Source organism: Protomyctophum parallelum (assembly GCF_964188405.1).
Source record: "Protomyctophum parallelum genome assembly, chromosome: 8".
Taxonomy (NCBI): Eukaryota; Metazoa; Chordata; class Actinopteri; order Myctophiformes; family Myctophidae; genus Protomyctophum; species Protomyctophum parallelum.
Genome location: NC_139703.1, coordinates 1,026,687 through 1,098,775, shown reverse-complemented (window position 1 = coordinate 1,098,775; position 72,089 = coordinate 1,026,687). Strand labels below are relative to the sequence as shown.

Sequence of the window (72,089 nt, the reverse complement as noted above, 5' to 3'; positions counted from 1 at the left end):
GGCATGGTGCTGGGCACGGGCGGCCTTCTGGCGCGCGTTGATTAATTAATTAATTAGATTAATTAATTAATAAATAAGATTAATAAATTAGATTAATTTGTATTATTGCTCTTGTATTGCTATTGGAGACACTGGGGGACACTGGGCAGTCACTGGGGAGGCACTCAGGGGCACACTGGGGAGGCACTGGGGAGACACTGGGGAGGCACTCAGGGGCACACTGGGAGGCACTGGGGAGGCACTCGGGGGAAACTGGAGAGGCACTGAGGGGACACTGGAAGGCACTGAGGGGGACACTGGGGAGGCACTGGGCAGATACTGGGGAGGCACTGGGGAGAAACTGCAGCCACTGGGGAGACATTGGGGAGGCACTGGGGAGACACTGGGGAGTCACTCAGGGGGGACACTGGGGAGGCACTCAGGGGGACACTGGGGAGGCACTGAGGGGACACTGGGGAGGCACTGGGGAGAAACTGCAGCCACTGGGGAGACATTGGGGAGGCACTGGGGAGGCACTCAGGGGGACACTGGAGAGGCACTCAGGGGGACACTGGGGAGGCACTCATGGGGACACTGGGGAGGCACTCATGGGGACACTGGGGAGGTACTGGACATTTCATATCTCACACACCATGATTCACTAGCCCCTCACTACCCCCCCCCCCCCCCCCCCTGGCAGCTTGGCATGGCGCGATTTATTTCAAGCATGGCGTGCCAACAACATTGTGCAGGAAACCCTGGCAGTGGCAGAATAATGAATTAATGCATCGCAGGCGATGTGTTAACTTCTATAAGTAGGACAGAGGGAGAGTTGAGTGCACTTCTTCCAAGGTGGTCCTCTCATGTCTGCTGCTCTGTTCTGTTGTAGCACGTTCATTATCTGAGGGACCGACCTGGCCTCACTGGGACTAGTGCACATCATATCATACACATGCACTTAGACAGGACACACTGCAAAAATCTGTGTGTTAGTTTAAGAGATTGTCTGCATGCAATCCGTTTCTCAGACACACACACACACACACACACACACACACACACCAGTAGTCAAAAGTAGAGCATGGCCTATGCGTTATCATACTACGGGTGATGAGGGTGGATGGACTGCCTGTGAGTATGTGGGAGTTAGTGAGGGAGTGTGTGTGTTTGGCTCAGTCCACAGCTTCGCAAGAGAAGCAGGTTTGAATTTGGGCCCCAGTCCAAACCAAGCCATCGTATATAAAAGTAAAACAGGCCTGCATGCATGTACTGCTCTCCAAAGAACTATAAGTAAGTAAGCCTTGCCGAGCCACGTGGCAGGATCTACTGTTTCTGTAGCGCGAGGCAGCTACATCAAGTACACCCCTTGGAGGTGATGACCTGACCTGAGATCAGATTCATACGAGGTTTCCACTGGACACACACTGGGTCTGATTAACCCGTTCTGACCCGAGATCAGATTCTAAAAATGTCAGTCGTTCTTCGATTTTTCAAAAAATAGCAGACCTACAAGCTCGTATCGCGCCAATCGGTGGCGCGATATGAGCTTGTAGATCTGCTATTTTTAAATAGCTAAAGCATAACATGATGCCGACACCAAAATGGGTGCCCGGTCAGAATGGGTTAAATAATGACCTGTTTCTCCCGTAACATCCGTAGAATGGTTCCATTTCCCTGATATCTCATCTCAAACACTCAAAAATGGAAAAGTCTTGCTCTTTCAAAAGGTGATCTTTCACTCTTTTGGCTCTATAATCTCTGACTATCTATTTTCCAGTTTATATAACTCTTAATCTTTTACTTTTTGTCGTATCGGGCAGAAACCTTATCTCCATATTTCATCTTTTAGTTTATATTTTTGAGTGCCCCTATTCCATACTATACTAAACTGATATGTTCGCGACTTTGTACTAAAGTAGCGAAAATAGCAGTTTATGTTTTTGCAACTGTCAGTATTGTTATCCTTTGAATATTATATCATTTCGGGTTTTTTGTGTCCTCACTCTGACCTCGCGGCCATTTCATAAAATGGGTGGAAACCTGTGTCCAAAAGTAGCAGACCTACAAGCTCAAAACGTGTCAATTCGTGAAGCATTTTTTTGCTTACAGATCTGCTACTTTTGATGCTTTTGTGTGACGCTGTTGTATGATCAACTAGGGCAATTATTTATGAAATGGACATTTTGCCCGACAGCAACGATATGACAAAAAGGGAAATGGCTGCTTTATTAAAACTGTGAGAGAGGACTTGGCTGACAATAGAGGACAGATTTAATGTGTAAGTAGCCCAAGGATACACATTTACATGTTCTAACCACTGCTCTCAGCTGAAACATCATAATGAAACTGTCATAATTACACATAATTATATGTTATGTGGTCGGAAATCCTGTCACTTTTTTTTTAGCTCTGTGACTTAATTGAAAAGGCCCATGGCAACTTCTTTTTCAGCCATTTCTAAACAACTTCAATGTGTATTATATATTCATAAAACCTCTAACAATAACATTGCAGTCTTCATACCTGCTGTAAGCATAATGTAACTAACCTTTGTGACAATCAGCTATAGGCATTTGAGGCCCCGTAATATTACATATAGGCTATGTTTTCTTACCTGGCCTATTCTTCCTGCGTTTTGACAATAACATGAATACTTATTAAAAGATGATTATGGTCACAATGACTATAATTAAACAGCTGTCTTAGATGATGCAGATTCATTGTGCCACTTTACTGCAGGAACTGGGCAGAGAATTCTTCTGGATTCAGGAAAGCAAAAAAATAAAGGCTTTTGTTGAATCTAAGGTTGCAACTCTTGATTATCTTCTTAATAATAATAAAACTTTATTTGTATAGCACCTTTCATGACATGAAATGCAGCTCAAAGTGCTTTACAGAACAATGGAGAATAAAAGAAAAGCAAGGCAACGACAAAAAACAAGCAGTAATGCAATACAGTGAGGACATGAATAACAAAAAATATTAAATAAAAGATCAATTAAAAGCAATGTTGTAGAAGTGGGTCTTGAGCTGAGCTTTAAAAATGTCTACAGAGGCTGCCTGTCGAAGGTATAGTGGGAGTTTGTTCCATGCCGACGGCCCGTAGAAGCAAAAAGCTGCTTCCCCGTATTTTTTAGTTGCCATTTTTTTAGGCAAAGCGAGCAGGCCAGCAGTGGAAGACCTTAGGGGGCGGTTTGGGACATATTTAGGCAGGCAGTCATGTAGGTAGGAAGGTGCGAGACCATTGAGAGCTTTATAGACAAGTAAAATAATTTTAAAATCAATCCTAAAAACAACCGGAAGCCAGTGCAGTGATGCCAACACTGGAGTAATATGTTCTCTCATCTTAGTTCTAGTTAAAACTCTGGCTGCTGCATTTTGGACAAGTTGTAATCTGTCAGTTGTTTTCTTAGGCAGTCCTGAAAAAAGTGCATTGCAGTAATCAAGCCGAGAAAAAACAAAGGCGTGGATTAGCGTTTTTGCATCGTCCAAGGACACATAGGCTCTGATTCGTGCAATATTTCTAAGGTGAGAAAAGGCAATCTTGGTAACATGATTAATGTGTGAATTAAAATTCAATTCAGAATCAATAATAACCCCCAGGTTCTTTACTGTACTGTTACTTTCTACAGTCAGGTTGCCAAGTCTGCTTAATATTGATTATTTCTGTTCACTAGAACCGATTATGAGAACTTCTGTCTTATCCTCATTTAGCTTGAAAAGTTCTCACTCATCCAACATTTGATGCTAGACAGACAGGTAACCAGCGGGTCTAAAGCACAGGGATCATCTGGAGCCACAGAAAGATATAGTTGGGTATCATCAGCATAGAAATGAAAATTGACTCCGTGATTGGCAATGAGTTCGCCCAATGGCAGTATGTACAAGGAGAAAAGCAGAGGGCCAAGAATCGAGCCCTGTGGAATACCAGAACTGATGTCGTGTTTGTCTGAGTCAAACTCGGCTAGGGTGGTTTTGGGTCGGGCTGGGAGTGTAGGCCAGCTGGTCTTATCAGGGCTCCGAGTCCTCCCACTTAGCCGTCCTTTCATGTTATCTCTGTTAGTAATCACTGTGGAGATAGTTGATATTATAATAAGAATCTCACCGCCCGCTACTCACAGTTTTTCGACCTTTCATGTCCTTTGGCCTTGCGCCGAGAGTACTCCAGACGAATGAGTTATTCTGCGTGTGATTTTCTTTCCCATGTTTTACTCCCAAATTCACTAATTTCCAGCGAAGCAATCTTTTGAAGCAGCTTCTGAAAGTCCTCCACAGTTTTTCGACCTTTCATGTCCTTTGGCCTTGCGCCGAGAGTACTCCAGACGAATGAGTTATTCTGCGTGTGATTTTCTTTCCCATGTTTTACTCCCAAATTCACTCATTTCCAGCAAAGCAATCTTTTGAAGCAGCTTCTGAAAGTCCTCTGAGGAGATTGTTGGGGGCATGGCTGGCTATTTGCCAAGTATCCAGAGCTAGTTAGCTATATAGCTAGCTATGTGCCACGTACCCAGTCACAGAAGGTAAAAAAAAGGGTATTTTGAAGTAGGCAAAAACTTCTATCTAAAGAACAAAAACAGTCCCTTCGGTTTCAAGTATCTAGGATCCACTTGTAGAGATAAAATAAAAATAAAATAAATAAAGCACCGATATCAGTTGAGGAATGCAAGCATAGGCGAGAGCGGCGAAGCGTCCTCACTGTACGAGGAGCAGGAGCAGAATTAGTGATTACTCTTATCGATTTCTTTTTCGATTAATCGAATGATTGATAAAACAAAACAAACCAACTAACCACATACAATATGCATTATTTTATACTGCAAAAGAAAGTTCTACAAGCTTTAATTTTCTTCTTACATTGTTTTGAACCTTAGTGGTTACCTATCATCATTTTTCGACCGTGGTCAAGATCATGGATTTCACAATGCCACGCCAGACTTTAGGGTCCTTCATTGCTATCCCCAGTTCCTGCTTACTGATGCATGTGCCCCAGCGATGACCTCAGAGAACGACAGTTTTATACCTCTGGTCTGCTTTGAGGCAGGACTCCAGAGAAGAAGGAAGCAGTGGCCGTAAAACTGTGTTATTCTGGAGCGGACTAGTGAAGAAACACGGGGAAGGTTGCCATATATTAGATTAGTCGATGGGTGGCTCTTCTCTTCCAAGACTCTCATTAGAAGTAGGGTGTAAGTGCCATCCAACCGTTTCTCTAATTTCTTTGAAAGTGTCCATGTCTCGGAGTCATAGAGTAGAATCGGCTCAACGGTCGTCCTAAATATGGTGCGTCGAGCGTGCTAAACGGACTGGTTCAGGTGCCAACATGTGTAATGGGAGAACGAGGGAATGCGGTTCTCAGGCAGCATTAGGCTACGGTTCGAATGTGTAAATCATGAGCCAGGGTGAGCACTCTTATGCAATAATGGAGAGAGAGATAGAGAAAAACATTTACGTCATTACGGCAAAAATAGCCGATCCCCTGCTTGAACACTGATATCGTTTATGTCGGGTGGAAACCTCTTATGTCCAAAGCTGTTACTTTTCAGGATTCAAATTCAACAAAAGCAAAAGTAGCAGATCTACAACCTCAAAACAATCATGTGGATCTGCTACTTCTGATGCTTTTTGTGTGATGATGTATCAAGTAGGGCGTTCATGTTATGAAGAGAAAACAAACACGAGATACGAGGTTTCTTCCCAACAGCAACGATAGACAACGTGTATAAATTAAGCACTGGCATTCTCAAAAATAGCCTAGACCTACAGTGTAAATTTGCTACAGTGTTGCTAAAAAGCATTCTGTCTAAAAGTGTAAAATACAAGTTGGAAAATATTTGTGAATAATCTGTTATCTGTTAACACCATTTAAAGTTTGTTACGTTTTTAGTTCCGTCAAGTTCCACCAACAAAATACTTTTAGTAATAGTATAAATTCTGTAATAATAGTGATCTACGTTCAGGGCCCATTTCACGAAACCTAGATAGGGGGATTTAAGCATGGATTTAACAGTTATTGATCCTGGCTTAAGCCAAGCTATCTAGCCAGTATTACTTGGCAACTAATCAGTTCTCCTGGCTACGTTTGTCTATGACTCTGTTTCATGAAAGCAGCAGTGACTCATAAGTTACCATGGAGATGTACAGTATATGTGTCCAGACCAGGCTAAGAGCCAGGCCTGATTCATCTGTTCAGTCAGCAGTCAGTCTGAGCACAAACCAATGAGTTTTTCATGTCTGTACTGTATGTTGCCTTTTTTCTATTAACCGGCATTGAAATATCACAGGTACAAATTGCCTTTTTATTATATTGTTTTTAATGGCATAGGTATAGGCTACCGTTATGATAGATTATCGTCGCTGTCGGGGCAGAAACCTCCTATGTCCATATAGTCTAACTTTTTGTGGGTTTTTTTTTGTGATTTAGTTTTTAGGTAAATTAATGCCCTACTGGATCATACTACAGCATCACACACAAGTATCAAAAGAAGCTTGAAATGCGGTTTGTTTTGAGCTTGTTGATCTGCAACTTTTGCTATATTAGAATTTGAATCCTTAAAAGTACGAGTTTTAGACGTCTGAGGTTTCCACCCAGACAGAGACCATATACTGCTGGCACTGTTGTTTTTTAGACTTAATTTTTTTGCACACGTGTGTGTAAACCCCAGCAGAGCATGTAACGTAACGTTAATGAGAGGGTCGGAGACGGACCTTATCACCAGCTCACCAGCCATGGCTAACCCTTAATTAGCTCATAAATGCTTAGCCCAGGAAAGACTGTACACACACACACACGCACGCACGCACGCATGCACGCACGCACGCACACTAATTGGACCCACACAAAAGGACGCACACAGCTACAGTCAATTGGACAGAACAGAAATAAAGAGTTTTCTGAGCAAGGGAGGTGTGTTTGTGCTTGTGGAGGCGTGCGTTGGTTCTCAGTCTGTCCTGGTTCCAGTTCTGAACCAACTTTTTGTGGTCTGAACCAATTAATTTGGTTCACAATTAGGTGCAGGGACAGAGCCAGTTGAACCGCGATGGAAAATTACCTTTGAGAACCACTGAAGGCTGGATACCCGAAAAGTTTGTTCATTTTAGAGACGTGTAAGAAATAATAACAAAGTTAACTGACTTATTGCCACTCCGAGTGCGACCCATTTCTTTTATAAATTGATCCCTGTCATATATTACAGCAGGTTGCACCATGTGGAAAAACACAGCAGAGGCATTTCGGACGGACGGACGGACAGACGGACGGACAGACAGACAGACAGACAGACAGACAGACAGACAGACAGACAGACAGACAGACAGACAGACAGACAGACAGACAGACAGACAGACAGACAGACAGACACACAGACACACAGACACACAGACACACAGACACACAGACACACAGACACACAGACACACAGACAGACAAAGCAGAATGTTCCCACCAGATAAGGGATAACACAGCCCCAGACAGTCACTGCTTTCCAGCGGGCAGTGCTTCATAGATACACCCACTGCCGTGTGACAAACATCTATGATTGCTGCTTGATAAAGTTCAAAATGTCATATCACTGTCTGCCCCCTGCAAATGAGTCTCTCTCTGGTCTCTCTCTCTATCTCTCTCTCTCTCTCTCTCTCTCCAAAGGGGTTTTATTGGCATGAGAAAGCCTACGTTGACATTGCCAAAGCAAAAAAGTGTGAGCACGAGACAGTCAAAACAAAAATAAGTATAGGAAAGCTTAGCTTGGGATAATCTTTGGAAACGGCAAATGCCAGCGATATTATCTCTCTCTCTCTCTCTCCATCTCTGAAAAATTTGGTCAGTCTGATCGGACCTTTACTGTTAATTTTCTTTTTGCAGATATACAAGCTCACATTGTACATTCCTAGAAAGTAATCTTGAAAGTGTGAAAACTGCATGGTTCATAGAAGGCATTTGTAGAGTGGGCCTCTCAGACCTTACGGTCCACCCCGACCCCTCGGTCACTGACACACTCCCATGTAGACAGACAGACACGAGGTGGTGACATGGAGGTGTTAAGGCCAGAATGCCCCCCCCTTCCTCCCCACCAGTCACAAGTGAGAGAAAGGGTCCTACTGTATTATTGCGGCTCTGTGTCAACGCCACTGATGAAAGTTTGTTTTTCCTCCACCGCCACCTCATCCATCCATCCATCCTCCTCACACTTTTTGTGTTTTTACCCCTAGATTAATGGCCTACTTTGTCATACAAAAGCATCAAAAGTAGCAGATAAACAAGCTCGAAAGCTTTTGAGCCTGTTTATCTGCTACTTTTGCAATTGTTTTGATGACGCGCACCAAACGTGAATCTCTTTTTCATCATTGATTATTTTATATAATCGAGTCGTTCGATTAGCTGTTGCAGCCCTAGTAGCCATCTAACGCACGCACGCACACACACAAAATCCCATAGCCCAGAGCGACACACACACACACACACACACACCAAGCCTACCACCCGAAAATCTGGTGTCTGTCTGCGTCATAAAACAGCACATAAAGAGGGTGGTGGGGGCTCCTTTGAAGCTGGACAATGACCTCCAACTTGTTGCACGCACACACGCACACACGCACACATGCACGCACACACGCACACATGCACACACACACACACACACACACACACACACACCACCTCCTGACTTCTGTCCTGTTCAACGTCCCATTGTAACCCTAGCAAAGCAACCCAGCAGGGAATGCTTCCTGCAGAGTGTGTGTGTGTGTGTGTGTGTGTGTGTGTGTGTGTGTGTGTGTGTGTGTGTGTGTGTGTGTGTGTGTGTGTGTGTGTGTGTGTGTGTGTGTGTGTGTGTGTGTGTGTGTGTGTGTGTGTGTGTATGGGTGTCTGTGCAAGTAGCCTATTTGTAGTAACTTTGTAAAACATATATGCGGGTGTCGCTCCGGGCTATGGGATTGTGTGTGTGTGTGTTAGAGTGAGTGAGTAGAGGGTGGTAGTTGTGGATCGTTAAAAACGTTCCTTCCTGGCCCTGGCCCTGATGTCATCGGAGCAGACCGCACCCCCCACGCAGCGCAGTGGAGGATTCCCGCCCACAAACACACTGATGGGATAATGGGAAACACATTGACACTATTAATTAATGGCATGTATACCACACAGGTTTCTGATGGCCTGACCGCATCCTCTCCTGCTATCAGGAGAGCACATTTACTTTTTAGAGGTCCAGGACAATGTCTTATTAATCAAACCATGATATAATACTTTGGCCCTCACAAGTATAGTATAATAAAAGTATGTGCACACACACACGCACACGCACGCACGCGCGCGCGCACGCACAATTATTTACTTTAAACGTGGCGGTGGAAAGGCATGAATGGCAACCCACATGCAAAGAGCTGCTAAAACACATACACATGCTAAGCCGGGTGCAGAGAAACACCCGCACACACACACACACACACACACACACACACACACACACACACACACACACACACACACACACACACACACAACCGACCGACCACCACACACATAGACGTCGTTTGTGTGTGTGTGTGTGTGTGTTTGTGTGTGTGTGTACGCAGTACGCCATCTCCTCGCCGCGCTATAATTGTGTCTGTCAGTTATCAGTTCCTACATGGTTGGAGGAGCATCTCGGCAGGAGCCAAAGGCTCCAGCAGAGAAAATCGACTCCGACTCCAGTAGACCACAGTTCCTCGTTGTTTGGCTACAAATCAATAATTATTGGAAGCGCGCTCGTCATTTTCTTTTTTCTCCCTTTTCTTATTTTGATCTCTGTCGTTTGGAAAACCTTGGGGAAAATGGGGAGAAAAAAGACGCTGCAAGCCACCACATTGGACACATTGTGAGCTTGTAGATCGATCTGCTATATTTTTGCTATAGGTTTAAAAACATACATTTTGAAATGATATGGACATACGTGGTTTCTGTCCGATGGCAACGATTTGATCCCTCTTGCTTTTGAAAAGTGTGTGTGCGCGTGTGTGAAGCAGGCGGGTGGTCTTGAGTAATGATAGACATTGAGGCTGGGCCGTGTTGAAGCATGGCTTCATGATACTCCAGTCGCTCCCTGCCTTGTCCCCTAACCACTTAAACCCATATATACTTAGTTGACCAGGATCCCCCAGGGTTCTATACTATAGGTCCGTTCTCAAGAGTCTATGCCAAATAAATCTCTTCTGATATTTCCACCAAAGCATTTCCCCCAGAATAAGAATGCTGCACATAGTGTAAAAAGGGATGTTTCACTTTCAAACATGCTTGGTGTCATTTTAATGTCTATACTCTGGCTTTTGCGAGCACCCCACAAACTAAGTTGCTTAGGTTCAGTATTTGGATATTTGATATTCATTATATCAGACATAACATGCTCCCTTCGAATCCCTTTTCCCTTTAATGGAAAATGTAAAAAATAAAATAAGTAATTGAAAGAGAACGAATCTATCATGGTTATGGAGTTTGAAGTTGCAATGGGTTCATATAGGAAGGAAGCCTGACAAAATGAATATCAAATATCTAAATTCTTGAATCAAGCAACTGTCTGGGCCTGGGGTGCTCACAGGCTGAGTAGACTTTGCAATAACCTCAGACATGTTTGAAAGTAAAACATTCCTTTAAGTGGGGATATTCTGTTTCTCTCTCTGTCTGTCTTTTGCTCACAGATGTGCACATGCTCAGTACGCACAGCCACACCTAAAACTAACAATCACCTTTACACGCAGAAACACACGGACGTCTCCATCTGGAATCCTGTTTGACCCAAAACTGTCACGCTATACATTAAACAAACTTGAGAGCTTTTATGCTATCAAGACAAGCAAAGCCTCCCACTTCAATGTCCCGGAAAAAAAAGAAGCACAATCGAACATTTCCACCATCCTGTGCTGTCAAATATGTCCCTCGCTTTCACTTGATGTCACAGCCATCTCAGGGGCCATTCGTGCATCCTTCCTGAAAAAAACGTTTGGTTTCATTTCAATAGGGGAAGCGGAATAGTACATGCGTGCTTTGCTTACATATTCACTGATGTCCGATTTGTATATGATTATCTGCCATTTTCAGTCTGGATGTGGTGCAATAGTGACTGACCACCTGTGCTTTCCCCAAACTAATTGTTTACAATCTGTGTGACCATATTGTCGAGTTATGGTCTCTGCCGACCCCGTCATCCTACAGGAATACAGTAGTCCTGTGTGAAATGTGTCCATGAAGGATGCATATAATGTATGTTAACATTTAAGTGCGGCGCTCCTCACTATTTGTGTTATAACTCACTGACATGTTGTGTTGGAATGTAAACTGGCAATAACACATTTTGACCTGAGATCAGATTCTAAAAATGTCTTCTACATCCTGACAGTTTTCTGAAAAAGCCATGTTTCTATGTCAGTCGTTCTTCGACTTTTCAAAAATAGCAGACCTACAAGCTCGTAGCGTGCCACTCGGTTACAAAACACTTCAGCCCTATATATATATTTCGGTCTATTTGAAAATAGCAGATCTACAAGTACCCAATGCAAGTTTGTGGATTGGCTATTTTCTAAATTGTATACATTTTGAACTTGTGAAATGGGACATTCCGCACAATGAGTCCCTTTTACGTTTGTTACTTTAAGTATATTTCAATGCCGATACTGTACTTTTACTCAAAAAGTGGAAAACAATCATGTCACTCCATCTTTAATAAAACATGTGAGTACCTCTTCCACCACTGCGTATAACACGTAGACTGTAAAAAATATGGACAAAGCGTTCCCCGGGTCTAACATGAACGTAAAATGAAGCCTGAAATCCCTTGCATTCTAATGCACTGTAAATCGCCATCTTTCTAGATCCGTTTTGGACCAGCTGGCCATTGGCTGGCTCCGTTTGGGTCCAGCTGGCCATTGGCTGCCCAGACAACGAGGCGGGACTTCCCCCCTTCTTCTCCGTTGGTTTTTATTTTGACTCGAGTGGGAGGAGTAGACTCTTGAGTGGGAGGGGAATCCCGATCATAGACGGTAACGGTAGCCACGCCCCTCAGAACATACGCGACTTTATGGTCATTATTTTAATTAATGGGACCATAATTTTCCAAAAAGAATATTATGACATTAGAAATGAGACTTTAAACTAGTGACTGGAAGAAGAAAGTATTCATGACCATGTTTATTAAGGTAATACAGTCTAGGTGAAGTTGGGCCAAAATACATGGGCCTCTATGGAGCTATGGGGCTTTTTGGGTCCAGTCCAGCGCCACAACAGGCCATTATATGAACTACCGATTTCAAATGAGGCTTCACGAAATATCTGGCTGACTGCCCCCCTGGTATAACACCAACAATATATGTTCACCCACCTGGACAACAGTGCTGCAGTCCTGCCCTATTGCGTTGTGGCCAAGGGGCTATAGAAACCACTTCTTCTCAATTTAAGCCATATATTAGGAAGTGTACATATTGTACATTCATATGAATGGCTATAGTTTCGCTAGTTCACCCGGGATTTCACTCCTGCTGGCTGCAGAACCCGAATAGTTTTTTTTGGCCGGACTTTACACTTCTATTACCTTAATAAACATAAATACTTTATGCTTTTCGTCACTAGTTTAGAGTCTTCTTTCAACTGATGGTCATGCATTTAGTAGATTGCAGTTTTAAATGAATGATAAGGTAGTGTTATGTTTCTATACTGGTTCTACCGAGCCCGGGCCCTCGCTGCGGTTGCAGCCAATAGCAATCGTTTCCGGTTTCTTTTCGGGACCGGAAGTTCAAAGATGGCAGATTGGAATCAGCCTAAAAAGTGTAGATACCAATGGGGCTCCATATTGTCCATATTATTTATTTTTTTACGGTCTATGGCTGTGGCGTGTCACAGTATGTGTGCTCCAGTGTTTCATTTCACACTGAGAGAAATGTTTGCGATTGTGGTCCGGTGACGTTGAGTGTATGTGACAAATGCTGTCTTCACCACGTTGATGTCGGCCTCCAGGCATTTAGCCATCACGCCTCTGTGTCACGAAGTATGCAGACAATAGAATGATGACTCGCACACAATGACACGGGTATTATAGCATCGCCTGGGCATTGTTCATTCTCCTTCAGGGTCATGTAAACAGCACATAGCGCCATATATCCTTAATCGAATCAAGGCCATTATCACATTATATGAGTAACCGGATTAACACAGCTTAGGTCTCTGCTCGATATTTCAAATTGTTCAGTGCAGTTATTGTCTCCACCCTCCAGGCCGAAGGCATGGGGAGAGAGCCGCAAATCAAGCTTGTATTGAGCCAAAAAGAATCATTCTGAAAACTGTGTTCCCATAGACTGCATAAGCCACTGAATTTCCGTTTTATTCAGGGGGGTTTTTTCATCGCACCGCATGAAAGTGTTACGAGCGCATACAGTTGTGAACCGTAATTAATTGATATTTAAAAAAAGGCATCAAAAGGCGAACTCTGCGTAGAGGGCGTTTGGACCGGGAGGTGTCAAAACCGAGTGAGTTAATGAGACCCTTTTTTTTTCAATTTAACAAATTTAACGCTGTTAATTAAATGTGTTAGTGAATTATAAAACTCACATTCAAGTAGGCCCTATTTTTCTCTCGGAAACCGTAAATGCTACAGCTATAAGCTCACACTTTGAGGGGAGGTTCATAATAATTATTACAATTATTCATGTAATAAATAATGCAAAACCTGGCCTTTAGCCCATTCTGACCGGGGACCCATTTTGGTGTCGGCATCATGTTATGCTTTAGCTATTGAAAAATAGCAGATCTACAAGCTCATATCGCGCCACCGAGTGGCGCGATACGAGCTTGTAGGTCTGCTATTTTTTGAAAAATCAAAGAACGACTGACATTTTTAGAATCTGATCTCAGGTCAGAATGGGTTAATCAGACCAGTGTGTGTCCAGTGGAAACCTCGTGTGAATCTGATCTCGGGTCAGAATGGGTTAGGAGGGCCATTCAAGCCGCAAGCGGAGCCCCATGCGGCACCACCATGGGCTAGGTGGAGCCTGCGGAACCATTGCGGCTTGAGAATCCACCATTCCTGAATGAAGTGCCTGGTGCTGGGAGTCTGGTGCAACGCACAGGGGCTGGACCTGGTGAGAGCAGCAGCGGACCTGGTGAGACGTAGGAGGGGCCCCGACAGGTCAACCCACAGAGCCTATAGTTTTCCCAGTCCCTGGCAGAGTAGTTCAGGAGGAACTGATTGGTGGCCCTGGCTTTTCCCTAATGGGACTGATCGAGGGTAGCTCGACACATGTCGAGAGTGGTTGAATCAACAGAGAGCGACAGCATTTCCATTTGTATCCTATAGGGGCGCCGCAAATGCGAAGAATTGCAAAACAAAATGTTGCAAAAACTTTGGGGGGATTTTTTGGGGATACATCCCCTCCTAATTACTTACACATGATCACAGGGGTGACTTGACATTGTAATTGCCTAGCTAAATCAGTGGGAGAAGCCTATATTTCCGAAGGCATCTGTGCCTTCGAGCCAACCACACTTTGCAATTTCCACAGAATTGCACCTTTCCTGTAGGCTACTACTTGCCCGACGGGCAAGTGCCTCTGACACCAGACTGATTACACCTCAAAATAGTATACATCCATAATATGATCTGTTAAATCGCATTACCCACACTGTACAATGTACATCATTTGGTGTTCGAATGGTATAAGGACTAGTTAGTACCACTACCAAACGATGCACGCCCTCAACAAACGTTCCTGACCTGGTGGAGACCTATGCTCCGAGGAGCACTTTTTCTAGTTATATTTATCTGATTTACTTTCGGGGGTTTTACATCCTGTGAATAAACATGACCCCGGAACAATGACCCCAGAGTTTGTAAACGGTAAACATCATAAATCTCAGAGTACGTACGCTTCTTTCATTTGGCAACTATGTCAGGATTTAGAAGACTGTTTTTTTTTTAGAATCGTCCTCAGGTCTAAATGGTAATGAGTCAAAAGAATAACTGCTATAGGCTATTTATTCATACACCTGCAGCTTGCTTAGAATTGGTGTTACACTATACACTATGCTGTTTGTGTTTCTACCCCCCTTTTCTCACAAACATGCACACGATCCTCTTAAAATAAACACACACATGCGCACACACACACACACACACACACACACACACACACACACACACACACAGACACAAAAACACACGCCCATGGGCCCTGCATGGTTGTGTGTCCCTGACCTCTGAGGTTTGGCTGAACATCGGCCCTGGTTTTGAGCCTCTCTCGGCTCTAAGTGGGCGCAGGCAGCCCAGATGTGGTTGTCTAACCTCACAGACCTAACAAGTGGCTGCTTGGCCAGTAGCCCCGCGACCGCACAGCGCTGGTTAAACTGCTCCCTGGCTATAGGAGCGCCATTGGAACACGGTAGCTAGCTAGCTACCGTTACAGCTCTGGCTGCGCTGAGCAGAGGTTTATACACTGAGGTTTTTTCAACTGGGTGGGGGTGGTGCTGGGGCTGGCTGGCTTAATGCATGATGTTAACTAGGTTTATTAAAGCCAGATTCTATGTCTTTGGTGGTTTTGTGTGTTGCCTGTTAGGACTTTATTACGGTTTGGGGTCGTTGGTAGAACTCTTGCCGTTTTGATTCTTGACTTTTATAGTATCGGTTCGGGTTGCTTTTTAACCCCTGGCCGATCCCTTCCCCCCCCTTTCCTCTTGTGGCCAATTATACGACACTCTGTCAACCCTTCACCATTTGAACCCAAAGATTCAACAACTCAACTGTTAGGATAGTAGTTCAGAACAATGATGTGTTCTTACACTATTACTGTTGATGATCTGTCACTGCAATGTTGAGTGCAAACTACTGTATACTGTAGGGTATAGGCCTATACAAGAGCGCCTATAGTGCCTTAGTGGAGGCCTGCTCAAGTTGACGAGCACTGTTTTTAGTTGAGCAACACAGGATCGTGAAAAGAATAAAGTTTACCCAGCCCACCAGCCAGGGGGTGACGAATTTCTCCCCTCCACTCTAAAAAACAAACTCATTTTATAGCTGAGCATGCTGAGAGTGTTTCTTTTTCTCCCCCCCTTCATGCTTTCCTTGCTTTCTTCCTATTCAATTATTCATTTTTTATGTATTTCTGCATTTCCTTTGCTAACATCTATCAGCCAAGCCTCACTTTATTCTACGCCTACGGCATTGTTCTCAAAGTGGCGTCCGGGGGACCCCCAGGGGTCCTTGGTGGGGTACCTCAGGGGGGTCACAATCGTTTTAACTACTTTAACCACATTTTATACTTTTGGCTATTCAAAAATAGCAGATCAAGCTCATAGTGCGTCACTTTGTGCCGCAGATCTGCAATTTTTTTTTAATTATTGAAAAATGTAGCAAATCTTTGAATATATATCTTTAAAGCGAAAGATTCTTACACTAATCTGTCAGATGGAGGTGAGTGGCCAAATACACTTTTGGGGGTCCTTAAAACAAACAATAGTTTGAGAACCTACTAAGTTGCTTTCTAACTTTCCTGAGTCATTAATTCTGCCCTCTTCCCCTTCTCTACCTCTGTCGCCTCCGTCTCAGACTCGAAACTTTGCTGAATGTGCTGGAGTCAGAATAGATCAAGGAAAAGAAAACAACAGGAATAAACTCTCGTCAACAGATTACAGACCTCGCCACGGCTCCATCTCTGCAGATACGTAATAATTGACACATGGGTGCTAAATGCGTCCCAGATGGCGCGGCGGGGTTCATGTGCTGTTCAGGCATTGCGTTCTCTACACCCACAGATCTGTGCCATGTCATCAAAAAAAAAATCCGCTTAACTCGTATCCATTTCCAATGCAGGAGACATTGTCACATATACACAGCCCATTGTTTCCGATGACGTTTGTTTGTCTTTGTTCAGACGTCCGTGGCCCTATTTAGCATACAAAGAATATTACAGTATTCCCTGGGAGTATACGATTGATCAGAGGTATTGATCGAATATTGTTCGGGGGAAATTGAAAACCTCGGGTCAGACCAGATGAATTGTGAGGATTCTTGATTGTCTTTGCCTGTAATCAATACAGGTCTAACTCGTATCCATTTCCCAATGCAGGAGACATTGTCACATATACACAGCCCATTGTTTCCGATGACGTTGTTTGTCTTTGTTCAGACGTCCGTGGCCCTATTTAGCATACAAAGAATATACAGTATTCCCTGGGAGTATACGATTGATCAGAGGTATTGATCGAATATTGTTCGGGGAAATTGAAAACCTCGGGTCAGACCAGATGAATTGTGAGGATTCTTGATTGTCTTTGCCTGTAATCAATACAGGTCACTGCTCAATGAAGCAGTGTCGTGATCTGCTGCAGAGCCATACGTTGTCCTTGGGGGGGGGGGGGGGGGGGGGGGGGGGGGGTGGGGGGTGGGGGGGGGGGAACGGCTTCAAATCACCCACAGTAACTATGCTAAATAAGCCTTCATGATCGATTGACGTCAAGGCCTATAGGATCCTCTGTTTCTCTGTTGACGGCTCAACTTAAAGCCCACCGGAGGCCGTATTGACAAGAGATTTGATGATTGCCATGTGCACCCAAAACGGGTGCCCCCGGTGATTGCACCGCAGTGATTGGCACCGCACCTCACCACCCCCCCCCCCCCCCCACCCACCACTCAACATATGATGTCAGTGTATAAGATGGATCATTTCCAGGATCCTCCTCAGTCCTCACATCGTCGATATCGTCCAAAACCTTATTTCTGAGGGGCGCTATAGACCCTCCTATAGGCCCTGCTTTTCGTGTATATACAAAAAAGACAAAAGTGAGGACAGAAAAGTGAAGACGCGAATTGCGATCAGCCCCGAATGACATTTGTGATGATTTGATTGGTCGAGCAAGTGAGCACGGAATGTGACGTTATGATGATGTATGATGACGATAAAGGGCGTTTTCAGAACGTCCACGACGGACGGCGAAGCGTGCGAGTGTGGGGAGCCCGGAGCAGACCGCCGGCCACATAATCACAGCCTGTCCCTCCGTATATAAACCACCCTCTGAGACGAGGGCGTGGCTGTACGTTACTGAGCTGTACGTTATATCTGACGATGACACACGAAAGAAGATGATGAGAGCGCCCCCCCTCACTTCACACAGGTGTGATTTTTCTGCAGACCTACAGAACTCTCTCAAAGCAAGATTCTAGAAATGTCAGTCGCTCTTCGATTTTTCAAAAATAGCAGACCTACAAGCTCGTATCGCGCCACTCGGTGGCGCGATATGAGCTTGTAGATCTGCTATTTTTCAATAGCTAAAGCATAACATGATGCCGACACCAAAATGGGTGCCCGGTCAGAATGGTGTTAAGGGAGCAGTGCCCATGTACCTGTCAGACTGTATCCTTCAAACGAAACTTTCATTGGAACATCACCAGAGGGAGCTCCACTGATCTCATTCCCCCTAGATTAGGCACAAACATGGGGATGAATTAATTCCACTATTATGCCGGCCTATATGTGGAATGCCCTACTACTACCACCAGCCATCAAAACGTGTGACTCCCCTGCAAGTGAAAACTGTCAGTTGGACTGTGGGATTCACATTTGACCGCTGTTGTTTTTCTCACTAACCTTTGAAGAACCACCCGGCTGCGATCGTCGTTCCATTTAATAAAAATCTGCCTTAAAATAGTGTGATCGTTTCGCTTGTAATAGTGTCCAAAAATATTCCACGGTCTCGACAGTCAGTCAGTCAGTCAATCAGGAAATGGGAAGAAAAAAAACCCATATGTTTCGATGGATCCAATGAAGTTATTATGTCACCACAACAACAGTCGATACTTTTCATGGGTTTAAATATTCATACAGGATGTGCTATTAGCAGGCCAGCATCCACAGGGTTGAGGCAGCAATGGTTGAAATCCATGGAGGTCAGGTAGGATCAGCAGGGATGTATGAGTGCATTGGCGTGTAGCGTGCGCGTGTGCGTGTGTGTGCGTGTGTGCGTGCTCCTGCTTGTGTATGCGTGTTGATGACGACGATGCGATGTGCTTTTCTCTCGTCTGTTGTTCTGTCCGTTCCCACCGTGCTGTTTCTTGCCTCCCACGATTCGCTCTCTCAGCTTTCACACTCTCTTCTTTTATCTTTGACTCCCTCCCTCACTCCTTGTGTTTACGATCTAGTTTGGTGATCTCTTTCTATGACCCTCCCCCCCCCCCCCTCTCTCTCTCTCTCTCTATCTCTCTCTCTCTGCCTGTGTCCACTAATATCTCTCTCTCTCTCTCTCTCTCTGTCTGTGTCCACTAATCCGCCTGAGCGCCACAGATGACCTCTCGGTGTACCACAGGGTCCACATGGCAGAGTGAGAGTGATTCATCCCGACACCAGCGCCAGTCTGGCACCAGTCCTCCTGACGCATGTACACACACACACACACACACACACACACACACGCTCTGCCTACTCTGTGCAGGGTTCACTGTGCCCGCTGGTACACTGCCCTAGATAGCAGAGACAGTGAGACACCACAACACGTTTCAGCTGCTGCGCCTCAGCGCTATGATGTGATTAGACACGGAGGGTATGGACTGAGCCTGTTCAGATTAGAATGTCATTTTTTGTTATGCCAGCCTTATGACCTGTGGTGGTGGTGATGGTGGGTGGCGTGCACGGGGGAGGTTTTCTGCTCACGTGTCGCGTCTGTTGACACGATAAGGCTCGATTGTGTGCGTTCACAACGCGCCCAGGGATGCGATGCCATGCGACACTGTGAGCTTGTAGATCTGTGCTGACAGACGACGGGGGAAGCATTAGGCTACACTCCGGGAATAAGTGAATAAAAAATATGTTTAAGTTTGAAGATCTTAAAGCGTTTGTAGAGGATTGTGTTTTAGCGCAGCACATGACCAGCACATGACTTGCATGTGTCTATCTTCTCCCCCCCCCCCCCCCCCTATTTATTTATTCCCCCTCTGTTTGTTTATCCCATTCTGACCTGAGATCAGATTCATACGAGGTTTCCACTAGGACACACACTGGTCTGATTAACCCATTCTGACCTGAGATCGGATTCTAGAAATGTCAGTCGCTCTTCGATTTTTCAAAAATAGCAGACCTACAAGCTCGTATCGCGCCACTCGGTGGCGCGATATGAGCTTGTAGATCTGCTATTTTTCAATAGCTAAAGCATAACATGATGCCAACACCAAAATGGGTGCCCGTTCAGAATGGGTTATGCATGTGTGAAGTAGCTGTTAACCAGTGGACACATGTAGAGCATCATGGCAACGGAGGCGAGAACAACCATTTCAACTTCCAGTTTACTGTTGCTGGCGGTGACTCAGGGGTAGGAGTGGCTGGATGGTAACCGCAAGGTTGCCAGTTCGAACCCGGGCTCCCCCAGAGTTAGTGTCGAAGTGTCCTTGAGCAAGACACTGAACCCCTAATTGCTCCTGATGTGCTGGTCGGCGCCTTGCATGGTTTCCACCACCATCGGTGTATGAATGTGTGTGTGAATGGGTGAATGTATAATGCACAATCTATGTAAAGCGCCTTGGATAAAGGCGCTGTATGAATGCACCATTTACCATTTACTGTTGCCTCACGCAAGGTTGTCCCTCCCGGGTATATAATATAGGAGTGTGTAAATGTGTTTGTGAATTAATTTTGTGCCAACTTAAATTGGAGTTCATTTGTAATACGAGTTGAGACAAGAGAGCTTAACCCATTCTGACCGGGCACCCATTTTGGTGTCGGCATCATGTCATGCTTTAGCTATTGAAAAATAGCAGATCTACAAGCTCATATCGCGCCACCGAGTGGCGCGATACGAGCTTGTAGGTCTGCTATTTATTTTTTTTATCGAAGAACGACTGACATTTCTAGAATCTGATCTCAGGTCAGAACGGGTTAATCAGACTAGTGTGTGTCCATATGGAAACCTCGTATGAATCTGATCTCAGGTCAGAATCGGTTAAATAAGAGTGGGGGAAAAAAGAGATACAAGACAAAGACATACAAGTGTGTGTGTGTGACCGTACGTGTTCTGCAGTCTCTTGTGCGACATATCAAGGACAAGATATAAAATATGCATGGAATGTACGCAAATGTATCTACATTCTACAGTCAGATTTACATAAACTGTGGTGTATATATACACCACACTGCCTCGTGTTTACCCTGCTTATGTAAATCGCTCTGGATTACGAGCGGCTGCTAAATGCTTACATTGTAAACTATGTACTGTATATACAGGAAGTGTAAGTGGGTAATGTGAGGAGTCGTAGTGGCTCAGTAAGGTAAGATAAGCGGACGCTGTGGGAAACGGTCGGTTCGATCCCCGGCTCCCCCTGAGTTAGTGTCGAAGTGTCCTCGAGCAAGACACAGGCTCTTTCAAGCAGTGGTGGACAGTATATGAGTACATGTACTGAATTACTGAAGTACTTTATGTACAAATTGGAGGAATATTTAGTTTACTGGAGTACTTTAAATGTCCGGGGAACTCTACTCCACTACATCTCATTGTACTTTTTCTCCACTACAATTTTTGTGAAAACTTAAGTTACTTTGTAGATTTTGATTATTATTACAATACATACATTAACCAATTCATCCCTATATACTTTGGTTATTATTTTATTTTTATTTTTTAACACGAGTACATTTTGGTGCCCAAACTAATTTTGCATACATTTCCACGTTGCGGCATTTACCTTTACAGTTTACACCCGTATTGTCCAGAATTTAAGATGACTCTGATTATCCCATTCTGAACGGGAACCCATTTTGGTGTTAGCATCATGTTATGCTTTAGCTATTGAAAAATAGCAGATCTACAAGCTCATATCGCGCCACCGAGTGGCGCGACACGAGCTTGTAGGTCTGCTATTTTTGAAAAATCGAAGAGCGACTGACATTTCTAGAATCTGATCTCAGGTCAGAATGGGTCCATCAGACCAGTGTGTGTCCAGTGGAAACCTCGTGTGAATCTGATCTCAGGTCAGAATGGGTTCAAAGACGACCCCCATTTTTCAAGACTAATTTGTGGAAAAATAACATTGAATGTAGTCTAGCAGTAGTAGTCTAGTCCCCGATTATAATACGACCCTGTTTTTTAGGATATTACCATTGGGAGAAAAAAAAAACAGACCAACCGGGTGAATGCGAGTACTTCGGCCACCACTGCTTTCAAGGTGTCAAAGTCTTGAGCGGGTATATTCAGAAGGGCTTTTGCTGACGTTGCCTATTTGTTTGTCATCATTTCACACTGACTTTGACTTTTACTGCGTTTCCTATATCTGTTTCCTCTTAAGCATCCTCGCTGGCTGTCTAACGGGGTGGGGGTGGGGGTTGGGGGGGGGGTGGGGGTAGACGCCACGCGATATCGTTTATTGTGGCCCCGCTGGTTTGCTGTTCCGATCGTACGGGTGAATGGCATGTTTATGGCCGTTGACGCCTGCGTTGCTATTTCCGAGCCTCCTCCCACACACACACACACACACACACACACACACACACACAGAGGGAGGGAGGGAGAGAAGGTGCTGAAATAGCAACAGTTTAGCAGTTCAATGTCTGTCGCGCCCACCAGTCCTTCAGAAATGCCACGCTGGGTAAATGCAAATGGATGCTATTCCAGTACATTTACCATTAGATAACACCAGTGAGCGTGCATGCATGTTTGTGTATATTTGTGTGTGTGCGCGCGTGTGTGTGTGTGGGCGAGTGTGTGTGTGCACTGCATGCTGGTGTCTCTCTCTCCACTGTGTGTGACCTTGTTCTGCAGTCTGAATACTTGGCGTTCTTTCACTTTCCTGGCCGTTTTTCCACCCCCCCCCCCCCCCGCCCCGCCCCCCAGCCTGAGCTTTTAAAACAGTAGCTTCATTGATGCGCAGTCCTTCTTGTCCTCTCATAACGTTCCTCTCCAGCGTGTGCATCTATCTCAACATAGACGCTGCTTTGAATAACCATCCTGCCATACCCAACCTCACATGCAGTCAGCACATTATAATTGTCTAATTTGTGATAGAGTTCGGCTGCTGACGCCAATGCGTATTAACCACTTGAATCCTAGCGGCCTGGCCGTTCCTGGGCATGCCATGGTACGGTAGGCATTTTGTAGAACGGTTATTTTTGGTGTAGAGGCTTGGTGTAGAGTGGAAAAGGTACTATAGACCATTGAACGAGGAACGAAAAAGTCTTCCTCACAATTTTGGACATTTACACCAGTCGATTGCAGGGCGCATGTCTAATTGGGGACTAAAGCAGTTTCTTAGATTTTTGCTATATAATAACTTTGGGTCTAGAGTTTGAATGGACAGGTATCAGTCAAAAGGGAGACATCGAAGAGGAAAGTTCTGACAACATATGGAATGTCAGAACAGGTCAGCTCCATACATGGAGATCTAAGGGTGTGAGGTTTGAGGTTCAGATGTGCGTGCGTGCATGCAATACTGCTTGTGCGTGCATGCGTGCGTGCATGTGTGCGTGCGTAGGTGGGGTACCCAGGCTCTGATGTCATCTTTGGGTCAGAGGGCCAGCATGGCGTCTGCAGAGCCCCGCGCATGCAGCAGGCATGGTGTGTGCTTTTGCAGGCCTCCCAGTGCCCCAGACGTCCATGCCGCTCCGCTCCGACAGGCAGAGAGGCCACACAGAGGCCCGTCTGTGCTACACACAGAGCCAGAGGAGAGCCAGAGGAGAGCCAGGAGCCCGCGGTGCAGATAAACGGGCTGTGAAAAAGTGCGTCAAGAGGGGTGTGAAAGGGGCCGGAGGGCCACAGACAGACACACTGGGTTTTGTGTGGGTAAACCGGCCTCTCCTCCTCCCCCAGTTACACATGGTCTCACTCCCTCACACACACACACACACACACACACATACACACACCCTTTCCCTTTGTCGTACACACAGACACACGCCTCACACGGAGCCGTTCACAGTTCAAATAAACACAGGCGGCCAGCAGCTATAGTGGCAGCCTGGTCCAGCTGTAAACAGCGGTGGGCCCTGCAGGGTCATTTGGTTTCTCTGGGGTTGTATGGCTGCCTTCTCTCACTGCCTCCTAATGGGCCATGCTCTGAGGACGCTGAAAAGGACTCGGGGAAACTGCCGGCTGAGGCCGCACAGTTAACCCATTCTGACCTGAGATCAGATTCTAAAAGTGTCTTAGATTTTTCAAAAATAGCAGACCTACAAGCTCGTATCGCGCCACCGAGTGGCGCGATACGAGCTTGTAGATCTGCTATTTTTAAATAGCTAAAGCATAACATGATGCCGACACCAAAATGGGTGCCCGGTCAGAATGGGTTAAGATCTGTTAGTTAGTTATAAGGGTCTGGGATTCTGTTCAATCGAAGGAAGAGGACACGGAGTGGCAACAAGCGCTGTTAAGACAGCGAAGAGTGTAAACTGTGTGTGTGTGTGTGTGTGTGTGTGTGTGTGTGTGTGTGTGTGTGTGTGTGTGTGTGTGTGTGTGTGTGTGTGTGTGTGTGTGTGTGTGTGTGTGTGTGTGTGTGTGTGTGTGTGTGTGTGTGTGTGTGTGTGTGTGTGTGTGTGTGTGTGCGTGCGTGTGCAGTGTGCACGTATCTACAGCCTAATGACACAGACACAGTGGGCCCAATGACATTATTATGGAATGTTTCCAGTAACGTTACTTTGCAACATTTTATGGATGATGTGATCAATACAGCCTGTGGCTCACCGTCCTCATGATCACACACACATGTGTGTGTGTGTGTGTGTGTGTGTGTGTGTGTGTGTGTGTGTGGGACAGAGCATTTTTTGGGGGAGTCTGTGAATTTGGAAAGCAGTGATTGACGTGAAACGATGCCGATGGCATTAATCTCTTATAGTTGTGTTTAGACTGAGGAATCATGTTCCTTCACAAACTCCGTTCCCCTCGCAAACTAAGCAATTATCCTTATATTCCTTCTCTCTTCTGCACAATTCCAGTGCCGAATCAACTGACCACCCACCTTACCTTGGCCTCCGCAGCGCTGTACAGTAGCCCGTACAAAAACACAATTACCCCACGAGATAGAAATCGCAATGCTCTGCTCTGTCTGGGAATATTGGGGTGAGTGGGGGCCGGGCGGCTTCGACTGAAAGTGCAGTTGCCATGGCTGCATTTTTGTCTCCACCAGGCCGAAGGCATGGGGGGGGGAGTATGTTTTGCACTCCGTCCGTGTGTGTGTCCTTCCGTCCGTCCGTCCGTCCTTCCTTCCGTCCGTCCGTCCGTTATCAGCTAATATCCGGCACCGTTGGCCCGTTCCATGCCAAACTTTGCACACACACTCCCTGGATGCCAACGACGAACCTCTGCACCTCTGCAAATATTCCTCAACGGCCTGTTATAGCGCCACCATGAGGCAGATTTAGGCAAAACATATTTCTGCGCATTAAATTGTATCCATACATCACACAATTCGGTATACACTATCTCCATAGTCATGTGATCAACACGGAGCGGCACCATTTCCCATCTTCCATCCTGATTGGCTAAGATTGGCTTCCAAGGCTCGACATGATTGGTCCGTTTCTAAGAAATGCCACGAATCACAAACACAGTGTGCCGTTTCCGTGAAATTATACACGTACATTTCCACTAGGCCGAGGACGACATGCCACATTTTTTTTTAAATATACTATTACATGTTATATTATTTTGGCTGCCTTTATTGATAGGTTGAAAGTAGACTGACAGGAAAGAGAGATGGGGGGAGACACGTGACGTGGCAAAGGCTGCGATCGGAAGCTCTGCAGCCTATAGGTGCTCAGACAGTTGAGCTAACTGTTCAGGCCTGCATTTTAGGTGTCTGCCCATGTAGAGAGGGAGGGAGACCCTCTGCCCATGTAGAGAGGGAGGGAGACCCTCTGCCCATGTAGAGAGGGAGGGAGACCCTCTGCCCATGTAGAGAGGGAGGGAGACCCTCTGCCCATGTAGAGAGGGAGGGAGACCCTCTGCCCATGTATAGAGGGAGGGAGACCCTCTGCCCATGTATAGAGGGAGGGAGACCCTCTGCCCATGTAGAGAGGGAGGGAGACCCTCTGCCCATGTAGAGAGGGAGGGAGACCCTCTGCCCATGTAGAGAGGGAGGGAGACCCCTCTGCCCATGTAGAGAGGGAGTGAGACCCGCACACCGTCACTTGCTGGTCCAAGAGCTTTTCATTTAATGTGCAAAATGCAACGTTTCGGTCTTTGGTGTCTGCCCATGGAAATGAAACTGAGATCAATGTTTTTTTAACCACTTTTTTCAACCTGCATGGTATATATTAGGCATACCTATTTTGGGCATGTGTGTAGATGGAAGTTGTCATTCATTTTCAGGCCTTTTTAAAAGATGACAGATGAAAATAGCAGCGCTGCAAACAAACATTAAACTGTATGGGTCAATTTCACCACTCGGGTATTCACTGTGCAGCTTGTTGTAACTCGGTACTGTAGTAAAATCTAATTGAATTAAGTGGTTAAATGAAATCAAGTTGTGGAATTCAATGTGAAATGTCATTCTTTCCCCCCCTTAATGGACTGCAGAACATTATAAGCCAATTGGGTTATGTTTCTCCTTCAAAACATCTGTGAATGTGTCTCTCTCTCTCAATCTCTCTCTCTCTCTCCCTCTCTCTCACCCTGCTTTGCCCTCTCCTTTCTCTCACACTCTATCATATCATGTCAGGCAGAAACCTTGTATCTTCATGTTTTTTTTCCATTACTCAATGTCGTACTTCATCACATAGAGTGTCACACACTAGTGGAAATAGCCGATTCAAAAGATCACAGCATGTTGCGATGCAATGCGCTGTGAGCTTGTATATCTTGTAGATCTTCTATTCTCATTCTCAATACTTTAAATCTGCTTTAAAATAATAATCAAAACAAAATCAACAGGTATGGACTTGCAAGGTTTCCACCCGACACCAATGATATGTGTAACAGGAAACTGCAGTAGTTCATCTTGGCCCCTCAGGTCCACACCCTCCCATATCCCCTGTGCAGATTCATTTTACAGACTCGGCGTGCGTGCGTGCATTGCCTGCGTGCATTGCCTGCGTGCATTGCCTGCATGCGTGCGTGCGTAAGAGATACTGTATTGTAGTTGTCGGGCAGAAACCTCTTACATATTGCCAGATTTTAACTTTTTGTGTTTATTCGTAAATTAATGCCCTGCTTGATCATACTCAAGTAGCAGATCCACAAGCTTGAACGGCCGTTCCAGCTTACAGATCTGCTACTTTTTTTTAATCCTGAGAGGTCACAGTTTTGGACATGTGAGGTTTCCACCTGACGGAGAACATTAACGATCATAGTTCTCTAATAATATCCCAAAGCTTTCAGGTTCTGGGGGAAATGTCTCAAATGAACGCGACAGCCTGTAGATTAGAAGCAGGCATATTACTATTAGAACAGGTGTCTAAATATTTGGGTCTCATTCGTATTTTTGGTCGAACGCCACACACACACACACACACACACACACACACACACACACACGCACGCACCCCCCAAACATTTAGCCACAGCTGTAGGTCATGTGAGGGAAGAAAACCATCTAACGACAAACTTCAACGTGCTGCTGAAAGAAGAATGTTCTGCCACTGGATTCAATTGTGTTGATAACAAATTGCAAAGCTAAATCCGAAGGCTGGAGGTTGACATGGAGGTTGACATAAGCGGAGCGCTAGTGTTCCCGACCCTGATTCTGTATGCCACTCCAGAATGGATGGAAGGCCCTCGGGCCAGCTAGGTACTGTTTGGCAGACCCATTCTCTCTCTCTCTCTCTCTCTCTCTCTCTCTAAATATTTAAACATGGCAGAGTTGAGTGTTGAGGGTTTATTTAAGTGAAAGTTTTGGCTAAAAAGCATTATAGGAGAAAGTGTAGAACAAAACGTCTGCCATGGCATCTAGGTGGTATGCTGTAAAACCCTGACTGTTTAGATCTTCCGTTGCCTTTTTTTTGCGTCTCATCTCATGTCTGAAGTTATAGTATACTAACTCTATGGTACTGAACAGATTTTCGACTGCAAAACGGCTTTATTGTTCATTCCCTGGTGCTGATATATTGTTGTTGTTTTGTTTTTTTAATTGCATACAGTACTGTGTGTGACAAATATTTGACTCGTGAGCTCTTCCATCCGCCTCTCTTAAAGGAGAATTCCATGCTAGAAGGCTTTCTTACCTTTATTTGTAGTTGTTACATCCCCACCAAAGAGGTCCAGGTGTTATTTTGTGCAAAAGCACATTTCCCTGGCTATTTCCCCTACCATAAGCCCTCAATGAATTGAATTGCATTTTTTACACTTTATATCCTCTCATCATAATGTAAATAGTATCCCAATCAGCACACTTTACTACTTATTTCGATAATGCACTTTTGCACAAAATAACACCTGGACCTCTTTGGTGGGGACGTAACAACTATACAAATAATGGTAAGAAAGCCTTCTAGCATGGAATTCCCCTTTAAGAATGTTTTTTTTTTATTTAACACTCAATTTTACATTCAACAATGCGCTGCTCACATTCTCTCACCTTACGTAGATAATGTTTGACTCACCTTCACTTCTGCTAATGTACTTTAAATGAGCAGAGGAAAACCGCTATTGAGGGGGCGGGGTAACACCCTGGTTGCTGCCACTGCATTGCGACCATGGTCCCACTTAATGAGGATGCTAATATCCATTATTAATGGAACATCTGGTCACTCCGCATGGCGGTTAGCAGCCGCTCGGACGAGGGCAGCATGGTGATTTGTTATACCGAGGGCTAGAAATAGACTTTAGCCAAAGCCTTGTGGTTTAATGAAAGACGAGCCAGCAGCGCTCTGGGAAGAGGAACACTTGACTTCACCGAGGTTCTTTCGACCTTATTTTCATATGATTGGTCCTCATTATAAGAAGATCGTCCCCAACTTCTGTCTACTCGCTCTGTGTCGTATTATTGGTGCATGGCTGGGGGACGGTTCAGAAAATACATCATCGATGGCAGGGTTTCCAAAGCTAATGGAAACTTCAGCAAGTTCAGCCTTTTTTCTTCCTGGGAAGTTTAATAGCGTGCCAGCCATTGATCTTGCATTAATAAAACAAAGCTCTTGTTTGAAATGATCAAACTTGTCTGCCGTTGACGTCACTGGTATAAGCAGGTTTCTTTTTTTTTTTTTTTTTTTTTTTTAAGATATTTTTTTGCGGCTTACGCCTTTTATTGATTTTTTTTGAAGGGACAGATAGTAGGCTGACAGGAAACGGGAGAGAGATGGGGGGATGACATGCAGTAAAGGCCGTGTCGGGTCCGGGAGTCGAACCCGCGGCACACTGCGACTGGATTACCAGTCCGGTGCCCAGACCGTTACGCTACGGCCTGGGCCATAAGCAGGTTTCTGACCTGAACTGCCCACAGCCCTTCTCTGAGACACGGAGCCAATAGACAGAAACTGTGCCATACAACCCATTCTGACCTGAGATCAGATTCTAAAAATGTCTATTACATCCTGACAGTTTCATTATTAACCCATTCTGACCTGAGATCAGATTCTAAAAGTGTCTTCGATTTAAAAGAAATAGCAGACCTACAAGCTCGTATCGCGCCACTCGGTGGCGCGATATGAGCTTGTAGATCTGCTATTTTTCAATAGCTAAAGCATAACATGATGCTGACACCAAAATGGGTGCCCGGTCAGAATGGGATAATGATCAGGCGGGAAGAAGAGAAGAGAGCACTTCCGCCTGACCCGGAAGTGATATATTTCTATATTTGAGCCACATCCTCATTCTAGGTTGTGTCCGTGTCCATCGGATCTGGATGCAGGTGTTTCTACCATTTGAGTACAAAAGATATATATATACTGTATTGGATTAATGCTTATTAATCAAATCTCGTGATTGGCATACGTTGGATACAATAGCTATTCACGAGATTCTCTCGTTCTGGCACAGAAGAAGTGAATGAAAGCAGAGCCTGCCAGCTGCATGGTGGCCAGAGAGCGGTGATGGAGGAAGTATCAACACTGCAATGTAGAAATACTCTCAAAATGTACTTGAGTAAACAATTTCACGAGTTTAAAATGTATAAACGTCTGTAGAAAATAGCAGATCCGCAAGCTCACAATCCGTCGTTTTTGCTATTTTCAAATGGCCAATGTCTTGCTCAAGGACACTTTGACACTAACTCTGGGGGATCAAGCCCAGGATCGAACTGGGAACCTTCCACTTCCCAAGCGGCCACTCTGCCCCTGAGCCACTGCTGCATGTACTTGAGTACATGCACTTAGTTACTTTACACCGCTGCCAGAGAGAGAGAGAGAGAGAGAGAGAGAGAGAGACTGAAGTGTTGGCAACTCCCACGGATCTCATCTGGGCCTCATAATCACTAGGTGAGATAGAGCATCGGTGGAGGGAGGCTGAGCGAGCGCTTAGTCAGAGACGTGGCTGTGGGGTGCGAGATGTGGGAGGATGTTACGAGACGTCGGTTCCACTCTGGCGTTGTAAAAATGGGAGCACTTTTCACACTCCCATATTATTCCCTTATGGGCTTCCATTTTTAGACATCGCCCAGAGAGTCGAGCTAACGTGCATTTTCTACCGTGCCAGTAGGCGGGTTCATTCAGATATTTCTGTTGTCATGGGGAAGGGAAATGAGATTCTATATTATGGTTATGAGAGGTTTCTTTTCTCGCGCAAAATGGGAGAGTTGCATTTATCTGTTCTTTACAAAGGTCTCTCTCTACATTCCTTGCATGGAATGTTGGACTTGGACCCCCACGTTTGTGTGTATTTGGCTGCGGACCCCCATCAGGAAATAGTTTGTGCCAGGGACCCCCATAGTAGAGTTGTGTTGTGAAAATGTGAAAATGTGTTGTGAAAATTTCAAAGCATATATATTTTACTAGATTTCTTTGTAAACGGCAGATCCACAAGCTCACAACATGCGTTGTGAACTTCCCGCTTTGAGAACCACGCATTGTGCCTTAGAGTCGTCGCGAACATGGGGAATAATAATAAATGCCAAAGTAATTTTTCATCGTCTCTCGCTCGACCATTCCCCATGTCCCCGTGCCCCCCTCTACACAAAGTCCTCACACCCCTATGACCTGTTCCCTCGCTGCTGCTCGTCAGAGAACACGCAACGTGACCTAGTTGTGTTTTTACGGATCAGATTCCACACGCCTGGCCTGGGGAGGAAACGCCGCGTGAGACTCGTGGCAGCCGTTGAAGGGTGTATACGTGTGCTGCTAGAACCTGGAAACAGAGCCTTGGAGGAGGAGGAGGAGGAGGAGGCCACTGTTATGGCTGTCTTACCAGAGGAGATGGATCGCCTGATGGACAGACGGATGGAGGGGGAAAGGCCCGGGAGTGTGTTTCTTTTCTCTCCCCTCTGTGCTGGTGGAAGTGGGCCAGGAGGAGCAGAAATAGCACCGGTCCCCCCTTGAGGAGTCACTCCACAAGGTCACCCCGTGTGCCCTCGACCAAGCCCCTCCAATGTCCAAGCAGCTTCCTCTTTATTTTCCTCTGCCTCTCTCTCTCTCTCCCCCCTAATGGCATACCCAGGCCTGCGCTCGCTCGCTTGCGTGCGTGTGTGTGTACTCTGCAAGGCCACGTAGAAGGACAGAGGTGGGGGGGGGGAAGTCACGGAGAGGGGGGGAAACAGAGTTTGTGTGCTAACGAACCCCCCCGAGCCAATTAGAATTTCAGCCAAGCTGGCTACTCTGCTCATTTCCCCGGCTTCCTCCCTTCGGACAAATACAATTTCACCCTTCAGCCCGAGTAGAATTAATCCAGTTAATGTTCAACACGAAGTGAATAATGGCCACTTATCTGCCGGGGACGGCTGTGACAGAGGGGCTCTTGAGTTAAGAAACCAAGCCCCCCCACCCCCAGTGTTGGGTCACACTAAATCTGCTTTATGGAGAGGTTATAGTTGGGCCACTGACGTTGTACAGCCGTACGTATAGAGGCCGGTAGTACTGTGATCGTAATGGCAAAGGAGTTTCGGAATGTCACCGACGAGCCCAATCGGTTCCTTGCTTAAGTCGAATACTTGAACATATACTTGCCTTCCAACAGAACTCGTCAAGTTGAGCTCAGTTGATCTTCAAACATTGCCCCTGTCACGTTCTCACTCCAACATAGAATATGGCTGGTTATCTAATTCCACAGAGGCAGGGCTACACCAGAAAATGTGTTCTCTCTCTCTCTCTCTCTCTCTCTCTCTCTCTCTCTCCCCTCCCACCATGTCTTTGCTATCAGCTGTTGGGTTAGAAGTCCCAGCTGCCTTGGTGTTGACTCTAGAATGATAGCTATCAGCATTTGCCACATGAAAGGAGAGAAGAACAAGGTTTGGGTTCTCAAAAAAAGCTGATTAGAAAGAAAAATGCGTAGGGACGGTCATTTTTGGGCCGCTGTGGACAAGTTTGATATCTTGATTATGGGATTTGTTTTAGCAGGAGTGTTTTTGTTTCATGTCATGTCCTATGGGGAGGGGGGAGTATAAAACAGTTCCTTCCCTGGTATGACTTGAATAATAATGTGCTGGCATGATAAGATCCTTGTGAGACCCTGCAACTTTTGCTACATTTTTAAGATTTGTTCCTGGCCTCGGGGGCAGCAAGTATACACAATATCGCTCATCCTGTGCTTTGATATGGCCAGAAAAGCCCTGATATGCTTATGCATGCTTCGGAAGGGAGTAAACCTGTTTGGCTCACCGTCTAAAATTACCAAGCAGAGGCTCTCTGTTGCATGCCAAGAGCCAAGTCAATGCTATCTGTGGCATGTCCCCCAAAGCTGGCCTCGATGCTTCTTTATTCAGGCCTCGGCATGACATTTTCAACGACTCACTCACCACCGCCCTGAGATCGGTTTATTGGGGGAAAAGGGCACCGCTTATTGGAGAGAACGGCAGGATCCCAAACCAGTTGACCCGTTGTGTGGTTGTAGGACGCTGTCACTTAAGGGATCCTCATAAAAACCTGCGGAGAGGCCCTATAAGTACAGGCCAGACTGTAATTGATACTCTTGTGTTTGTAAGGGGGCCAGGATTCCTATGTTCCTCTGTGTGAGACTTAAGAAGGAGCAAGAGTCGTCCCGCCACGTGTGAGGGGGGAATCCAGGCCAGGGAGAGACGGCTTTCACCATAAAGCGAAGCGAACCTTCAGGCTAACTCTAGGGAAGTCACTCAGAAGAGACCGCGCTGGTGTCCTCAAAGAAAGCGGTCATTCGGAGCCACACTGTAAGAGTTCGTTTAACTCTGCGAGTGTATACACATGGTGTAAGCAAATGGCTCACTCTCAGGGTTACAAATGGATGTCGGGTTTACAAATGGATTTTACTGTGCGCCGGCTATTTTCAGCAGTCTTAGCATCTTCCTTGTGTAGTTTGTCCCCCGGCTGATTTTTCAAAGAACTTCCTCCTTTTCTCCTGTATTTTTTTTCCATGCATGCACCAAAAAAACAACTAGCACAAATCTTGATTTAATTAGTCCCTAACCCACTTCCATTCCATCCATCCTCCAACTTGCCTTTTTTAAATCATCCATAAATCTATTCAGCGTTGCTTGCCAGCAAACTCTTATTTGGGGGGGCATTTAGACTTTTCCCAGCCTTCTCTTAACACATTTCTGCAAAAGACAAATAAGCATAAGGATACTGTTAAACGCTCTCCTATTGTGAGAACAGGCACAGATATCGTTACAGAGCATTACAGGCATGCAGAGTGTGCGGGAGATTACGTGCGGACCAAAATAGACCAAGATGGTGGTAATCTGTCAGAACAATTTGGGGTGTTTGCGCCTAGTCGGGGTTTCCTGACTGTGCATGCATATCGACAATATTGCGTTGACTGTTAATTTGGAAAAAAGCTCACCGCGGCATGGGTGGCATTTTAATGTAGCCTATAATAACGCACCAGTATGCGATTAGATGTTCTCTGTCATAAATGATTATGAGTGTCCATAAACTTATATAAAGTTTATGGACGCACTCATAATAATTCGCACAGAACACATGTTGCCTGTTTGGAATTAACCCATTCTGACCAGGCACCCATTTTGGTGTTGGCATCATGTTATGCTTTAGCTATTGAAAAATAGCAGATCTACAAGCTCATATCGCGCCACCGAGTGGCGCGATACGAGCTTGTAGGTCTGCTATTTTTGAAAAATCGAAGAACGACTGACATTTCTAGAATCTGATCTCAGGTCAGAATGGGTTCATCAGACCAGTGTGTGTCCAGTGGAAACCTCGTATGAATCTGATCTCAGGTCAGAATGGGTTAAAATGGAACGCACAGCAGTGGAAAGATTCTTTTATATCTTTTGTGTGATTGAGCGGCAGTGGTTCAGGAGGTACAGCAAGGTTGTCTGGCAGCTGGAAGGTTCCTGGTTCCAGGCTTATCCTCCTGGCCTGGCTGCGTGTTGAAGTTTCCTTGTGTAAAGACACTGTTCATTTATGATGGGGAGGTTGCCAGTGCCTTGCATGCATGCATGGTTCCTTCCGCTGTTGGCATGCATGTGAATAATGTAATGCGAGTGTGTGAGTGCGTGTGTGAATGGCTGAATATGAAGTACATGGTAAAGCACATTTGAGCGTCAGACGGCTAGAAAAAGCGCTACATGAATACAGTGCATGGTGTCCAGACCTCCCAAAACAAACTGGTCAGGCTCCTACTTGGCCTCACCCCCCGAACCCACCTCACCCCTGCCCACTTTGACAGGCTGGGATGGCTTAGGGTCGACGACAGAGTACAGCATCTTGCAATGGGTCTGGTCCACAAGATTCGATACACCACCAAGATACCCATGTACCTGTCTAGATACTTCCTTAATGTAAACGAAGTCCACACCCACAACACCAGAGGGAGTGCAACAAACCATGTACAACCCAGATTCGGCACAAACAAGGGACTAAATTATTTTCGCTCCTATGCCACCAAAATGTGGAACGCCCTACCAACAGTCATTAAGACATGTGAATCCCTTGACTCCTTCAAAACCGCTCTCAAAGGGCACCTACGGATGGCTGCAATTCGAAACTGGCCTCTGTAAAATCTGAATCCCCCCCCCCCACCCCATTTCCCCTCACTGTATATGTATCTTTTCCCTTTTTGCTTCCTATATGATGAATTCCTGTTCTGTTCTTTAGCTACATAGAAGTGTCTATTTGTATGTCTCTAAATGTTTTGATGAATTGAACAATGTGGACCCTGTTGTAAACAAGTGTAATGCTTAATTGGGTCGTCCACTCACAGTTAACAGTCTTTGTATTGAGTTTGTGCTTAAAATGTACTGTAAATTCTACAAACTGTTAATAAATATTTCAATCAATCAATAGTAACCATGCACTAACCAGTGAGACACAACGCGCAGCAGAGTGTCTCCCAACACTCTCAGCCATTATAAAATACACGGTTAGCTGGTACTGTACCTCGCGTCCTCGCGTGGTTCATTGCTTTTCTAAAACAGTTACAAACATGGCAATATTAACCTCATAAAACTATTCCTAATTCACAAAAGTAGCTACACTTTGCGCCGCTTCGCGCCCACCAGAGCGAGCCACACTGCCTTGTTTTTACTCGGCCAGTCTCTGTGACGGAGGAATAGGAGGCGCTTGATGTCTTTACAAGGCCGCCCGGAGCCACACATTCACAGTCATATGAGCGGGGGGCGCGGGCGGTGCTTAGACGCACGCACGGCCAGGGTTTGTAAGGCAATCAAGTGCTCCCCTTCCCCAGTTCAGCTACAGGGCTGCGGGATCAATGTAACGCACCTGGGAATGATAAAGTGATTGAAGGTGTAGATTATCATGAGATTTACTACATGGTCAGGTCTAATCATAAACCAGCCAATCAGAATTGTATCAAGTATAATCAAGTATTGGGACTAACCGTTTTAGAATGTACTTTTTGCTCCACTGTGGGAAAAGCATTTTTGGGACTATACAATGTCCCTGTCGGTCAGAAACCGGCATAGCTTTTTTTTGTAAATGAATGCCGCACTTCTTTGTCGCACAAGACTGTTCCGCTTGTAGATCAAAAAAGAAATTGGCATAGTCACAAACAAACAATACAATGTTACCATCACGATATCAATGTAGGCTATTTGTTCAAAAAGATTGTCTATTTGATTTTGTCCACATGGCCTTCTTCAGGGAATGAAGACCTCCTAGGTCGAAACGTTGGATAATAATAAATATACAGCATCATGGCTACGTGTGTGCGGCCCTTTTCTCTTTTTTACTTATTTACTGCCTTGGGCCAGCACCTCACCAACACTGGTGTGCGCCCTTTCCTGTTTTGAAAACTTGACATGGGACATTTCTGCATGAGTATACTTTTACTATATTGATTGATTGATTGAAATATTTATTAACAGTTTGCAGAATTACAGTACATTTCAAGCACAAACTCAATACAAAGACTGTTAACTGTGAGTGGACGACTCAATAAAGCATTACACTTGTTTACAAGAGGGTCCACCTTGTTCAATTCATCAAAACATTTAGAGACGTACAAATACACTTCTATATAGCCAGAGAACAGAACAGGAATTCATCATAAAGGAGGTAAAAATGGAAAAGAAAGAATTTAGTCCCTTGTTTGTGCCGAATCTGGGTTATACATGATTTGTTGCACTCCCTCTGGAGTTGTGGGTGTGGACTTCGTTAACATTAAGGAAGTATCTAGACAGGTACATGGGTATCCTGGTGGTGTATCGAATCTTACGGACCAGACCCATTGCAAGATGCTGTACTCTGTCGTCTACCCTAAGCCATTCCAGCCTGTCAAAGTGGGCAGGGGTGAGGTGGTTTTGGGGGTTGAGGCCAAGTAGGAGCCCGACCAGTTTGTTTTGGGAGGTCTGGAGCCTTGTTTTAAGGGCCTTTGAGGTGCTATGGTACCAAGAGGTGCATGCATAGTCGAAGAAACCTTGTACGAGGGCTCCTGTTCGGGTCTTCAAGGTGTTTTTGTTGACCAGCGATGTCATCTTTTCGTGTGATAATGTTGTCACCCACTCTAACCAAGAAGCCATCTGCCTTGCTGAGATTACTATTTGATCCGAAGAGAATGGATTCAGTTTTTCCCAGGTGTAAGGATATCACACTTGCACTTGTAACAAGAGTATTTTTTTATTGTCGTAGGCCTATTGATAAAGAATCACACTGGCACTCAGTCAGTGCATATAGACCACTTTGTCTGTAATATTGTCTATATGGTACTGCATGTTTATATATATATATATATATATATATATATATTTGTATTATTACTCTGTCATTGTGTTTTCGTTTTATTGTTGATCTATGTGTTGCTCTTGTTTTATTTCATTTTATTTATTGTACAGCACCTTGTGACATTTGTTTTGAAAGGCGCTTTATAAATAAAATTTACCTTACCTTACCTTACTAATACTTTACACTTTCTATTTTGTTAAATGCAATTTAGCTCTTTAAAATGCTCTTTGATACTTTGAGTGACCTCTTCAATGCGCTACAACATAATCTTTAGGAACTTTTAACTGGTTTTGCTTTGTAAGCCTGCTCTCCTTTCTCCTGCTAATGTCCATGTGTTATGTTAAACACCGCCGTTTTGTTTACAGCCGCTCATTCATGGCTCCTTTTCCTTTCAAGACGCAGCGTCCTGGTGGGGCTCTCTCTCTCTCTCTCTCTCCCTCCTTTTTTTTAGCCATTCGGCAGATAATATTGCTCCGGGGCATGAAGCAAACTCACTGGTTCAGCAGGGGGGGGGAGTCAGTGGTTTACTTACTTTACAATGCAAATGACGCGGGAAAAAAAGAAAAGAAGAAAAAAACACACCAGTCATTCACAACGCTAATTATAGCAATGTTAGGCCGGTGACTTGGTGACATCACACTGGTTATTAGCATGCGGGGAAAGGAGAGGAGGGGAGAGGGGGAGGGAGAGCAGAGCAGAGGAGAAACCGTTCCTCCGCTCCTCTCTCTTCTCTTCAGTCCGTTCCGTCTCCGTGCAGCCAGTCAGTCACTGCGCTGCGCTCCGTGCGCACTGGGAAAACAAGCAACTACTAAACTCATATATTTACTATCTATCTACACAAATGGATCTGGCCTCAACTTATTGTATACATCCAAGAAGAAGAAGAAGGAGGGAGATTTATCACGTTTCTTTCGTTTGGATTGCATTATTATAAACTGGATTTGACCGCTCCGTTTTGTTTTTGGGACCCCTAGTAGCTGAGGACTTCTTTGCAGCCAGGCAGGGGGGGGATTTGTTTGTGCGTGACACGTATTTGGGCTTTTCTGGGTTTTTTTGTAAAGACCACCACGATCTCACTCACACTCACGACCCACCTCCTCACTTCCAAGAAGAAGGCGAAGAATCCTGGCGCTTGCTTTGGTGAATGTGTTTGCGGAGAGAGTGGGGGCTAACAAACGGGGCGTTTTGCGGAGGGGACCGTGCGTGCGTGCGTGCGTGGTGGGGGGACAGACAGCTTTTTGCGTCGTGGTAGCAGCACTACTGCACTAGCAGGGCATACATACCAGAGACACAGACAGTCGGTCGGGGGATTTATAACTGCTGCCTGTGGCACTGGAATGGTGCGAGACCCAACAAATCCTGCAATGAGCAAGACGACGGTTTCAAACTATACAGACGATGGGGACCTGATGATGAAGGGCTGCCTCGCTCATAGTTTGTAAAAAAAAAAAAAAGGTAAGAAGAATGGGCCTTATACATTCACTAGTTGTCACTCGCTCCGTTATTTTATTAGTGGTGCGTGACTGTTGCCGGAGGAGCTGACCAGCGCCTGGTTTGTCCCGAGACCCGACCGACCCCCGCACACAACCATTATTAATATTTGCGCTACTCTTCCATGGGCTTTTCAAAACTATAGGCACAGCGAAGAGCGCAGGCTATACTGCTACACATGCAATTAATTGCGCATTTTTATTTCGTATTATCTATATGCGTAATTGTGAGTGAAGACAAACCAAGGTAATTTAAGGCAGTTTCACACTTCCTCCATTTGAGGAGAGCTGCGAGTGTGTGTGTGTGTGTGTGTGTGTGTGTGTGTGTGTGTGTGTGTGTGTGTGACTGTGTGTGTGTGTTGTTAAGCCTAGACCTCCACCCATTACAAACTTAGCCTACCTTTTCCCTTTAAAAATAAGAGGTGGGCAAAAGCAGTTAAACGCTGCACCCGAATCACCCCACTCGATCTGTTTAACCCCCCCTACACACCCCCCCCCCCCTCTCTCTCTCTCTCTCTCTCTCTCTCTCTCTCTCTCTCTCCACTCCACTCCACTCCACCCCATCTATTGCTGTGGCGCATTGGTCAAGGCAAACTGACCAGCGCTTTTGCGTACCGTCCCGGAGTAGGCCTAGGCTAGTAAAGCCGGGTCTTTGTTGCCGTGCAGCTCCTGTGGTCATGTTATGGATTGATTGAGTTAGTGGGCCTGCGGGTCAGGGATTAGCATAAGAACGGCCGGGCCAACCCAACCGGCGGGATGATGAATAATGTCTGTGGCTTCAGCAGCTGACTGCATGAGTCAGTGAGCAACGGCAATGCCAGCTCGGAAAAAAAGAATTCAAAGTAGCCCAAATATCAAACAATGACAGCCAGGACTTTATACTGTTCATAATCATTCACCCTGGGAATTGGTAGGCTACAGCAGCCTACAGCAGGTAGGCTTAGGCTAATGGTCTTTACTGGCTGCAGATTCTCCATCTGGGAAAGCCTTTATCCCTTCACTCCGTTTCTAAGGGTAGTGTCACTTTTATGAAGCAAGTCACTTAATGAATAAATAATGTCCTCCTCTCTCAGACGTGGAGGTCATTGCTGGAAAGCAGTTTGACGTTACAAAAATATCTCTCTTCTCCCAGTTTTTCTATACCCCTTCTCTTCCAAATCCACCCACATCCCACACATGACCCGTAGTTTGATTTCAAAGACGGAGAACGGGAACATTTTCTATATTTGACTGCAGCAGCGAGAAAGAAGACACTGGACTCCCCCCCCCCCCCCCCCTTCCCCCCAACTCATGCTATTTAACAAATTCTTGCTTGAGTAGAATTGCACCCCTGAGGTTGTTTGTACTGTATGTAGGCTACCATAGATTATGTTGCATGCGCTTGTCTGCCTGTAAAAGGAGAAATGTGCATGTCTGGGTAGGTAGTTTGTGTGCATGTGAATGTGTGTGTGTGTGTGTGTGCGCGCGCGCGAGCACACACACACCGCATTCATTAGCCACTACTAGATTATAATGTATTCCGGCAGTTGGACACAGTAATCTGTATCAGTGGGAAGATGGAGCCACCACTAATTGGCTGCTAATGGCAAAGCATCTTTGGCAAGGTTGATTATTGTCCAAAAAAACACCCCCAGACTGGTCCAACCAATGCCTGCTTGAATTTCACAATACAGCTAGAGGCCTTGCATATCTGTCTGTAAACGCGGACAGATAAACACTTGGAAGTCTGGTCTATATGTACGTGCATAGCGTTACACGGACATCGGCCTCACCAAGTCTTTCGAAACAGTGAGCGGAAATGTCTTGTTCTTGCAGAACAAAAGGCTGTTAAAAAGGAAAGTGTCTCCTCTTTTTCCCGTCCTTCCAGAGAAAACAAAAGCAAGGGGTGAGAGAGGGAGAAAAAAAGAAGAGAGGAGACTTGGCTGCTGCCTGCTCCCAGCTGTTCAGCCGACCTCTCCTCTCCTCTCTCTCCATCCCGCCTCCCTTTTAATGATGGGATTTTAATCCCACTGTCCGGAGTGATGCCATGGAAAAGTTCTAGTGCGGTTCTGGGAGTCACTTAGGAATGGGCCACGGAGCGGGGCTTTTCTGGTGGATTCCGTTCCCAAACCCACCAAGGCTGCGCTTCTGCTGCGCGGCTGTTTTTTGCATATAGGGTTTGAAATCAAGTCTTTTTTTGTTTTGTTTTTGTTAGAGCGAGCTTGAACGGAGTCTCGGGGCACATATTTAACTTTCTTTGCCAACATCATTCGTGTGCAGCTAGGTCTGTGAAAGCTCAACTTGTTCGAAGTTCCTGCACCACCGTTTTTCCAGTGATTCCTGCATGAATTTAGGTTAACCATCTTTTCAGCTGATGTTGATTTGCTAACCTGGAAGATTTGGACAGATGTTTTTTTTTAAGTGTCAAACTGTGCAAACTCACATCTAATGCGTAGTTTTTTTTAAGGTGTCAAACTGTGCAAACTTATCAAATGTGTCAGGTGCACATTAGTGATGGATGTTTCCTGGGCTGTTGACCTAAAAGCCACTGGACCAATAGCCAGCGTCGGTCCGTGTGGTGTGGCTGTTAGGGTCCCTATCACACTCTAGTTATCTATTAAAAACAGCCATCGCCTGGGTTACTGGGCTAATCCGCAGAGCAACAGTGTGCCGATAATTAACCCGGCGTGGTGAATGATTGTCTGGCTGAAATCGCGGTCGCAAAGATTACTGTCCGACCACATATCGCCCTAGTTTGAAACAAGCCTCCATGCTCCTCGTGAACAGCGATACAGCTGAATTTATATCTCCCCAGGGAGGAAAGGCCAATCATGTTTAGAGAGGAAACAGTCCACTTCCCTCTCTCTCTCTCTCTCTCTCTCTCTCTCTCTCTCTCTCTCTCTCTCTCTCTCTCTCCCCTCACTTTACTTGCGAGTCATTTATGAGGCGTGTGTGATGAACTTGACTTGGACTACCAACGAGCCTCCGATCTCTCCTAGTTGAAATCACGTAGATGACATGGAAAAACACAGGTTTATATTTCACTCCCTTCGACATGTGCATGAAGTGGTGGTGTGGGTGGGTTGGATTTTCTCGGCATGTGCATGAAGTGTGCTGTAAATCACGAGGGATGGAGAGAGAGGGAATAGAACGAACGCCAGGCCCCTGTAGGCAAATCTTTAACCAACTCTCGTCTGGGGAGATCAGATGCTTGTGAGGTGAAACACTCACGGATGTGCAGCGTACATCTTGAATACATCTATATTTGACAGTCAGGAGAGAGAGAGAGAGAGATAGAGACAGAGAGAAAGAAAGAAGAGGATCATGGACAGAGATGCTGTTGAGGGAGGGCCAAGCAGGAGCTCCTATAACCTCCATGGCTGTAGCACAGAGCAGAGAAGCGGTGTTTGGACAGTCCAGTGGTTGTGGTGTTGAGCAGGAATGCGGTGTGAAATGCTTTCCTTCAGGTCCACCTCCTCGTGCTCCTCCGGGGCTATTTATATACCCCCTATCTCCAAGCATGCCCCACCATTCTGAGGCAGAATCGACTGCAAAGCCACCTGGCAGCGTGTCAAAAGAGTGGGAGATGTGCGCACCGCGTGCTTCATGTTTATTTTTATTTATTATTTTTCCTTCCCGTCCTCATGCTTATCGGTGCCGTTTGCCATATTGGCACGCCGAACCGTCATCTGCGTTCCAGCACAGTTGGTGGTAGTGATGCGTGTGTGTGTGGGTGGGGGGGGGGGAGTCTCTAAGGAAACAGGAAAGCAATAGTTTATCCATTCTGTGGAGCGTGTGTACTTGAAGCTGTGAGTGGCCTCTCGAGTGCCACCCCAGCTAATCACCCATAAATAAATGATGAGGCCGAAGGTGCTGCGTTGTAATGAGCCGGCCTCGCTGCTTGCCCCCGGGCTACAGCGCCACGCCACACCACTGGGACGGGGTTTTCGCTGATCGCCCTTCTTTCCCTGTCAGCTAGGACAGCTGCTTGATGACTTCAGTCCGCTGTGTAGCTGCTGCCGCTGTACCGCTAACCGTTCCCATCAATATTTATGGGAGTGATATCTTGGCACGTCACATCGCTTGGCGTTAATATTAATGCGGGCGGTTTGCTGAAGCCTGTGGCTCCATGGTGATTGCCCTTCTACAAGGGCACACGCAAGGAAGTCGATGCAGTGTGTGGAAAGCTGAAGATGATAGGCGGCGCGGCTTATGGCCGATGACTCCTCAGGTGATGATGGAGAATTCGTCCAAAATGAGCGTATATTTATTTAAAGGATCACTTCTCATACCACCAGTCCCGGCGTGTCAGCGTAATGTTGTAATCACTGCATTGAGTTACACAGGGATTTAGGGGGGGGGGGGGGGGGACGACATGTTTCACGTGTAAATTCCATCATCAACATCCATTGAAAGCTAAGCCAAGTAGCCGTTGTTAAATATACATGTACTTACAGGTCTCGTGAACATATAAATGAGCATGTTTGACTGTGTATATATATTCTTAACCAAGTTTAGATTCAGGCCCTGTCCACATGTAGTTTCTTTTCTTTGTGTTTGAGCCTGTCATCCACAGGCAAAACATGTTTTTGGCCCCTGAAAACTAACTTTCTGGAAAACTCTTGAAAACTGTAGTTTAGTCTACCACATCATAGCGTGTGCCAAAGGTTATGGTTGCTTGTTGTGACATCATCTCCTTGGCGCCGTTATTTCCTTCCTTTGTTTACGTCACATTCACACACTTACACATGAACGTACGTACAGTACAGTTACTACTATCCCATCATATTGAGGAACAGGTGTTGTGCATGTATGATGGAGGTCAGCGCTATATAATCCAGTCGTCGCTGGTTTCATTCTGATTCAGTTGGTACTGACTGTAGCAAGGCTATATGTGAAGGGGAGAGATGGGATGCGTTGCGTTCTAGGCACCGATGGAATGCCCCCGTGATTGCCGTTAACATAGCGAGACAAGAGTATGAAAAAGTACTTCCTTTGAATGATTGCAACTTTTCTCAAATAATCGGTTCAGGGAAATTAAAGAACCACATGCTGGTTCTCTTGTTTTTTCCATGTGCACACTACTATTTTATAGAGGCATCTAAACGGCACTAGTAAGCTTCTGATTGGGTTGTCTTCGTGAGACTGCAGGCGATTTTGCCAAAAAAAAAAGAGAAAGAAATTGGAGGAGGAAATACTACATTTTCAGAAAACTCTTTGACAAGGAAAATCAAGGTTACAAGCAACCGTGACATTGGACCAAATCTCTCTCTGTGCCTTAAGTGCTTCATACGCTAACAGAATCTCAGGTCTGTCAGTCTGTCATTCTGTCAGGCAGTGTCCTTAAGCAGGCAGACAGGCAGTCTGTCTGGGTGGGTAATGGGATTGCCTCCCGCCTTGGCCCGCCTGAGGGGCAGGAGAGGTTAGCAGGGAAGTGACCTAGTGGCCACCCAGAGGCTCTCCCCCTGTGCACCAGACTAGAGCTTGGAGCTGCCAAGGACACAGACGGGATTTGTATGCGTACAGAGTCTCCTGCCTTGACATTATTGGAATACAAACCAGAGCTGTAGTGTATATAGGCCTGTATTTATCTTTAGTAGCAGACCTGCAATGTACAATGTACTGTACCTGACACAGTTTGTCTTCATTAGGAAGACAAAAGCACTGATTTGCGGTCGGGCAGGAAACCTCTTATCTCCATATTCTGACCTTTTGTGTTTCTCGATCGTAAATTAACGCCCTGATTGATCATACTACAACAGCGTCACACAAAAGCGACAAAAGCAGCAGATCTGCAAGCTCAAAACACTGCGTTTTGAGCTTGTTGATGTTCTACTTTTGCTACTTTTTTATTTTAATCCCAAAAAGTAACAGTTTTGGACATATGAGGTTTCTACCCGACAGAGATGATATCTAGGCCATCTTTTCTTTTTTCTTTTTTCACTTTTACAAGATTCTCAATTACACCTGGGCTATATAGTTTTATCACCGTCATGTTTTCAGCAGTAATGTAGAATCGGTGTGGTGGTCTAGTGTAAATATGACGTGTCAGTTTATTGCTTTCTTAACATGTTTGTGAGATAAAAGAGCAGATGGGTAGATAAGTGTCAAAATCAAACACACCGAGCCGTCTTCTCCCTCCGAAACACGGATAGTTTCCATTTTATGGCTGGGTGGGTCCCCTGCTCAACTTGACAGACGACAACCGAGCACTATCCTGGCTAAGCGTCTGCTAGCATTTGAAGCAAACCTTGTACAGACAGACAGACAGACAGACAGACTGTGTGTGTGTGTGTGTGTGTGTGTGTGTGTGTGTGTGTGTGTGTGTGTGTGTGTGTGTGTGTGTGTGTGTGTGTGTGTGTGTGTGTGTGTGTGTGTGTGTGTGTGTGTGTGCACGTGCACGTGCACGTACGCACATTTCTGTGTATTTACAGTACTGCTTTCCATCACTGTCAGTGGAAGTGTGCTGGTTATTTCCCTAGCCTGTTTGTCATTACATCGTTGCTCTTGGTGCCCCGGAGGATTGTGGGGGATATATAGTATCTGTGGGACCCCGTTGGGTTTCACTGTGAAAGGCGCCGCAGCAGGAAACCTTGACTCGTGAACTCCGACCTTTGATCTATGTGCAGTTTACGTTACACGTCCTGCACGGATGGAGGCCCTGCAGACGAAGCCCATGGTTGTTTTGAACATTACTTAGCTGGTTATCTTTAGTTTTGAACAGTACTTAGCTGGTTGTCTTTAGTTTTGAACAGTACTTAGCTGGTTGTCTTTAGTTCTGAACAGTACTTAGCTGGTTGTCTTTAGTTCTGAACATTACTTAGCTGGTTGTCTTTAGTTTTGAACAGTACTTAGCTGGTTGTCTTTAGTTTTGAACAGTACTTAGCTGGTTGTCTTTAGTTCTGAACAGTACTTAGCTGGTTATCTTTAGTTCTGAACAGTACTTAGCTGGTTATCTTTAGTTCTGAACAGTACTTAGCTGGTTAACTTTAGTTTTGAAGTTGAACAGTACTTAGCTGGTTCACTTTAGTTTTGAACAGTACTTAGCTGGTTCACTTTAGTTTTGAACAGTACTTAGCTGGTTAACTTTAGTTTTGAAGTTGAACAGTACTTATAATACAATACAAGCAGGTATTTTCTCATTAGATCAGGGGAGATTAATGAAAGGTGCAGAACAATTATTCACGGTACTATATTGATTATGGTTGCTTATATCTAACCTGTATATACCACCACTTACAGTATTGTACTTATATAATACATTATGATATATTTGTAACTTGTAAGAGCCTAGATGTCTCCACTATAGGCCTGACAGTTGTTGTTTTGGTACAGCCTATCTTGTTATAGTTCAGCTTGTCCTTGTAGCAGCTACAGTATACTGTAACTATGGTTTGAGTCCTGTGCTCTTTGGCAGAAGTGCAGACCGTACCACAGACCTCAGTGTTATTGTTCTTCTCCCCATGATATGGGCATGAAAGCATAACCATCACCGCCTAGAATATTGTCCCAGACTCCCTCAGTATATTGAAATGTTGTCAGTTATTTTGTAATAAAGTGGTACCCTTTCCCTGCTTTGGTGTGCGGGCGCTACCTTTTTGAATGGAAGCCTCTTCTATAGCCCAAGCAGCGCCCACAAGTCGATGTGCGCATAGCTACGTTTCCTCTAACATTGAATCGTGTGCTCAACGAGTGCTCAACAAAAAAAAAGATAAACAACGGCTCTTTCCCTCATAATGCCACGCGTTCTTTATTCACTGCATCGTCTCTAAAAACTGTTCCCGTTTGCTTGCTTGGTGTTGCAGGAAGATCTGCGTTCACTGTAAGTGTCGTCGCGAGGAGCACGCAGTGACGGTCATGCCTGTGGAGATGGAGAAGACCGTGACCAAGCTGATGTACGACTTCCAGAGGAACTCCACCTCGGACGACGACTCGGGGTGTGCCCTGGAGGAGTACGCCTGGGTCCCGCCCGGGCTCAAACCCGAGCAGGTAACACCACGCATGTCACGCACACACACACACACACACATCACACTCACTCCAGAAGATTTGTTTTTTTGATGGCCATATGTAACGCTCTGCATAAATGTAATCTCCTGCAGTTTTCCAATATTGTCTGGTGAGATTGGAGCCGTGACTCTGCTGCGCTGCTATATTTAGGCCGCCCGCCTCTCCATCATGTCTTAGGTGTAAATGTCTCCCATCTACCATATGTGCTGTCTGCTGTGTGCAACGCACATTGCACCCTATGTAGCGCTCAGGTCATACAGCATACGGTCTGCTCAGGATTTGTACATATAAGGGGATATGATTAAATCCTGGGGGAAGGAACTGCAATTTTGGTTTAACCGTAAGAAGGACAATGTCAAAGTACTTTATATTGTTGAGAAACACACAACCAATGCATTTCTTCTGCTTGCAGTCAGCTCTCTTAGTGAGATGTTGACACAGACCTCGCTCAAACATGGATTATTCATCTCCACATTTAATGAAGTAGGACAAGCCAATATCGTCATGTCATTATTTGTCATATCACTTTTGATGCTCTGCTCTCCAGTTATTCTGAAATAACCCGCATGGGGATTTAACACGGATTATAATGTGGCCCCAGTGGCCATATGAATCTCCCATTTGTTCCACTAGCAAAATGTTTACTGTGGTCTTCTTCGACGGGCCTCATGTCGACTCGGCTAAGCCGGCGTAATACGCAAACATATTATATGGCCCCATGCGCATCCAAACGAAATCCCCGGCTTTACAAGGCTCAGTTGGACCATAGGTGTATATACGTGTGGGGAGGGTCCTCCTGCTTTATAGGACAATGAAAGCGTTTTATGGATAGCAGTTTCATTTTCTTGGCTGTGCCGAGAGCAAGCCTTATTGCCTGAGCAATGAGGCTGGTCAATATGCTGTTATAGTAGCACGGCCCCCTGCTTTCACCTCGCAGCGCTGCTGAGCGCAGCTATTCCTCATCCCTCCCCACCCGGGGTCATTCCGTCTGACCCCTCAAGTCAATTAGGTTCTCGTCTAGTAGCGGGCATGTGGCCACTGGAACAGCCTCGCTGAAAATGGACCTGTAAGTCTCTAAGTCTCTAAGTCTGTTCTGCCGGGGTTTATAGCGCTGCATCCGTATAGCTCGAGCGGTTCCTAGTTCTCCAACACCAAGTGCAAGTCATTCAAGCTGTGGAAACATGTTGTTTGACCTCTCGGCGTGGAGCGGAAGCACGCCTGATGAGGGGCTTTTCAACGCCCTCCTGTATAGCCGAGAGAAACGAGGACACGGAGAGATCGAGAGAGAGAGGAGAAACGGTGAATATGAGCTAATCTCTATAGGATCTGAATGCTATAGGTGTAGGTTCCCCCACAGGGAGCACGCCTCTGTGCTCCGCGTATAGAAGAGACCTGCTTTTCAGTCTCTGCTGGTATCAAATCATGCCTCTGTAACAGGAGCTTTAACCCATTCTGACCTGAGATCAGATTCATACGAGGTTTCCGCCGGACACACACTGGTCTGATGAACCCATTCTGACCTGAGATCAGATTCTAAAAAAATGTCAGTCGTTCTTCGATTTTTCAAAAATAGCAGACCTACAAGCTCGTATCGCGCCACTCGGTGGCGCGATATGAGCTTGTAGATCTGCTATTTTTAAATAGCTAAAGCACGACATGATGCCGACACCAAAATTGGTTCCCGTTCAGAATGGGTTAAGACCAGAACCGCGGCATTCAATCAAATCTGTCCACCGGATTATGATGGATAACTCAAACATTGCTGCTTGTTTGTAGCTAGCCAGGAGTATTCATGTGTGCCCTTCACTGTGTGTGCACGCGTTCTGATTCGCAGTCAAACCAATCGACTTGTTAATGAAAAGAAGGTTTTCCATTTAATAAATCCTCACCTCGGGGTTGTGTTTCATTAAGCTTATCCCTGTAACACAGACTCCATGAAATAAGTCCCCCCTGTGCATCCAGCGCCGCATTCCACCCGCCGTATCTCCCAAAGATGGCCTTTATCGAGTATACGGTGGAGGAGTTATTGGGCCGCAGCCTGAGCGAGCCTCTGCCAATAACACTGTATTCTCTCTCCTCATCGCCGTCTAATAAAAAAACACAGGAAGTTGCCAGGATACGGAAAGCAGAGGCCAAGAATGTCACCGAGGAGTGGGGCCCTATATTCGCTGATAGTCTATCTCTCTCTCTCTCTACTGGCAGATAATACGAAGCTGTGGTTTTACTGTTCCGAGTCCCACTGTTGACCCTGACTCATTTCATTAGAAGAGGAACATTGTGTTTGCTGCACACACAACCATGTTGTAGAGAGAGCAGACCTTATCGGGTCGGTGAGATGAAGAACTGATTGAACACAGTTCTAGACTGGCAGAATTGAAAGTTTTTACATGGGAAAAAAAACATAATCTTGTCTAAACTAAGCCTTTGTCGACTGTGGTCACACCAACCAATTCATGTTCTTTATAAGTGAACATAAGCTTCACATAATGGAACAGAATAGAGCCTTACCTGCGACACTGAGCCCACCCTGACCTCACTCACCTTGTCGTCTCCTCTCAGCGTTCCCAAATTGCTCACATGTGTTGCTGTTACTACCGGCGTTTCCCCTCGTAATATTACATCTAGTGTGACCCATAAACGAAGTTGCTCGTCGAGAGTGTCAGGACCACTTGTGTCATCTCTACAGGTCTGTCTGGACCTGTCTGTCTGGACCTGTCTGTCTGGACCTGTCTGTCTGTCTGGCCATGGACTGCAATAGAAAGCAGCTGTGCACGGAGCCTTCACCCTGTCAGTCACCCTCGGCGCTCCGCTCTGCTGTGAAGGCCTGCCATTTGCTTTAGCTTTCAAAAACACGCCTTTCTGTACAGTGGAGAGTTTTGCTCCGTCTTCAGTTTCGTCTGCTTTCGATTACAGTTATTATCACAAGCTGCTTCTCCTGGCTCCCTCGCCAAGGCTGTGTGTCCACCATGCGTGCGTGCGTGCGTGCGTGCGTGTGTGTGTGTGTGTGTGCGTGCGTGTGTGTGTGTGTGTATGTTCCTTTAGAACTTTGCTCGGGGCAGTGTGTCTTTCACCTCTAGAGTGTAAGGCTGTTATTGTTGGAAGTATGTTGCCTGATTTATTTTTATATTTGTGTGTGTGTGTGTGTGTGTGTGTGTGTGTGTGTGTGTGTGTGTGTGTGTGTGTGTGTGTGTGTGTGTGTGTGTGTGTGTGTGTGTGTGTGTGTGTGTGTGTGTGTGTGTGTGTGTGTGTGTGTGTGTGTGTGTGTGTGTGTGTGTGTGTGTGTGTGTGTGTGTGTGTGTGTGTGTGTGTGTGTGTGTGTGTGTGTGTGTGTGCGCGCGCGCGTGTGCAACTCTTTTAACACCACATCAGTATGTGGTTGTACATGGCTACAAGTGTGTATGTGTGCACTTGTGAAAGAGAGACTGTGTGCATATCAGAGCTCTGTGATTTATCGGTTCTTGACCATTGAGTTGTTTTTCGGCGGCTATTCAGGGACCCCCCCCCAGTACCCCAAGCTATGCTGCTGGACACAGATCCGTCACCCCCCGCCAACACCAGTGGGAAGCCAACAAAAGCAGAGCATGAGGAATTGGGTTACAGCGAGAACAAGAGGCCCCCGCATAACCTGGACCGGGCCATAAATTCACTCCCAACAACAAACATGTTGACATAACGCAATTTTCATGAAAATGTAGACGGGCCGCTCATTGCCCTCTATGCCAAGCGCGGTGAAAAGCCCCCGGGCGCGTATAGCTCAGCTTTGAAATGCGAGGATTTGGGAGAAAGCAGCAATGGTTGCAGTGGATTGCGTGCACCGTATTTTGTCTCTTTGTCTTTGTGTGTGTGTGTGTGTGTGTGTGTGTGTGTGTGTGTGTGTGTGTGTGTGTGTGTGTGTGTGTCTATATAATATGACTTTGATAGAAACAGCTTCGTCAAGGACAGATGTGATGAGTTTCTGTCTGTAGATCCATTCATTTGAAAGATGGCCCATTAAGATTGGCTTGGCCCTAACCCTAGTCAGCACCTATCGATTGATTGTGTTTCTCTCTCTCTCTCTCTCTCTCTCTCTCTCTCTCTCTCTCCCCTTAGCCACTGCAAAGAACATGTTGCTTGAAAAATGTTCACATGTAACTCCCTGCCTACTACGATGCGTCTCGTTGAATCTTGGTGAAATTGTTCACCTCTCGTTCTTTGCGTTTAGGCGGCCTTTTGTGTTGTCACTCTCATTTCTATGGGCCTGTATTATTCACCTTTCTCCCCCATTCTCTCGCTCTCCCCTTTCCCTCGACCTTTGTCTTCTGCCTGGGCGTGTAAATCCCATGACTGTCCAACCTCGGTCTCTCTTATGTGACCGCTGGCCCCCGATTATACTGTACAGCCCTCTGGTATAGTGTAATACAAGCGCTGCAATAAATAACAGAGAGAGAGGACATTATAGTTGTCGGCCCCTGTAATGTGAAGAATGTCCAGAGTAATTGGGAACTGGGTGAGATTAGCATGAATCCCTCCTTGTTGTCACATGCACGCCCCGTTTACATGTGTGTTCCACTGTGCGTGCGTACATTTTAAATTGTGTGTGCGCGCGCGCATGTGTGTGTGTGTGTGATGGGTCAATAGTACATTCCTACGTCAGTGTGCGGGTGTGAGGCTAGATTCCATTAAGTCTCCGCAGGTTGACCATAAATCAAAGTGATTGTGTGTGTGTATGTGTGCGCGCGTGTGTGTGTGTGTGTGTGTGTGTGTGTGTGTGTGTGTGTGTGTGTCTGCCTTTTTGCACGTGTGGCTCCACTCGAGCACTTCAGCCCTTTTTTGGCTAGAGTTTGAAAACATGTTGCCAATATATATCATGACTTGCTCTTATATTAAAAGTGTTGGGAGTTTGGAGTAAACGCCATGAAACCCATAGTCAACAAACTGGTTAAATGGTCAAGCAAATAGAGGTCTAAAAAAAGACAATGAAATGCTACAAAGTAACTAGGATACCAGGTAAACATGAAACCTAGGCGCATCTGTCTAAACAACAACATAAATGACATTCCTAGCGTTTGTGGACAAGCAGATAGTATACAGAATGTCTATCCCTTAACCGCTTGAGGCCTATTTTTGTACTTTGAAACACGTCCGAAAATACCTAAACTAGCCGATCTACAAGCTCACAGAGGATCACGTCGTGATGTGACGTGTTGTGAGCCCATAGACATTCCTGTAACATTCCTAGCATTTGTGGACAACCAAACAACAGTATTCTCTATCTCTTAACTTAAACCACTTATTCCCTGGGTCTATCTCTTAACTACATACACCCCGTGTCTGTCTCTTATAACCACTTAAGGTCACAACGCATCACGTCATGACATGTTGGGAGCCATTTTATCTATTTCTTTCAAGCATTTTTGAGAATCTTTGCCAGTAAGGACATGGCCAAAACCATGGTTGCCAAGTTGAATGGACCTACCTGTGGATTATAGTATACCAGGCAGTGTCTGTTACCTCATGTGGACAATGCGGGTGACACACCCACTACCGACACTTTGCACCTTAATCCCATGTACACCGTGTTTTTGTACACATACGTAACATACATCCTTAGCATAATGCTCACGCACCTTCATGTCTTACCTCAGGTACCACATAGATACACGTTTCTATGCGTAAATATGTAGATTTCTTTTTTTTTTATTGATTTATCTTCCCCCTTGCCCCCTCCTTCTTCTTTTCCCCCCCACTTTCTCTTATGGAAATAACAAAAACAATGGAGCTTGCACGTACACAAAACCTAAAATCTCACCCACTGTTTTACCCCTTAAACATGTGACGTGACAATAAAGTCAATTCTGGATTCTTCTGGATTGTTTTGAACGTGGTGAACTGACCCGTCTGTGTCTCTAACCCTTGCCCTGCAGGTCCACCAGTACTACAGCTCGCTGCCCGAAGACAAGGTGCCCTACGTGAACAGCCCGGGAGAGAAGCATCGCATCAAACAGCTGCTCCACCAGCTTCCCCCGCACGACAATGAGGTGAGACACCAAAGAGACCCGCTGACCCCCTCCTCCCTGCCCCCGGGGTACACCTTCGAGATGAGAGGGGAGAGTTACATGTGCACAGACGGCTTAATTTATGAGTTGGTGGTACGCGGTAGTCGTTGCTAATGCCCTACCCTACCTGATCACACTACAGCAGTGGTTTCCAACCCTTTTCATATCAAGGCCCATTATTTATTGGCCATTTGAGCTACGGACGGGACACCGGGATGAGATTTAGCTTCTCAGACCCAAAACTAGACAATATTCTACAATTCCATTCCTGTATTGATGTTGGTACCATTAGGAGAGACAACAGGGGGAAAAAAAAAACAATTCTTCTACATTCTCTTAATTGTGTAGACTTCTAGTAAATTAAGTAATGCAGTCTTGAGAGCATAAAAAAGAGCATTATCTGACACTCTCAAGAGTTAAGGATTTATAAGGGACAAGGGTCCATTTGGTTATGAACTCTCCATCATTTAGTTGGGGCCCACCTGGAACCACCCCAATGACCACTGGTGGTCCCCGGACCACTGGTTGAAAACCACTGCACTACACTACAGCATCACACAAAAGCATCAAAAGTAGCAGATCTACAAACTGGATTACTTGCTGACTTACTTACTTGTACTTACAAGCTGGATACATGGCATGAATCGATGTCTTTTAACAGGTTTACTGCCACCTGGTGGACGCAAGAACCAACGCTAGACTGCCGACCCGGATCTACTTGGTTTTTGTGTCCGGTTTGGTCGGCCATCTTAGATGCTAAATAATTAGCGTCAATGATTGATTGAAAACTTTATTTCAGACACAATGGGTCCATATACAAACAAAACAACAGGGAAAAACATGACAGTAAATACAAAACAACAACACAGAGATAGCCTATTCATCAGGCTATTTTCACTCCAGGCAGTCCTTGTCAATTAAAAACATATAAACATTGCCTCCAGTGTTTCCAGAAACATGAGGAGAAGACTGTGTCACTCTGGGTGATCCCTGTTAAGGCCATAATTAATACATTCTTTGATTCCCTCAATCTACACATGAATCTAAACATAAAATTCCTCAGTACAGCATGAAAGGTGGGTACATTACTGGTCACAAACATTTCACTTGCACTGGTCCATCTTGGGAGTTTCAGGAATATTCGAAAAGCATCATTATATGCCACCTGAAGTTTTTTCATTTTTGCTTTGCTGTATTGGCACCACAAGTGAGCTGTATAAAGTGGAGTGCAATAGGTTTTAAAAAGTGCTATTTTGACATTGTCTGTACACATATGAAACTTTCGTGCCAGCATGTTGGCTGCTTGACCATAAAGTTTACAGCACTGGCGCTGCACATCATCATCATCACATAGATCTTCTCTGATTATGTGCCCCAAGTATTTAAACTTTGTTACCACCTCTAAGACTTCACCTGCCAGATAGAAGGAGGGAAGAGAGCTAAATAAAATGAGTCCATCCTTGCTCTAGAAAGTGCCAATGTTCCAATCGAGATCACCGGATAATCAGAAAAGACCTCCGAACATCACACGCTTTGTCAAAACCATCGAGAGTTCCGTAGATTTAGAGTTATTCAGCTTTTTACCTGTCTGCCTGTATACGTGGACGGCAGTGCGCGTGCAAGAAACCGGTTTGATATCGATAATAAAGCTTAATCGACGGAACGTTCCACCAAAAGCAGTTGCCGGTTGGATTCTAATTGGCGGAACGTTACGTCACGAGCAATTAATTAGCTAATCTTTTACAGTAGCTCTGTTACTTGAGAATTTGAACAGTATTAGAAGTATGAGGTTTCCAGTTTCCACCTGACAGAGACCATGTAGGCAAACCTTTTACCCTGGCATTTTCATAAAAGTGCATTACAATTAGGTATTGAAGGGTAGAAAATTATATGAAAGTTATCTGAACCCAAACAGATATCTTGAATTTATCCAGAAATGTACCTATATCAAACAAAGGCAACCATCTGTAAATAGCACATTTTACATGATGCTATTTAATATTGAGTACTATTCAGTTACTGAAGTTTAGCTTTATCAAATGTCTGTTGATCAATTATTTGATTGATTTATTGATTATACGTGTCCAGGTGCGCTACTGCAACAGCCTCGACGACGAGGAGAAGCGAGAGCTCAAGCTCTTCAGCAACCAACGGAAACGGGAGAACTTGGGCCGCGGAAACGTCCGTCCTTTCCCCGTGACGATGACGGGAGCCATCTGTGAACAGGTAACGACAAAACATTAAGTCAGAGAATAGAGGCGAGCCGAGTGCTGCTGAGAATGTCAAACGAGTGTGAAGTCCGTGATAGCGAGGTGCTCAAAGTTAAAACATCTTGTATGTGGAGAAGTGGGTTTCCCACCGGGAAAGGATTCATAGTCCGTGGACGGGTGGGACATTTGGTATATAGTCTTTTTTTATTGGCCTAAATTATTGTCTGTATACATGTATATTCATGAATCCACTTGCTGACCGGCTGTCGGTATTGGGCAATTTATTTGTCCACTTGCCCAAAATGTGCTGATCTCATCACATTTGTGCTGACCTCATCACATTTGTCATGACGCCTACGACCGTTTTTAGCCCAAGGAGTGTTTTATTTGTGCAAAACTAATGCTTGGAATGGATTCAGAATCATGAAAACCCCCTAGTTTTACATGTCACATACTACTTAAAGCATAAGGAAAGTTTGACATTTTTGACAATTATGCCTGCCATAGGATGTTAATGGAAAAATAAAAAAGCCCATTACTCACAGCCGGTCAGCAAGTGGATTCATGAATGTATGTATATATAGACAATATTTTAGGCCAATAAAAAAGACTATACACCAAATTTCCCACTTTAAACAAAAGAAGCCTGTCGGCTTCCGGACTATCAAACTTGTGCCGGTGGGACCCCCCTTCTCCGATAACAAAAAGGTCATTTTTTAACATCATCTCTCACCATGAAAGGTTGGAATGAAATCACAATGGTAAGAAAACGGCACATCGTTCCAAAGTATCATTTCCGCGTGGCGTCCCAGTGAATCGAGCGTGACGGGATCAAAGCCGCGTCGTTCCGCCACGGCGGTGTGTGACATGCAGGCACTCTGAATAGTGTCATTTCTGGCCTTTTGCTGTGATGAAGGAGAGGCGTACACTCTGGTGACTTCTAAAGGGCAACGATATGAATGCTCTCAGCCTCCACAATGGAGCAGTGACCTGGTCACCGTCTGCTGCTTTTGAGAGCCCAACTATTTTTTTCTAATCCTAGATTTTTTTTTTGCTAATCTACAAGCTCACAGCACATTGTCATGCAATGAGTTGTGTGAGCAAGTATATCACCCACCCACCCCAAGGGCGAGGTAGCAGAATGTTGTGTATTGATTGAATTCCCCTCCCCCATGACCTCTCTGCAGACGTAAGCTGTGTACAGGTTAGGTAACCTCATTGTATCTCTCTCTCTCTCTCTCTCTCTCTCTCTCTCTCTACCTCCCTCCCTAAATGTCCCACCTGACCTTTCTGTCTGTCCCGTCTCTCTTTTTGCTCTTCCCTTCGTTGATCCTTTCTCCATCTTTCTGTTCTCTCCCCGTCATGCATGTCACCATCCTCATGTCGGACCTCTCCCCCCCCCCCCCCCCCCCCATCATCATCATCGCCCGCCCCATCTTCATATGAACAAATCTCTCCATCACTCTCTCACCCAATTCTCTCCATCTGCTCCTCGACATATTCTCATTCGTCACCGCTCTCCTGACCTTCAGGTCCTGTCGGTCAGCCCTGCCCACTCCAACCCCCCCCCCCCCCACTGTGCGGCGTTCACTTTCATTTCAAAGAGGATTTATTAGCTCCGGAAGTGTCCCAGAGTAGGGCTAAAACTGTCCATTTATTTATTAGCGATTATTCTATCGATTACCTTCTCAATAATTGAGAAACGTGTAAATCACATATTTCACATATCGACGAATCAATTAAACACATTTTTTTTATCTCCCCTGGCCAAACAGGATTGGTTTCTTGGACGAGTAGTAGAAATATGGTCGGGATGTACCGATACAATTTCGCCTTCCCGATACCGATATACATAACTTGCGTATCAGTCGTCGATACCAAGTACTGATCCGATAATTTAATAATAAAAAGAATAATACAATGTACACTAATTGAGTACAATATAGACAAATAACAGTCTAAGTCCAAAATGTATTTTGGACTTAGACAGACCTAGTTGTCCTGACCTCTTATCCATAATTTATACATTATGGATAATTAGCGTGGACTTAGACTGTTTTTCGGGGGGGGAAATGCAGCTAAAAATCTGAAGAATGCAGCAGTGTGCAGGGAGTTTAAAACGGTAGTGCAACGTCAACTGAAGCATTGAAACACAAAATAAACCACAAAATAAACCGGACGGTTAGCTCAGCCGTCTGGGCTGCCAAGCCAGCTGGACGGCGTGCCGTGGGTTCGACTCCCGAGCCCGGTGTCACTCCCCATCTCTATCCCCCTTTCCTGTCTATATACTGTTCACTATCAATAAAGGCAAAAAAAAAAGCCCAAAACAAATCTTTAAAATAAATAAATAATAATAAATAAAATAAAAGAATGAATTAAAAATAATAACCTTTTATTACTGTAAATGACATAATGGTGTCATGTGTTAAATGACGTGACTGGCATGCTCGCCCGATACAGACTGCCACCATTTCAGGCGGTATCGGCGGCTTTTCTGATGCTGGTGGTGTCTAGTATGGGAACAACTCTAGTCGGGAGACATAAACATAATAAACTGTACACATCGCATAACACCCTCTCTCTCTCTCTCTCTCTCTCTCTCTCTCTCCCTCGTCAGTGCGGAGGTCAGATCAACGGCGGGGACATCGCAGTGTTTGCGTCGCGGGCAGGCCACGGCGTGTGCTGGCACCCCGGCTGCTTCGTGTGTGGCATCTGTGACGAGCTCCTGGTGGACCTCATCTACTTCTACCAGGAGGGCAAGATCTACTGCGGCCGACACCACGCCGAGAGGCTGAAACCACGATGCACGGCCTGCGACGAGGTATGCCCGTCTGTCTGTCTGTCTCTCTGCATGTGCCACGCACGCATGCTAGGGCTTTAACCCATTCTGACCTGAGATCAGATTCTAGAAATGTCAGTCGCTCTTCGATTTTTCAAAAATAGCAGACCTACAAGCTCGTATCGCGCCACTCGGTGGCGCGATATGAGCTTGTAGATCTGCTATTTTTAAATAGCTAAAGCATAACATGATGCTGACACCAAAATGGGTGCCCGGTCAGAATGGGTTAAGCAACTAGTCGACCTTGTTGGTACTAGTTGACTAGATCAGCTAGATTATAGTTATAGTCACCAATGTACACAGTTTTTAAATGTACAACTATTATTAAAAATATAATAATATTTTTTTAAATAATAGGTAGGCCTATTTAAACAACTAGTCAACTAGTAAACATCACTAGAAGTGAAAGCCCTAACGCACACACACGCGCGCGCACACACACACACACACACACACACACACACACACACACACACACCCACCCACACACGCACACGGTGTACATGCATAGATGCATGCATGCAAAACGTAAACGCACACATGTGTACAAATGCATACATAAACATATAGGCCTACTTTATCTATATTGCAAAAGTGGGGAAATGTGTTTATAGTAACTCACACTGACACACATAGGCTACTTTAAGTCTAGCTTCTATGTGGGACAGGGGCACTGTCACAGCTATTTATAACAGGTGGACTGGACAGACACGCACGCACGCACACTCTCTCTCTCCCTCTCTCTCGTACTCTTTCATGGGGTCAGCTTTCAGTATCGTGATCCTGCCAGTATGACCCTCTTAAGACACTCTGCAGAGGGTGACGGAGACGCAGTGCTTCATTGGACATGGCACTGATTGAAAGACAAGTCTGTGTCCACTCCTAATAGCGCCGTCATTAAAAGTAAAGGCACCATTAGCCGTTCTCCAGATCTCCGCTCGCCATTAGCCACCAACTGTAGCCAATCATGGCTGTCGGGGCTTACACCTCGTATCTCCAAATTTCAACTCGTATCGTTTCTTTGTAAATGAATGTCCTACTTCCTCGTACAAGAGTGTTGCACAGAAGTAGTGAAAATAGCTGACGTGCAAGCTCAAGGTCATTTAGTAAATCGGCTATTTTCGCTATTTAACCCATTTTGGGCGGGAACCCCTTTTGGTGTTTTAACTAAGCATTATGTTATACTTTAGCTATTGAAAAATAGCAGATCTACAAGCTCATAGCTCATAGCGCGCCACTTGGAGGCGCGCTATGAACTTGTAGGTCTGCTATCTTTGAAAAATCATAAAAAAATTCGGCACAAATCTTTGAATATATATTCTTTCAGAGCGAACGTTTTTTATTTATTTCGACGTCGGGCCTAAATGGAACGGTTCAGGACATACAAGGTTTCCACCAGACAAGCCACAATGACAAAAGGACGAGCTAATAACAGCATTGCAGAGCGGAGAAAGCGGAACGGGGGTGGTTGGTCAGGCGGATGGATGGATTGGACGGGGAAGCCCAAGAATTACTACTGGCAACCCAGCAAGCCTTTGTACTGTTATTCACTGTACTGTTATTCACTGTAATAAAGCAGGAAGCGTTTTTTTCCTCTGGGGATTTGTGGTAAATGACACCCCCCTCTTCTCTCTCCCCCCCCCCCCCCCCCCCCCCCCTCCGTCTCATCCTTTCAGATCATCTTTGCGGACGAGTGCACGGAGGCAGAGGGCCGTCACTGGCACATGAAGCACTTCTGCTGCTTCGAGTGTGAGACGGTGCTGGGAGGCCAGCGCTACATCATGAAGGAGGGCCGGCCGTACTGCTGCGCCTGCTTCGAGTCCCTGTACGCGGAGTACTGCGACTCCTGCGGGGAACACATCGGTAAGCCATGATGTAACCCCACTTTCTTTTAACATTCACCACTTCAACCCTTATAGCACCCCAAGTATGCGAAGGGGGGAACATTGTAGTACACTTCGAACTGGCAACCTTTGCGGTTACCATCCGGGCCACTCTACCCCTGACCCACCGCCCGCCCCCACAACAAAAAAATTATAATGATTTACACAGAACTATCTGTGAAATCTATGAAAAAGTTGAACGTGCAACACATTTTTATGCAATATTATGTAGTGTGTGTGTGTGTGTGTGTGTGTGTGGACCCCTTAACTTTCTCAGCTAAGGGGTCCTTGGCCTTAATTAAACCCCCGAGAGGAGTGGGCGTCTGCTTCTGATGTAGCTGGAGTTTTATTGCGCGAGAGAGTAAGACGAGTGACCCAGTTTGTGTCTGGAATTGAATGAGTTCATATGTGGCCTGATTTGTGGCATTTTTTTTTTTTTTTACACTAATGAGTGATGTCATCAAATGGCGGCCACCTGTGGTGGCCCACGGGCAAGGTCACACAGCTGTGGTGACATTAGCTTACAGGTGTAGCACAGAGACGTAATCAGTATCACTTAAAATCTGCATGATGTCAGATATTTATAGATGGATAGCCTCAGGGAAATCATTTACCTCATATTTTCACGAGGCAAATTCTGTAGTGTTGAGCAAAGAAACGACTTAAAAAGAACAGCATTTCTAGATCGCTTCTCGATGTATGTCTCGTGTGTGTGTGTGTGTGTGTGTGTGTGTGTGTGTGTGTGTGTGTGTGTGCATGTGCGTGTGCACCTAGAGCCCTCTTCGGGATGCCCAGCTGTGACTTGGCACGTCCCACTCGACAAATTTGCTCTGTAATTATTTGTCAGACAGGATACAGGAAAGTATTTGGCTCAAAAAGCCCCAACTGATTATAAATTGGAACCATCGGAAAACATAGTGGAACCAGATGGCAGCCATTAGCAAATAGCTGCTTTTCTCTCCCCTCCGACAACTCCAAACATACTTAAAATGCAATGTGTTTATACAGTGCTTGGGCAAGCTTTGTAATGAGTTTGCCCCTAAACCCAGATAAGTGTTACCGCTGCAGGCTGTGCTTTCTCACCCCCCACCCCTCCTCTCAGTCAAACACTGACTTGTAATATTCTACTCTGTTCCTATAAAAAAAGTGCCTTTTTAATTAGGACATTTCTAACTCTAACTCCAGTGTTTTATATGAAGCTCTTGGATAATGATATATGGGCTCAGTCCGTGTTCCATTCCCAGTGGACAGAAGTGCGTTGCCTCTCTGCATGTCTTTCTAGTGCTAATTTCGGTGACTGAAACTATGATGAAAAATGTTCCTTTGACTACGTTGTTTCACTGACTAAAACGAAATAAAAACTCGGCCGTGATGACTAAAACTGAGACTAAATATCATGGCAATTCGAGTCAACAAATAAAAACTAAACTAAAATGTTAGGGAGGGAATAGTGTGGGGGAAGAGTAAAACTAAAAGACAAGTCCTTTTATGTTTGGTTGCGAAACATTCCACACGCATCGTGAGCTTGTAGATCGGCTATTTTCAGCATGCAACCCAAGTGTAAAATCAGGCATTATACGACGCCATCAAGGCCTGTGAAAAAAAAAAATCGTCGTCAAAATCAACTGCAGATTTACTCGACTAAAATCTTGATGATATTTAGTCGACCAAAAAAAATAGAATGAAACAAAAACATTTCAGATTACTAAAATATGACAAACTAAATGAAATTTCTATTCACCGTCAGTGGCTCGGGGCTCAGGGGTAGATTAGCCGGTCGAACAGCCGGAAGGGAACTGCAATGTTCCCTGTTTGATCCCTGTGAGTTGGTATCGAAGTAGCCTGAGCTAACGTGTTAGGTTTCTGGTCTAGAGGGGCGGGGCACGGCTCAGATTTGCGCACGCCCTGATTGGATCTCATCGATCTGTCCGTCACCCCCGGCCCCTCCTCTCCCCCCTGGTGCAGCGCTACGTCACATCATTTGGAGCGACGCCCACCCGGAAGGGTTGACTCCCACTTTTAGACCAGAGCGGCCAATGCGTTCCTCCAGGCTTTCAATTTTTGCACCAACAAAAATGAAAGCCTGGTACCGAGGCTAGTATCGAAGTGTGTGTGTGTGTGTGTGTGTGTGTGTGTGTGTCTCTCTCTCTGTGCGTGCGTGCGTCTCTCTCTGTGCTAAGACTAACGACTAAAACTAAATAAAAATGGTCAAACTTGTCTTTCCCACAGGCATCGACCAGGGCCAGATGACGTACGACGGACAGCACTGGCATGCCACGGAGGGCTGCTTCTGCTGCGCGCGCTGCAAGCGTTCGCTGCTGGGCCGCCCCTTCCTGCCCAAACAGGGCCAGATCTTCTGCTCGCGCTCCTGCAGCCTGGGGGAGGAGCCCAACGGCTCGGACTCCTCCGACTCCGCCTTCCAGAGCGCGCGCTCCACCCGAGAGTCGAGGCGCAGTTCCAAGGCGGGGAAGAGCGGCGGAACGGCCGGGGGAGGAGGAGGAGGAGGAGGAGGAGGAGGAGGAGAAAGGGGCCAGGCCGGGGGGAGGTTCTCCGGCGAGGTGGACCCGCTGTCCCTGCAGATGGACCTCCTCAGCCTCTCCAGTCAGACGCCCAGCCTGAGCCGCGAGCCGCCCGCGTGGCAGAGCCAACAGGACCACCAAGGGGCCGACTGCTACCCGTACGAGTCCCGCGCCCAGTCCGACCCCACCGCCAACAACGCCAACCCCACCCCTCTGCAGCTCCTCAGCCAGTGCAACGTCAGGACTGCCTATAGCAACAACAATAACCCTGCCTCCTCCTTGTGCGGGCAGCAGCAGAACGGCCAACAGCAGGACCCCATGAGGGCCAAGGAGAACGGAGGCATGGCGAAGAGGCCGCCCATCTCGGCCCTGAAGGGCCACTCGCTGAACGAGGCCTGGTTCCACGGGCCGGGCCCGGAGGACTACTACCCTCCCAAGCTGAGGAGCCAGCAGAGCTACGGCGACAACGCGGCGCCGCAGCATCACGGCGGCTTCTCTCCCGACCGGCGCTCGGTCAGCCTGCACGCCGGCTTCCAGAGGGACAGGGACATGGTGGCCGCTCTGCCGCCCGCCCAGCAGCTGGCGAGGAGCAGGAACCCCATCAACGCACTTAACTTCAGCGAGCAGCTCACGGATCTGGAGCAGACCCCGAGGGGATCCATGGAGTCTCTGGCCCTCTCCAACGCCACAGGTTGGTACAGTCGGTCAGGGATCTGTCACAGCTGTCTGTCTGTCCGCATGGGTTAATGGTTGTTTAAGGAGAGATGGCATACGGGAAGATGTTTTGGAATTAGTGTTATGTATTGCTATTGTGATGTGTAAGTTCTGCTGGATTTCATGGTCTTCTCATACCAACTTACTGATTTTGATACTGATTTGGTTTCACTATTGTCCTTCCACTTGACAAAAAACAAAATGTATATATTTTTTATTTTATTACAATGAACAAACCCCTCTTTACTCATGGTTTTCCAGGGCACTCGGCAGATAGGGGCGGCAGGCGGCAGGAGCACCTCTCCCGTTTCTCCATGCCCGACCTGAGCAAAGACTCCGGCATGAACGTGTCGGAGAAGAGCAACATGGGCACCCTCAACTCCTCCGTGGCGTACCGCAGCTCCGAGTCCCTCCGCAGCCTCACCGCCGGCCAGCCCTACCTGGAGATGGACCCCCCCAATGCCTCCCGCCAGTACCCCATGCCGTACTGCGACGCGCCGGGCTTGGCCGTGGCCCACCTGCCCCCCGGCTTCGCCTACCAGGAGGAGGACCGGGTCAGCCTGGTGAGCAGCGCCAACGCCGCACGCCTTCCGCCCATCGCCGAGCGGCGAGACGGCGGCATCGGAGGTGGAGGAGGAGGAGGCCGGGGAGGAGCGGATCGGATCCGCGTCGAAGACCCCGGGGAGACCCCGCAGAGGCGCCGGCACCACCACCACCACCACCACCACCACCGCTCCCGGAGGTCCCGGCGCTCCCGCTCCGAGAACGCTCTCCACTTGGCGGCGGAGCGGCGGGACCGCCCCCCGGAGCGGCCGCTGCAGATGCGCGTCCGCGAGGACTACGACCGCTTCCCTCCGCCGCGCGGCGCCACCAAGGACCAGTTCGGGGGCGGGGCCCTCCGAGGGGGGGGCGGGCGCTACCAGCCGCAGCCCTTCAGGCAGTGCCCCCGCACCACCTCGGACCTCACGCTGCAGAACCACGCGGGCGGCGCCACGCACCGCCGCGCGGGCCTCAGCCAGTACTCGTCCTGGGACGACTACGACGACGACGACGACGACGACTGGTGCTCCACCTGCTCCTCGTCCTCCGAGTCGGAGGACGAGGGCTACTTCCTGGGCGAGCCCATCCCCCGGCCCGTCCAGCTGCGCTACCTCAGCAATCAGGAGCTCATGCACAAGTACAACGGTGGCGGTGGCGGTGTGGGGGGCGTGCCTAGCGCACGCGGCGGCGGCGGGCAGCTGCACACCCGCAAGCGGCGGAAAAGCAAGAACTGCATTATCTCCTAACGTTCTCTCTCTCTCTCCGAACAGTCGCACACCTCGCCTGGGCTAAAGGAAGCGTCCCCCCCCCATGTCCCAGCCAGCCTGCGTGTGGGAGTGTGTGTGTGTGTGTGTGTGTGTGTGTGTGTGTGGTACACTAGTATACAGTATTTCATCTGAAACTAAAAATGTTAAAAAAAAAAAAAAATCACTTCTTTTCAGTGTTGTGAGTGTTGGGTGTCGTGCGGTCGCCAGTATGTGGTATACTTACTGAAGTCGGGTAAACAGTGTAAAAGCACCAATGTTTGCATGTTTATCCATCTTACAACAGTGTCAGAAATACTCGAGTGTCGCGGCTAACAGTACACGTGCAATCCTATTAGTCAAGGCAAAATGCTTCTGAAAGCCATCGCGTTGCAGTTAATTACAATAAATGTCCTTTCCGTGCAGAAAGCCATGTTAAAAAGGTACAAAGTCACATTAGTACGGTCGTAGTGTGGTTCTAGTCACACAGGATATACTGTACTATTGTATTCGGTTTATAGTAAATGTACATAGGCAAATGAATGAATAAATTCACTTAAGTTAAGGAAGTCAATGTAAATATGATTGTACAGTAAATGAGGCCCCAAATATTTTTATATTTTGTATGGATAGAATCATTTATGTATTGAATATCTATAATGTAGAGGTAGACCATGATGACAAACACAACGCATGCATGCTTTATTTGGCTAACCTGATCCTGCAGTTGGAATAAAAAGAGTATTTCACAGAGACCTTTTCGTGTTTCTCTTGAGAGTGCGTGCGTGCGTGCGTGTGTGCACACACGTGCGCGAAAGCATGTCTTGTGCACAGGAGTGTGTAAGAGTAGTCTCTCTGCTATCAGTCATCTTTTCCATCTGTCTAATGCATAACCAATGAGAATAAATCGTCGCTGTCGAGTGTCGAGCAGAAACCTCTGACTGATGTATGGTGTTTTTTTCCTTCCCGTAAATGAACGTCCTACGTGATCATATTCTTCAGTGTCGCACAAAAGGCTCAAAAGTAGCACATGCACAATTTCGAAACGTTTAAGATCTGCTACTTTTGATGCTTTTGAATTTGAATCCTGAAAAGTAACATTTTTGAACATAAGGAGGTTTCCACCCGACAGAGACGATACGCCAATAGAGGTTGAAGGTGTCACTCTTCAAGGGCCCACTATGGCCCACTAACCTGGGGTGGATGGGTGGTCCTAATGGCCCACTAACCTGGGGTGGATGGGTGGCCTACTATGGCCCACTAACCTGGGGTGGATGGGTGGCCTACTATGGCCCACTAACCTGGGGTGGATGGGTGGTCCTAATGGCCCACTAACCTGGGGTGGATGGGTGGTCCTAATGGCCCACTAACCTGGGGTGGATGGGTGGTCCTAATGGCCCACTAACCTGGGGTGGATGGGTGGTCCTAATGGCCCACTAACCTGGGGTGGATGGGTGGTCCTAATGGCCCACTAACCTGGGGTGGATGGATGGTCCTAATGGCCCACTAACCTGGAGTGGATGGATGGTCCTAATGGCCCACTAACCTGGGGTGGATGGGTGGCCTACTATGGCCCACTAACCTGGGGTGGATGGGTGGTCCTAATGGCCCACTAACCTGGGGTGGATGGGTGGTCCTAATGGCCCACTAACCTGGGGTGGATGGGTGGTCCTAATGGCCCACTAACCTGGGGTGGATGGGTGGTCCTAATGGCCCACTAACCTGGGGTGGATGGATGGTCCTAATGGCCCACTAACCTGGGGTGGATGGATGGTCCTAATGGCCCACTAACCTGGGGTGGATGGGTGGCCTACTATGGCCCACTAACCTGGGGTGGATGGATGGTCCTAATGGCCCACTAACCTGGGGTGGATGGGTGGCCTACTATGGCCCACTAACCTGGGGTGGATGGATGGTCCTAATGGCCCACTAACATGGGTTGGATGGATGGTCCTAATGGCCCACTAACCTGGGATGGATGGGTGGCCTACTATGGCCCACTAACCTGGGGTGGATGGATGGATGTATCTGCCTAATGGCCCACTTACCTGGGATGGATGGATGGGTGGCCCACTATGGCCCACTAACCTGGGATGGATGGATGTATGGTCCTAATGCCCCACATACCTGGGGTGGATGGATGGATGGATGGCTGGATGGTCTTTAATAATTATCATCCTTGAAACTTCTCAAAGTCCAAACGTTAACCAACAAGGTATGATGTCTATTGTATTAATAGACAGTGGCGTGCACATTCTGACTTTAGAGGGGCAGGTGCTGAAGTGGAAAAGGGCACCTTGCGCGGAGCGTGGAACAGCCTTAATAGTGAGATTTATAGAGATTAAATTTTTTTTTATTTTGTGGCTTTCGCCTTTATTTTATGTTTTTTATGGAGGGACTGACAGGAAATGGGGAGAGAGATGGGGGGGGGAAGACATGCAGTAAAGGCCGTCGAGATCAGGAGTCGAACCCACGGCACACTGCCAGACTGGAATACCAGCCAAGGTGCCTGGACCGCTGAGCCATGGCCCAGGCCTATAGAGATATTTCTTTCATCCAGAACTGATCAATGTCAACATGGGCCACATACTGTACACTGTAACTTTCGATTTCAAAAGGGCGCATTGCTGTCCAGAGGGCAGCATCCCTGTTGAGCATGGCGATCGTAAAGGGGTGGCAGACGCAGACGCAGGGCACACCGTAAAGGGGTGGCAGACGCAGGGCACACCGTAAAGGGGTGGCAGACGCAGGGCACACCGTAAAGGGGTGTAAGACGCAGACGCAGGGCACACCGTAAAGGGGTGGCAGACGCAGGGCACACCGTAAAGGGGTGTAAGACGCAGACACAGGGCACACCGTAAAGGGGTGGCAGACGCAGACGCAGGGCACACCGTAAAGGGGTGTAAGACGCAGACGCAGGGCACACCGTAAAGGGGTGGCAGACGCAGACGCAGGGCACACCGTAAAGGGGTGGCAGACGCAGACGCAGGGCACACCGTAAAGGGGTGGCAGACGCAGACGCAGGGCACACCGTAAAGGGGTGGCAGACGCAGACGCAGGGCACACCGTAAAGGGGTGGCAGACGCAGACGCAGGGCACACCGTAAAGGGGTGTAAGACGCAGACGCAGGGCACACCGTAAAGGGGTGTAAGACGCAGACGCAGGGCACACCGTAAATGGTATTCTCTCTGACGTCCATGTGGTCGGTGTGGGGGATTAAACTGTCGACGACGTCTCCTCCTCCCCCCACCAATAATCCACACGCACGCTTTGGAAACCCAGGTATTTCAACCTCAGCCTCTTGATTAGAGGCGATGGGGGCACACTGATGCTGTTGACATGAGTGGCACATTAGTGGGTTTAGAGACTTCACCCTGATAGCCTCGACTACGCGCCATGTGTTCCACTTCTCGTGTTTACTTTGGTATAATCAAATAACTCCCGCCTGAAGCTGCTCATTTAGTCAGCCTTGTTATGACAATAACAGCTGCATAAACACGCGCCATACATCATGTCGGCTGATGATGATGATGGGGCGGCGATGTGGGCAGTGTTGGGCCCCGCCCGACTCGAAGGGAATCCTCAAAAACCTTTAGCGACGGCAGCTGAGAGACGTGGAATGTTTATCGCGGTTGATCGTTTTCTGAATTAACGAGATCACTCCGAATGAGACAAACATACATAAGCTGTACTTTCAATCTGAGTTCTGGTTGGATATGGGTCTTCCAGACACAAATGTTTTTCCTTTCTCAAGTCACAAGCAGGCTTTTTTTTTTTATTAATGTTTCCCCACACACACCTTTATTTATGGTTTATATTTTTATTCACTAACTGCAACTCTGTGTGTGTGTGTGTGTGTGTGTGTGTGTGTGTGTGTGTGTGTGTGTGTGTGTGTGTGTGTGTGTGTGTGTGTCTGACTGTGTGTCTGACTGTGCGTGCGTGCATGTGCGTGCACGTGCTTGTGTGTGTGCGCGTGCGGCATCTCCATGTGTTTAATTAAAAAGCAAGTGGAGGACGTGGGCTGACAGTGAGCGGGGGGGGGCACAGATTGCAGCCATATGCTTTGGGGGCGGTGCCATATCAGAGGGAGGGGCCAAAAGTAGCAGATCTACAAACTCGAAACGTTGCTCGAAGCGTCACGTTCTGAGCTTGTAGATCTGCAACTTTTGGTATTTTTTTTAAGTAACCGTTGTGGACATATTAGGTTTTCCACCCAACAGAGACAATAGTTATAGTGTATATAGTCGATTAACCCCCTTTTGGTGTTTTAAGCATTATGTTATACTTTAGCTATTGAAAAATATCTGCTATTTTTGAAAAATGTAGGCACAAATCTTTGAATATTATATTCATTCAGAGTGAACGTTTTTAACTCAAATCTTTGTTTCTTGGAGATCACTGGAACAACATATTTTCAGACGTGGGTCGGCGGCCAAATGCATATATCTTTGGGGGTTCTTGACATGAAACTGTTTGAGAACCACTGACATAGAAACATAGGGTTTTTCAGATAACTGTCAGCATTTAGAAGACATTTTTGTAGAATCGTGTGTCACACACACACATACACACAATCACATATACGGATAGAGACATCTTTAGCCATAAGCCCTCAGTGTCAATTCATCCAGTTGTAAGAAAACGTTTACCATGTCCACTCGGGTGCATTCTGTACACAGGCTGTTGGCTTTGACTGTGTATCTCTATCTTTAACATTCCTCTGGCTCAGACACAAATCGTTTCATGTGACCACCAAGTATAGCGTGCAGTCACGATGCCAACGCACAAAGCAATGGAGAGAAAAGGCTGAGGAATAGCCGCAGTTAAGTTTGCTTATTCACGGTTGACAGGGATGTCAGTGAAAGGAGAACAGATCATGCTCTCTCTCTCTCCTTCTCTCTCTGCAGTTATAACTCTGAGGTATGTGGCTGGATGAGCGACGCGCACGTCGACGCGCACACCAGCTGATCCGGCCTGTAAATGGACACAGCGGGCCTCTCAAACCTCTGCACAAAGCCTGTTTCCTGGCAAACCATTTTTTATTTCTTTGCTTCAGTCAGTGGCGTATCTACAATAAGGCGAGGACAGGCGTGTCGAAATCCATTTCTGCCTAGCCAAAATCCATACACTGAGAAAAAAGAGAGGACAAACACCAGACCTGAGAACTATTAGTGGACAGCGGATTGGCCGTTGCTCGTAGAACGCAACCCTCAATCACCCATTGGAATGCAAATGCATGCCTTTCAGCCTTTGTAGCCTACTCGTCTGGCAGGTATATCTCTTTGAAAACCTTTAGTGCTTCTGATCGAGCGCGTCGTCGTCGTCGTTGTCGTTGTCCCCGTCGATGACGGCGACAAGGACAACACATCTGGTCTGCCCAAAATGTAATTCCCGGAAACGCATCTGGCTTCAGCAGTGCATGGTGGAGTTACTTGTGGGTAAATGTATAGTATAGATACTCCTAGCCAAATATTACGCAAGTACAAGTGAACTTGAATTAAAGTAGAGTAGGCCTACTTCTGTTTTTCAAAGGTTTGCCTCCTGATGGTGCTATAACAGACCGATGTGACATATTTGAGGCAGCAGTTCTGTTCTGTTCTCTACAGTACAGTTTCATGTTGATCAAGCTAACGATGCCGGAGATCAGCTGAAGAAACACACACACACACACACACACGCGCACACACACACACACACACGCACACACAGTGACAATGAACCAGTCTGGAGTCTACTAGTGGGCCTTGCCGGGTATCCAACTGGTTAGTGCTGCTACCTGTGATATGAGAGAGAGACCTGGGTTCAAATCCCCATCTACATACCTATTTGTCTTTGTTGTTTGACTAGGTTAAGACTATAAACACCTTGCACTTAAATGATAAATGCATTTGAAATATAAAAAGTTAATGTGTCAAATCCAATCGCTTTCATCCTTTTTTGTCTCGATCTCAATGTATGTCTCCGACTCATTTGTGATCATTTATTTTCTCCACCAGGCCAGACGGCCAAAGGCCAGCTAGAGACTATTGTTTTCGCTGTCCCATCTGTGTGTCCGTCCGTCCGTCCGTGTGTTTGTGAGCAGCTAATATCCGGCACCACTGAACCAATCAGCGTGTAACTTTACACACATACTCCAGGAAGGCCAAGGAAGAACCCTCTGCCCGGGGCACTTTGGCCTGTTATCGCGAAACCAGGAGGCCGATTTAGCACTGTGGAGCATAGCTGTGTGCAGACTGTGGAGCATAGCTGTGTGCAGACTGTGGAGCATAGCTGTGTGCAGACTTCTCTCTTTTTACACCATATTTTATTCTGGCCATGATGCTGACCAGGATGCTGACATGAATCATGATCATTTGAAATATAACTAATATCAATGTGTCTATTATATTTTCCACTTACGCTCATACCCATTCCACATACCTCCGGGAACCATTTTTATGGGTTGCAATTAAATATCCCTTTTTAATGATTCCTTGCAAAAAAATACTTAAAAAGATTTTCATACAAGGTCACAAGACGTTCCGTTGTGACGTGTTGTGACATTGTACATAATTATGCTATTTTCACTATTAAATAGGGCCAAGTTATTAATTCATAATGCAGAAAGGCTAGTGAACCACTGACTGCAGAAGGGCATCCATAGAATAGTTGTGTTCCAAAATGCATACAGTAGGCTATATCCCTCACATCTGAAACTCATAATTTCTAGAATGCATCTAGGATCCAGTCCAGCTAGCATAAATATTATTTCCCAACCAAGCAAGGGCCTATATGTACCGTATCTAATAACAATTTGACAAATAAATTAATTTCTCTCCCCCAGATGGTTTTACGTCCATAAATGAAGGCATATTTCCATCCAGCAGCCAGATGTAAGACACATATACAACAAACAGCTCCATAACATTCCATAATTGATGTTAACTGGGAAAATAGCCCAGATATACTGTATACACTAGACTGGCACCGGTCCACGATCCGAGTCAGGAATGATGCAAATTGGGAATTCATGCGCCACCTGGTGGTGCCCCGAGTGTCGCAGTCCCGACCCCTCGAGAGACCCGGAAAAGAAATCCCCGTTCATTTTCCTCATAGACTTTTCATAAAGTATTTATTTAAAGACGTTTATACGCCGCGGACAAAGCCAACTCTTGTCGTGACAAATCATGACAACAAACAAAAAGATTCGGGCCAAACAAAGAATTAGAAAGTAGAAAAAAACCGGCAGGTTACAACACTTCTGCGACGCTGAGTGGCAAATCAAGTGGCAAAGTGAGTATAGCGTTGTCTAACGTTGTTTAAGGCAATCAGATAGTGACAGATACAGTAAGACTGGAAACTTCCGTGAAATAAAATAAATAAGTTATGAGAATCACTTTGGGTGATTCAGCTAGTGGATCTCTCAACCTTTGGGTCTGGTACCCATCTGATTTTCCCCGGTTCAAATACGATTATTTTTTGGGGGGGGTCACGGCTTGTCCTTGGTTGAGAGCCACTGGGCTAGTGTAGCGTGTGCCCGGACCGGAGCCCCAGATGCACAGCTGTCATGAGTTGAGGCTGGGTGAGTTGTTTTGGAAGACTCTAAAAGCCATAATTACCGGTCCTTTAAGAGTAGAACGGCTGCAAATTACAGCTGCGCTCTGAGCACACTAAAATAGCCTGATTCAATTATTTACAATTTGAGGAATGTGGGTGGTGTGTTATCACCTCTAACCCCCACCCCACACACCACACACATTCACAAACTCACACACACATGCACGTACACACACACACATGCACGTACACACACCGGGGACTCGGGGAGGTAATATAACTGTACTGGGCCTTCATTTTCCGGCTGCCGGCTGCCGGGCCCGGCTGCATAATAATAACTTTGGGGTATGAATGGACAGGTATCAGTCAAAAGGGAGACATCGAAGAGGAAGGACGGGTGGGGAAGGATCAACATATATAATAATAATAATGAATTGCATTTTCA

The 72,089-nt window shown here is 46.2% G+C and overlaps 1 protein-coding gene across 1 annotated transcript; it reads left to right on the top strand.

Annotated features, from left to right (window-relative positions):
* The first annotated feature begins 37,900 nt into the window (after nucleotides 1–37,900).
* prickle2b (prickle homolog 2b) lies at nucleotides 37,901–64,863 on the top strand. Its single transcript, XM_083771924.1, has 8 exons — nucleotides 37,901–38,601; nucleotides 46,421–46,604; nucleotides 52,529–52,642; nucleotides 54,749–54,886; nucleotides 57,488–57,691; nucleotides 59,386–59,572; nucleotides 61,822–62,802; nucleotides 63,087–64,863. Exons 2-8 carry the CDS (start codon nucleotides 46,473–46,475, stop codon nucleotides 64,109–64,111), a joined length of 2,781 nt encoding a protein of 926 aa, XP_083628050.1. The 5' UTR covers nucleotides 37,901–38,601; nucleotides 46,421–46,472; the 3' UTR covers nucleotides 64,112–64,863.
* The last annotated feature ends 7,226 nt before the right edge of the window (nucleotides 64,864–72,089 follow it).

Coding starts and splice junctions, on each gene's coding strand:
- prickle2b (XM_083771924.1), top strand. CDS start 46,473: ATGCCTGTGGAGATGGAGAAGACCGTGACCAAGCTGATGTACGACTTC. Junction 54,887..57,487: donor CGGGAGCCATCTGTGAACAG/GTAACGACAAAA, acceptor CTCCCTCGTCAG/TGCGGAGGTCAGATCAACGG. Junction 57,692..59,385: donor GATGCACGGCCTGCGACGAG/GTATGCCCGTCT, acceptor TCATCCTTTCAG/ATCATCTTTGCGGACGAGTG.